General features: G+C 40.3%; 3 protein-coding genes across 3 annotated transcripts; 1 reads left to right on the top strand and 2 right to left on the bottom strand.

Annotated features, from left to right (window-relative positions):
* Positions 1-10177: 10177 nt before the first annotated feature.
* Positions 10178-38832, bottom strand: LOC146621503 (septin-2). The gene is made up of 13 exons (XM_085367437.1): positions 38764-38832; positions 35278-35402; positions 32033-32088; positions 31486-31585; positions 31288-31374; positions 30878-31001; positions 29182-29316; positions 28731-28848; positions 14536-14637; positions 14197-14342; positions 13957-14040; positions 13809-13866; positions 10178-11377 (listed from the first exon to the last, which is right to left on the bottom strand). The coding sequence occupies exons 3-13, from the start codon at positions 32057-32059 to the stop codon at positions 11312-11314; spliced, it is 1047 nt and encodes a 348-aa protein (XP_085223563.1). The 5' UTR covers positions 32060-32088; positions 35278-35402; positions 38764-38832; the 3' UTR covers positions 10178-11311.
* Positions 38833-42375: 3543 nt separating this feature from the next.
* cldn5a (claudin 5a) lies at positions 42376-43461 on the top strand. The gene has a single exon (XM_085367436.1). It carries the CDS (start codon positions 42570-42572, stop codon positions 43218-43220), a length of 651 nt encoding a protein of 216 aa, XP_085223562.1. The 5' UTR covers positions 42376-42569; the 3' UTR covers positions 43221-43461.
* Positions 43462-57953: 14492 nt separating this feature from the next.
* cdc45 (CDC45 cell division cycle 45 homolog (S. cerevisiae)) lies at positions 57954-65401 on the bottom strand. The gene is made up of 18 exons (XM_085368506.1): positions 65351-65401; positions 65181-65240; positions 64698-64790; positions 64314-64451; positions 62560-62706; positions 62405-62463; positions 62271-62319; positions 62114-62175; positions 61974-62024; positions 60309-60428; positions 60064-60195; positions 59874-59972; positions 59632-59793; positions 59394-59532; positions 59229-59312; positions 58999-59117; positions 58400-58476; positions 57954-58018 (listed from the first exon to the last, which is right to left on the bottom strand). The coding sequence occupies exons 1-18, from the start codon at positions 65399-65401 to the stop codon at positions 57954-57956; spliced, it is 1707 nt and encodes a 568-aa protein (XP_085224632.1).
* Positions 65402-66372: the final 971 nt, after the last annotated feature.

The raw sequence follows: 66372 nt of genomic DNA, 5'->3' as shown, positions 1-66372 counted from the left end.
AGGAGGGGTGAGGGCGGGTGAGACAAAGGAAGAGGGGTGCAAAAAAACAACATGAAGATGGACCCCCCTCCCTCCTTTGTTTTGTCTCCGTGGAGATGCAAAGGCCAGCATGCCCCTGGCTATTTAGCATGCTAATCTGACAGCATGTAAATGCTCAGGCAGTGATAAAAATGTTTCAAGGACATTTGGCCGTGGTTGCCCAGTTTTAGTTTTAGCATCAGCTCATTCAAAGACAAATGATACTTGGCTATAACCATATTTGGTAAGTAATCATGCTGAGGAATGTTGGAAACTGTGCATTATAATTAAGTAACTTCTGATGCTTCTATAATTTTCTTTTTGTCAACAGATCCCATGAAAACTCAAACCAACAAAGAAAATGTTTTTTTTGTACCATAGATGTATACAGACGTTAAAAACACACCAATTAGCCAAACATGTTGCACTGATCCTAATATACACTTACAGGATTTCATTTCTTTGTAAAGAGTCATCGACAGACCTCGTCCACATGTTTGAGAAAAGCTGGTAAAAATTACACTGTCCCATTTAAGCTATGTGGAACCACCTAAGGACTAAGTGTGCTGAGAAGGGTGAGAAGAATCATATTGTGTTGCTTTTATTAACGATGAGAAGAAAATGCTGATTTACTTGTTTTACATATTAACTGACTGACTGCATTACAATATATCCAATTATAGGTTACAGGTGGGATCCAACTTCCGGGGCAGCAATGTCAATGTCAAACTGTTAAAAGTTGCAGTTCCTCCAGTGGCCACTTGAGGTTGGCTCCTAAATTTAGTCAGAAGACTCCCGTGTTAGACTGTCCAACTTTACAGCATTAAACTGAAGTTATGGTTCAGCTGGGTATGGTCCATCTACCTGCAGATGTGCTCTGTTGTCAGATGCAGGCAGTGTACAAAGTTACGACCTTTAAAAGCAATGAAGTGTAAACCCTTTAAAAAAAAAGTTTACAGCCTGATGCAAGAGACAGTTTTGGCCTCAATATAGTTGAGGCCAAAACTTCATAACGACCCCATGAGGATGAATTTTTTTTTAATATGTCATCCATCTGGATACTGACAGGGCTTCATTTTGGTGAGTGAAATTCCAGTATTTTATTAGTTTGTTTTTTTATTTAGCTTAAGGGTTCACCTTGCTATGGGAGTGTCCCACTCTTTCATTTGGTAACTCCTGGCTTCAATGAACTAGCATAGTTGTGGCCAAAATGCTGAGTCCAAATCAGTAGTTGTAGCCCTGGGAGCTGCAAAAGGCTGCAAAAGGCTGCAAAAGGCTGCGTTTTGGGGAACTGATTAACTGATGTCACTAAAGTGGAGTTTCAAGGTGAACACGAAGAGGAAGTGTCAAGGTGCTCAGACACATTGGAAAAGCACAAAGAGTCACTAAGATCCTCAAGCAAACTCAGCATGATCATGATCACATGATGTGATGCAAAACCACAAAGATGAATGAGCTGTGACCTTTTTAAAATTTTTCCAAGATAAAAAATTATCTTTCACGTACAGAAAAAAATGGAATTACACCACCACAAAAACACCTCATGCTTTAAATGGAATTAAATCATTTCAATGTTTTCTCTAGTGAATAACTCCATTAACTCCATGTGGTTCATGACAGTATAATTAAGATATTTTTGATGTTTCAAGAAAGGTTACAAAATATTCTTACTGCCAAAGTCCTGATCCCCATTACCAAAGAAGTTAATCCCAAACATAACCAGGTCGACCGAATACTTTAAAAGATTTCTCTCAAAGACTCAAAGATATCTGGGTCAGCTTGCACTCACTGAGCTGTCCAAAAAATGAGCTGAGGCTGAGCTGTAGCTAAAAATCAGAGAGAAAAACTGACTGCACACACAAACACACACACATGCACACAGGCTAATGGATCACTGGCAGTATAGGCGTGTTTGCGGCATGAGAAAAATGAAAGTATGTGCATGAGAACTCACTGCAGGGCATAAGCTCCTCAAACACCTGAACAACAACAGCGCAGGTAATAACTGTTACAGAGAGAAAATAACTTTCCGGAGCAGAAACACACCCAGGCTGCCTGATCTGTTTTTCAGGATCTAGATTATTCTCAGTTATCAAACATAATGGTGTACACACTCACTCAGGAGCTGGAAACATTGCTCATTGACGACTTGATCGCATCGCGCATCGATGCTCTGCATATTCTGACCTCAGTTCTCTAGTGGGCTGAGATCTGATTAACATGGAGGTCATTTGAGTTCAGTGAAATCGTTGTCACGTTTAAGAAGGCAGTTTGAGATTATTTGAGCTTTGTGCTGCCAACAGCCATCAGAAGATGGGCGCACTGTCGTCATAAAGGGAGATGACGTGGTCAGCAACAATACTCAGGTACACAGCAAAATCTCCAGTGTTAAATTAACACTGGAGAGTGTCTATATGGGTCCACACCTCTGAGTGTTAAATACAACACTGTTGAGCGTTAAATTAACACTTCTGACAGTGTTATATGTTTAAAAGTAACCTAGTCAGTTTTGAAGATTAACAAAGACTAACACTGAGCAGTGCTGATTTTCTAACACTGGAAAATAACTCAAAATGTTAGAAATATTCCAGTGTTAGAAAATCAGCACTGCTCAGTGTTAGTCTTTGTTAATCTTCAAAACTGACTAGGTTACTTTTAAACATATAACACTGTCAAAAGTGTTAATTTAACACTCAACAGTGTTGTATTTAACACTCAGAGGTGTGGACCCATATAGACACTCTCCAGTGTTAATTTAACACTGGAGATTTTGCTGTGTAGGCTGTGGTGATAAATCTAAAAATAATGATCAGTTATTACTTAGGAGCCCAAAGTGTGCCAAGACAATATATCCAGCTCCATTACAACATGGTCACCAGCGTGCACTTGGTTTTAACGACAATTTCTGACCGCACCATTCGAAATTCACAGCAAAAATCAAGAACAGGCAATATCCCAATCTTCTGTTGTCCAGTTTTGGTGAGCCTGCATGAATCACAGGCCTGCGAGATGCTCTTCTGTATGCCTTGGTGGTGGCAAGTGGTTGTTTGAGTTACTACTTCCTCCGTATTGACCTCAACAAGGCGTTTTCACCAAGCGAACTGCTGCTTATGCCATCTTTTATATACAGTCTATGGCCATGAGCTACAGCTAGCTTATGAGACAAACTGTAGAAAACATTTAAATTGGCACTGTCTAAAATTAACCTCAGCAGCTCTAAACTGATGCATGTGCACTGTTACATAACGTGTTTAAGCTGTGTTATGCGCTTAACTACTTATTAGCTGGGAACAGTTATTTTCTGAGCTGTTTGTAATTTGTCTGAGGCAATACAAAGTTTGGCACCTAACACAAGTAAAACCAGTATAATCGTTTCTATACTTGGCATGCGAAATATTTTAGTGAGCGTTAGCGGTCTGGGTTGGTTTCGGTGGCAGTTAAGTTCAGTCAAGGTCACGTTATTTATACCTGCAGGTAAGTTTGCTTTGCAGAAAAATGATAGCGCTTGCCATCCCTTCATAAAACACACACACACACACACACACACACACACACACACACACACACACACACACACACACACACCTATTTAAACCTGACAGACAAGGCTCTGTGACAGAGGTCTGACTGAACCGTGCCACTAAACAAAAAGATAAAACAGACTTAATAAAAGAGATAAGACTCGTCACACCACTAAACCAATCATCAATGACTGGATCGTGGCTAGTTTCACCCTCTTTCAGTAAGCTGACAATAACAGAGTCATCTGTGTATTTAATGATGGCCCTGTTTTCATATCTGCTCAGACACATGTTTGTATAGAGTATGAATAATCAGGGTTATAAGACACACTGGGTCAGACAGAGCCCCATTTATTCTCACTCTTTGTGACCTATCAGTTAAAAAATCTAAAATCCAGTTCACCAGGTTTTCCACCATGTTCAATTTCTTCCATAATCATTTTCTGGGGATTTTTCCAAAGACTTTCATCACGACTGAGATGAGGGCAAAAGGTCTGAAGTCGTTTAGAACTTTTGGACGACTAGATTTCGGGACAGGAACCAGGACAGCTTCTTTTCAAAGAGAGGGCACAGGTTGTATTTGCAACGATTCATTAAAAATAACCTGAAATATAGGTCTGAGTTCTTTAGCACAACATTTAATTAGGCGGCCACTAATATTATCAGGACCCTGGCTTTTGTTCACATTAACTGTATGAAAGGCCTTTTGGTCATCGCTGAGTTCAACGATAAAGTGCTGAGTGTCTTTCAGTTTCTGTTTCAGTTCCAAAATATCCTTGCAAAAATCAGAAGAACTAAAGCATGCAACATATTCAAGGAGTTTGCAAAATCTCTGTTTGAATTAAAATCGTCTAAAACGGTCTGGCTGCTGCTCTGGGGATTTTGAAGCCCCGCTATGGTTTTCACACATGTCCAGGCAGACCCCAATTTTTTTGCAGCAAATTTGCTTTCAAAAAAGTTTTTGTAACTCTGTTTTGCTTTCAGGATCTCGATTTTCAGGCCTTTGGTAACTGACGGAAAATCAATCACCAAAGTCTGAAAAGCCGACTTTCAGACTTTCAGTCAGCCACCAAAGACCTGAAAGTCTGCTTGTGGTGCACAGATCTCCTGCTGGCTGGTGCTCTGTTTAATGACTACTTTTCTAAAATTCATCCTGGATCCCTTTTTATGACAAATGACTGATAAAATCTGGAAAGTTTGGGGCACAAAGTTTGTTTCTTTTACCTCTGAAGCTGGTGTGTAAGAAAAAGTTTGAGAATCGCTGCACTAGCCTTTGACCAAGTGACTGTTTCCCTACATGTCAAATGGTTTCTTTTAGGGGAAAATGTTGTGCCCATATGATTAATGGAAGCTCGAGGCTTCATGCATCAGCTGCTCCCTCCTTTTCTTATCTGTTGAAGAGCTGCAGGAGGCTTAAATTTCCACGTTTAAGTCGACCCCCCTCTCTGAGCTGCCTGCTCCTGCTCTGCAGCTGGTCCTCAGTGGGAGCAGCGAGGGTCCCATCTGTGGCAGCGAGAGGGTGTATGTTTAGAGACAGAGAGAGCAGGTGAGAGAATTAAGTGAGATTGTACCTGAAGTGAAGTGACACTCATGCAGACACATCTGACTTAACATCTGTTCACTGCTCACATCTCCTGCCCGCCTATATATAGGCAACAGATAAGGCAGTAGAGCAAGGCTTAAGGAAATTCTGTAAATTTACGAGTTAATATCTTTATTGTAGGGGCAGCATGGTGGTGGGCACTGTTGCCTCACAGCAAGAAAGTCTTGAGTCAGGCTGGAGTCTTTCTGTGTGGAGTTTGCATGTCCTCCCCATGTTCGCGTGGGTTCTCTCCGGGTACTCCGGCTTCCTCCCACATTCCAAAGAAATGCAGTTAGTGAGGATAGGTTAATTGGTAACCCTAAATTGCCCATAGGCGTAAATGTGAATGCAAATGGTTGTCTGTCTCTATGTGCTAGCCCTGCGGCAGACTGGCGGCCTGTCCAGGGTGTACCCTGCCTCTCGCCCTAAAACAGTAGGGATAGGCTCCAGCCCCCCACAAACCTGACAAGGATAAGTGGAAAAGAAAGGATGGATGGATGTTTATTGCACTACTTGATGCTGCCGTTACAGTGAAATAAAATGTATTGATTGAACATTCTTGGTGATAAACAGCCGACAAACGGACTGATTGATTTTCTAATCTGTGCTCTAGTGGCTGCAATTCCAGCTGCACAGCAGATTACCCCTTAACAGGCTACAACACACAAAATCTCTGTGTGCAAACTCATCCTGCACAATCAGGAGTTGAGTAATCAAACTTGGCAAACAGGAACATTTTTGGCCCTTGAAGATTCTTATTTACGTCAGGTATCATGACTTCATCATGCTGCCCTGAGCAACCAGATACAAGTGGGCTAAAATTACTTTTTTGTAGCATATATGCACTTACAACATGTTATAAAAGCATGAAACTAGTCTACTTTTACGATAAAAACATGCATTTTATATCCACAAAACTTTCGTTATGTATGATAGATCATCATCATTATCATCGTGTTGCCTAGCAACCACCCAACACCAAATCACAGACCATACAGAATACAGCAGCAGTGGCATGTACCGCCCTCTTATTCTCCCCTGCTGCTCCTGAGCCACAGTTACTAAGGGGCTCATCATGACAGCATGTCTTCACTGATTAACAGCAAACTTCCAGGAACAGAAGCAAAACAGGACAAGCAATCATCAAAACATCAAAATCAGTCTAATGAACAGAACAATGAACAGCTACTAGTGAGGGTCATGGTGAGACCGATTTACTAGCTGATGTTATTGTAGAAACACTTTAGATATCCAAAAGCACATTTTTGAGCTCAAATCAGTGATACATCATCTGTGTGTCACTCCAGCAGGGTGACATCATGCAGCCGAGTGCTGGTCAAACTGGGATTTTTTTCGTCCACTCCTTCATATTGGAGCAGTCATGAAAACTGAGTTTTTGTCTCCACACTATCACAGCCAAGGAAGTGAGCGTTCAGGGTAACGTTAATGAGGGGAACGTGGAAAGAGAAACACGAGAGTCGGATGGGAGTTTTCTAAAAACATTGATTTTAAGATTGATTGTCAGTTACGGCTGTTTCTGCAGTTATGATCTCAGCATTAAGTCAGTCATACTGAGAAGGATTACTGTGCTTTCCAGCTCTCCCTCCTCTTCCTCCTCCTTCGCAGCATAAATGGTCCAGAATAGGAGATATTTTTCTCATCAGGGTCAAAGTCAGCACAGAGTGTGGGAGTGGAGAGTGAAGTGACAGCCAAAAGCAGAACTCACAAGGTGTAAAAACACTGTAGTAATGAATATTTTTATCAAGAGGCTTTTTTTTTTTTTTTTACTGTTTATGCACGTAACGTAAACCATCCTCATCCAGGTTTTCCTCATAGTCTGTGCTGGATCTGCAGTACCAATACCATGTGACCACCATGAATTTAACGACTGAACTGGATCCAATTGGGAATTTTTGGAAGAAAGCCACTCCAACCTGTTCAGCATTTTTCTACAGCACTGAGGAGGGTGGAGTATACAGGGGGTAGAGGTAAAAATGAAGATAGAAACCACCTCTGTTTTTGGTTTCAGGTGGTGGAACGTAAACAAGCACGTTTACACAAATTCTATACTTCAGACAATATGCAGATATACTTTAAGAAGTATTTTTTTGCCATCCTTGGGAGAATGGCATGTTCTGTTTTGTTTGAATACTCTCCAATTTGCTGTGATCATGCAGACAAGTCATCATAATTATTACTCCACAAGCATACCAATTGCACTGGAAAGTAGTTTAATGTGAATAAATATAGGTTCATGCTCTCATCTAGAGAGTGAAGTCTTTGACATATGGGTTACTTAAACTGATTTTACATTTGTTACAGGAATTGGCACTGAAATGCGGTGAGACGGCATCAAAACGCTCTACAAAAGCAGAGAGATGACAGATAAACACAACCCTCTGAGAGTTATTGCTGTGCATACCTGTACCCTTAAATATAAGACCTCACTGATTCTTCCAAATCCGGGTCAAAGTACACATAAAAACAAAAATAAAACTAATAGTCTTACTTGAGCATAAATTTTCATTTGTTTCAGGGGGAACTCAGTAATAAGATAAACCCGATCTGCTTTACTGTCACCCGTATGATGTTATATTGCTCGGTTTTATTGAAACTACTAATTCAAGTTGCTGTTCTGAGTGAGGTGTTTCAGCTTTGACTAGAAATCTAAACAGTAACACGTTTCATTACAGTAAATCAATTCAATAACAGGGACGGAGCCACATAACCAGTAACAAGAGCCTATTAAGGGGCTCTGAGCACAGACCGCACATACAGACATAACTGGACTTAGGTAACAATTTTTTAAGGACATCTTTTTTCCTCTGACTGTTGTACCCACAGAAACACGTTCTAACAGTTTAAATTGTAATCATTTTATACTTCAAGTCGTTTTTCCAGTTACAAATTAAAACATATAAGAGTTCCCCTGATGAAACTATGACACTCATGCCCGAAAGACCGAATGATAATAATAAAAAAAAAAAATTCCACAAATGTTCATTTCTTGCAATGGGATACTTGAATTTTGTATAAGAAATAAATTAGTCTTTTTGCTGCATGTGGTTCCTGCTTTACTCACACACACATGTGTAACCACGCAGTTACTCCTGTACTGTCACCTTACGCTATCTTCAAAGAGGAAGAAGAGGAGGAGGGTCATCAGAGAGCCGGCCTCCCCTGCAGGCTCATGTGGCAGCTGTTTTTAGCTGAACAATGGTCAGTAAAGGTTTACTAAAGGCAGTCAGCAGCGGCGACTGTATCCACGAGTCCTGCTGACGCAACGCTGACAATTAGGTCAGCCCATCGGCCGATTCAGTGACCGAAAAACCAGAATAAATGTGGAGGCAGCAGAGAGTCGTGGAGGAGGGGATGAGGAGGAAGGATGCTGCCTTTTGGGTACCATCACGTTGGCTGCTCGCCTCTTGTCGCGCTGGCCTGCTCTACATATGCGTCTAAAAATTACTCTACCCACCCCTCTCCGCCTGTCAGTGTGGTGATCAGCTCAGCCTGTGATGGCACGGCTACCCTCAGAGCATCGTGCGATTATTAATCTGACGCGCACATGAGAAAAAAAAGCGAAAACATGGGATCTGAGAAGCAAATACTAGTGATGCTGCTGGAGCAGAGCTCTCCCTGTGCCAAAGCTATTGCATCGTAAAAAATCCTCAACCGCAACAAATATCACAAATGAATACAATAAATGATGATTCCTACCTCCGTGCTGTCCTCTGTTAGCCATCATAGGATTGGATGAGAGGGGGTTGCAGGTGCAGGGATGCAGAGCGACGCCCAGAGAGACGGAAACATGGAGACATCACTGCACTGATCACATTTAAACTCAATCCGACGAATAAAAGCGAGAAAGCACGCTCACCTGTCTTTACCGGGATCCGGCTTTTGTATCTAATATTGGACGTCATGTTCACCGTTCTCCTCCCGAATTTCACCGAAGCGACGGCTCACAGACAGCGGACCCTCGCCTCCAAACCCCCGGACAGACAGGAGGGGGGCGGGCCGAGCTGACACGACACATGAAAACCACTCCTTCCTCCTCCTCCTCACAGACTCAGCCAAACAGCAGGAGGATGCTATGAGTGTCAAATCCTCAGTAACATCCGTTATTAAGTAAACCTCACTTCTCTCTGAGCATTAAAGCTATTTTACTTACGCTTGAAATCACTGGACCCAACACGTGAACACATATTTACCTGATGAACCTACAAAAGTTTGCCTTGTTTTTAGTGTCTTCAATGAAACATTCATATTTTTTGTAACCTTTGTACCTTTTATTTACGTTTTATTTATTCAACTTGAAAGTCCTCAGTCTGACCTAAGGTTTTACTATTTATAACTATCTGCTCCCCTTGTGGTTACGTCTTTGCGGTATGTGCAGATTACACTTTTACATTAAAAAAAAAAATCATTATAGAAAGAAATAAAATTGATAAATTCACAAAGCTTAATAGGATTTACTTTTCATGCTGCTGGACTTTGTGCCAGCAACTTCATAATGAACAAAAAATAATAATAATCAAAGAAACGTCTGGAACGACTACCTCTTTGAAATTTCTTCCTATGCCTGTTCTCACGGCGAAATGGTTGCCCCACAGTAACAAGGTCCCTAGTTTGAACTTCCTGTTTGTCTCAGACCTACGTGGGCTTTCTCTAGCTTGTTGGGTTAATTGGTGGTTTCAAGCTGAATGTGTGTATGTGAGAGTCTGTTGCTGTCTCTCTGTTATCCCTCCTTTGTGACCCTGGGTGACAGGTGACCCAATCCAGGGTGTACTGCTCCTCTCACCATGTTACAGCTAAAATTAGCTCCTGCTCCCTAAATAAACTTAATGTGAATAAGTGGACAAGAAAATGGATGTTATGAGAGTTTCCTGTGCAAGACAGATGTCACATTTTTTTCTACATGTTACATAGGAAACCAAACTGAAAACACAGACAGTCACACGTTTTAGAAACAGTAACAGTGCCAAGTCATGTCGATCATGAGTCTCAAAGGTACCCCCTGCCCCCAAATGAGCAAATGTCAACTTTTGTTCTCTTAACAAATTTTATTTGAGACAGGAAATACAAAACATGTCGACATCTACAAAGTCTTAACTGACACATTAATAAGAAATAATGGCAAATGAGTGAAAGCACGATTAAACGGCAGTGCTGGGGAAATGTTAAGGTCTGCTGTTCACAGTGGGCTGGAGGGAGTTTACACACAGCTCAGTTACATATTTAAACTGAAATGAGTGAATACAGTAAGTTGAAAAGCTGCACATGCAGTGTACAAGCTGACCGTTTTATACATGAAATGATGTCTCTGAGACAAACATGGGAACATTGTAACTTACAGTACTGATTGATTAGTTTTCAGTCTGAAGTTATAGTTTGGCACATTAAAACCAGGTATTACAGATACATTTAAAAAAACAAAAAAATCCTGAAATTCTGAAGCCTGGAGGGTTTGCATTAGTTTTAGCTGTTGGTTAAACAATAAAGTTTCTAGTCTAACACATTTAGGAAAACCAGATTTGGTTTACCGCATGTATCTATCTCTGTGGTAATTATAATTATTGCGTTATCAGGCTGAAGCAAACAGGCACTAATGGTTATTCAGAGGTGAAGGTGATGGGTGAGTGATGAGTAACCAACAGAAAAAACGAGAAGCAAACTATTTGTACCTTTAAGTGAATGAGTTCAAACCCAATAGCAGAATAAATGGAAAATAATGCATTGTAAAGTTTTGACCTGTGAGGTGAAACTCACAGTTTGTATATTATGTAAACACGTGTGTGACGGTAAAACCGCTCGGTACCGCTGTCACTGTCAACGCTGAGGATAACAACTAAGAAGGCTAAATAGCAGATAAATGATAATCACCCAGTATTCAAACATCGTCGTCATAACTTGTTTCTTTTTTTACCCACTCCCACAAGGAGACTAGTTTGAATGTGGAGTCTTGAAGAGACAGAGCTGCCAAACAGCCGATGGATGGAAGAATGGAGGGAAGAAGAAGAAGAGGTGGTGGTGGTGTGCACATAGATGATGTGGTTCTGGAAAATGGCTCCTGGTGGGCCTGCAGAGTGGCAGGGCTGGACAACTAAGTGTATGCATGTGTGTGTATGCTTTATGTATATGTGTGTGCTGGTGGCTTGGGTCACAGTGCTTCCCTTCACCTCCGACCCTTTTAGTCGTCCGACTTCATCTTCATCTGTGCCTGCATCTGTGCGATCATCTCCTGCATGCGTCTCAGCTACAGAAAGAGAAAGAAGATGAAAATAAAACCCCATTGAAGTTTTTTTTCAAGCAGTGACCACTTTCACATCAGTAAGTTTCATTTAGTTTGGTCAGATTTAGGCAACCAAACTATCGATATAAACTTATCAGAAGGTCGTGGTCTGGGGTTAAAATACACACATATATCTGCTGATTCAGTCAGCCTTTCTTAGAATATCAGCTTGTGGCGAAATGTAATGTGTGACTTCAAGACCTAATGTCTGCTTCAAAGAGTACTTCTCCTATTTCACACACACCCAGAAAATATTCACATATTAACAGAAAAGAAAAAGTAAGCCTTTTTTCTCTTTAATAATAAAATATTTTAATTGTTTTAAGCTTAAGAAATTGGAGGACTTTCTCATCTGACAACAGTATAATTCACTCAGTATTTAACTAGGCTAAAGCAGCCAAATAACTGCCATCTGAAACAGCTTACAGAATAACATTTTGTTTACACAAGAAAAAAAAAAGTGTTTGTTTAGTCACCATTTAGTCAAATAGAGAGTATTTATATCAGCTATAATGTCAAAAAGCTTAAAAATAAATAAAGCATAAAATCAATGCAAACTAATAAATGAATAATTGCTACATGGTAGACGTTAAAGAGTAAAAAGCACTAAAACAAAGGCAGTACTTAAAACTAACAGTGAGGATGCACTACAGAAGGATCACAGGTGTTCTTATTAAACAGCAGCTCTCCTGTTAATATCTCTCGCCCTCTTGTGGCAGAGCACAGAACTTCAAGCAGTTCAAGCCAGATTATTTTTTCTCAGTAGGTGAAATATGGTTGTTTCCACAGAACTAAGAGACTGAAAAGTCTGCTACTGTATAGTATTATGTTGTCTAAAACAAGGGAAGATGGCATCTTGCTGCAACTGAATTACCTACTTAGAAAGTCTAGTTTAAGCCTCCTGTGGGCTGTTAACTCTACTCCAGCTCTGACTGTAAGGAAAACAAACCCTAAAGTGTCAGAAAATGTATATTTAACCCTAACTGTAAGAATGTATTGAGCTATTTGCTGAATTTGCCTGAAAATTTAAGAAAAACAAATTTGACATTACTGCACATTGAACTGACATTCATACGGTGCATTATCCGATCATTGAATGTGACACAACTCGGAACTCCTAATCAGTTCTCAGTACACAACTACTTCCAAGAACCTCTCATGTAAATAACAATTACTTATTCATTTACTCTGGGACCTTTTAGGAATCTAGGGAGTATCACAGGTCATTGTGATATTTCCTCCCAGCAAAACCTCTCACGACATCTAAACAAATCAGCCAAACAAACGATCCCTCTGGCTTTGTGGCTTCGGTTCCTAACGTTACTGAGGTTGTTCCCACCATAAAAAACACCCAGGCAGGAAGTGATGGCATATCCTGCTTGGAGACATTGTTTACAAACAGCTCTGATTGCACCCCACCTGCTCACTATGGTGCCCTGCTGCAGTAACAGAAAAAGGCCAATCAAAGGCAATCAGGAAACAGGTTATGACCTGATGACATGCAGGCTCAGCGGCCCATAAGGTTAACAATGCATATCGAGTGAAAATAAGAATGTTTTTGCGTTCCAACATACAACCAGACAGAAAAACAGGCTGCTTTCCTGGTTTGCATTTGCAGCTTCTAAAACTGTGGTCATGACCTTTGAAAGCACGTTATGTTACAGTGCTGCAGGCTCAGTGTGATTCTGCATTTATACCTGACTATACACCGAGTGCCAGAGTTGACCTACTTGAGTCATCAAATCCTCGTGTGCTGTCTGAACACCATGTCAGCCATTTTTCACCCTGAAATATTCTACTGAACTGTTTTCAAGATGAAACGATCAACTGAGCCTTTCTACATTTACAGATTTATGGCTCACAGACATCATGATTTCACTGGGAAATCAAGCTACTTTATGCTTTTTATTTATGCTTTTCATCTGTGTAGTTCTGTTACTTTAACAAAAAAAGAAAAAAGAACAATGATAGAAATCCTTTTTTTTAACCTGGAAACACACACGTGAAAATATGTTATGAGTGCTGAATTGAAAGCCTGGAACATTGATTTAGTTTGGACAAATGTGAAGCACCGTAAACAGCCTTAGCCTTTAATGTATGAATAAAGTTTCATTTACTTACAAAGGTTTACAGGTCACATTATTTCTCTTTAAAACTGAACAGGTTTCTATGTAGTTTGCAAAGAAAATGAAAATTTGTATATATACTTGTAATGATGTAAGACTGAAATGTAAGTATTCGCTAAACTATGCACGAGTCTGTGCCTTAAATGAGTAAAGTGAAAAAGCGCCACAGGCTAGTATTTTTTTAATTCGATTTCAGACTGCTGAGGTCTGTGTGTACGGCTATTCACTTTTATTGCTCAAATACACAAATCTGCTCCGTGTGTTTTTACCTCTGCCTCCTTCTGTAGCAGGATCTGGTCCTTATCCAACACCTCCTCATCCACAGCTCTGCAGGACAAATGAAGTGATTAATATTATACTCCTTGAATGAAACAGGAATAACTAACGTGTGCTTTGCTATATCAAACAGGATCCCACCTGCCCGCTCTCTTCAGCCTCTCTGAGCGGAAGTTCTCATAATGCAGATCCTGAGTTACCTCTTGGAGGTCTTGCATGTGGGTCCTGCAACAGACAGACACCAATCACATCTTCAAACACTAGAAGGCAGCAGAGCTCAGATTTTAACTTCATCTCTGGCAGCAACAAGCTTAACAGGGCAAAAGTTCTGGTTAGATTTTATAAGACTTTACTTTTCAAATTATAACCAAAGATACTCACACAAGCATGGTGCGCAACTTCAGGAAGTCATTGTGCTCAGGATTCTCCACCTCTACTACACCCCAGGGGTACAGACGACCACGGATCTTCTTCCCCTTCACTTCGATAAGCTGGTTGGAGCCAATGACAGCAAAGGGAATGCTTGCCTGGGAAAGGAAGTCAAATGTTAGTGGACACCCAAAGGCAGAGGAAAGAATATGTGGAAAATAAAGGTATCAGCGAGGAGCAGTTCCAGTGAAGGGAAGCAAAGATGAATGGGAAGAGAATGCTGAACCAGCAGAGGGAAATGGCGGACCTCCTATGGGAAAAGATGGCATTAGCTGAGTGCCCCTCTCTCACCTTCAGGACTCTAGTCTGCTCCTTGAACTCCTCGTCCTCGTCAGAGTCGGCATCAGGTAGCTGATAAATTTTTATCCCTTGTTCTGCAATCTCATCCAGGATCTGAGAAGTGGAAACAAGAGAAACTGAAAGAAGAGGCCATGCTGTGGCGTCACTGTGATCCTGAACTCTCCCACTGTGATGGGAATCTCAACTTGAGCCCAACAAATGTGCCACTGCAAATACTACAAGACGGGTCAGCTTGACCTTTACCAACAGGGTACTGCAGCAGTCCAGAAAGCCAGATGTCTCATTTGAACAGTAAAATGTTCACATTGTTGCTACCTATGAGGACCATTTCATTTTTATTAAAACCTCTAATCATATATCCTAACTAAAACAAAATAAACTAAAACAACATCGATACAGCTGATAACTGCAGCAGACCATTCCAGCTCGGCATATAGGTACTGTTCATCCAAACACATTTTCTCTGGAAAGACCAATGCCAACTTTTTTTCAGGCTGTCTGTCAGCAGGATTATGGAAAAAGGAAAGAGAAAAATATTTCAATCTTTATGCGGATGCTCTTTTTAGAACGAGCTGACAGATTATCTGCTCTTAAAGCACCTCTCCAGTCCTGGAGAGTCTCCAAATGGTGCACTGGTTCACAGTACATTCACTGTAAACTGTGAATTATATGTAGAAAATAACAGCCGCTGTCCCATAAACAGAAAGTAAGGAAACTCTACTGAGTAATAGGAGGGTGTGAGTGAGCACCTGTTGTTGCAGCAGCACATTTAATTAAAGACCCCTGTGGAGGAGAAGGAGTTGAAACAGAAAGGTTAGACAGGTGAAAAAAAAATAGCCTGTGTGCGCCTCAAACTTCCAAAGAGTCCGAAACAAAGATCTCGCCCTCCTTTATTTCTTCTCTGACCGGTGAAGAAACAAGCTGAAACAAAGGAGCTTTCTTCTCTGCTACCGCTGGGACAGATGTCAGTATTTATTATTGTAAACATCAAAGCTGCATTTTGCTTTTGTGTTCCCGAGAGGAGAATTTTGAAAACGACAATGCAATCTTGTGTAATGGTGCCAAAAAACGTCAAGCGCTGTTTTCCTGACTTTTTGGGGACTTTCAAGTACTATAGTGTATAATAGGATGGTGGTGAGTCAGCCACCAGCCTGGGAAGTGAGTGCAGCTTTTCCTACGGAGTGCAGCTCCTGTTTAAGTCCTTGTTATGGCTGTTGCTTGTTTTCTCAGTGAGCTCTGCACGCAGTGTATGTGAGATAGTGTGTGCACGGCGGAGAGTCGGGTATTGTTGTGGGCCAGATCTAAAAACAAACAGGCTTTGCAGGACCGAGAGGAGACTGTGACACCAGGCTAGAGCCTCAGTTTCTCCCTCACGTACTCAAACACCAGATTTACAGGGACGTTCTACACGGAGGCTCGATAAACATCACTCTGGTGAGGTAGCACAGACAGAATTTTGGGAAACTATGCACCCAACGGGAAAATAAACATGTGTGACACAATGACACGAAAAAAAAAAATGAAACAAACAAATCCTGTAAAACAAGTAGATTAGATTAGACACAAATGCAGATGTGATATGTGATAAAACAGAAAGAAATCCAACAAAAAAGTGAACTGAAGAACTGATAAAAACAGAATAACAGTTTTTTACAAATGCAAAGTACAATTAAATATCTACAAACCTGCATCAGTCATTGCGCAAACACAAGTCTGTTGTCTGCCATCATCTGTTTCCAGACCTTGTTAATCCTAAATGGCTGTTTACCTGAATTATTCTGTTCTGTAACATGTGCTTAGCACAGGCTGAGACCTATAATCAAGACCGCTAATGGATCATGAGATTTCAAAACCACCACTCGCTCCAAATACCTGTTGTCTCCTGCCGATTTACTGTACACAATGTAGGCCTTAATCCCCAACGCTACACCAGCCTCTCCTTCTCGTAATTGAGTGTTTTAGTTGGCACAGGGATATTGGCAGTGGGAACCGAGTTAACTTTATGACCATCATGTCAGGCCATAATACGCCACACACTCCCACCCCACTGTTATGATTGGCTTTAGTGGTTTGTTCGAAGCTGTCGGAGCAGCATACAAACAATTCAACTCCAGACTCTGCCTGAGCATTAATTAGAAAAGGAAGCCAACAATTTATCGGTTTACATCACAGAATATGAAGTGATGTTTGTAGAAAGACTCCATCATGCTGGGCAGCTCTGAGTCCAGTGTGAGGGTATGATATGAAATGGTACTGTTAGGTTTGAAGATTAGAAATAGGGCAAACGGCAGGCGAGTCATGCCAGACGTGTATTTACAGAGAAAAGCTGGTATCACTCAGTTCTTGAAATAGGAGTATGAAATATACTGTAACAATTATGTACAGCCCAAATATAGCATACCCGCAGGTCTATACATAGATATAATTACACAGGGTGTAGTGGTGGGAGATGTGACTAAGCACTTTTTCAACTGCAAAGTAGGTTGAGCCAACACCTCCAATCATAAAGAAACAAGATGCAAACCCATCATTAGAGGGATTCCACATTCATCTCTTAACCTGCCGAGGGAAAAATATTTTCAGGATTTGTTCATTCTCATAAGCTAAGCAAAAAAAGAATATGAATGACTCAAACACCTGCCAAGCTATGAACAAACATCACTGGAAGGAAACAAACACCAGCCAAAGAAAAGAACACAGAAACAAAAAAAGGGGATTGTGGTGATCACTGTAGTACTGGCATTCAACAGGTGACTGCATGCACAAGCAAACACTTCCAACTATTAAAGGCTTTTTTCGTGTGATTGCTGAGGATAGAGCTGAGTCTCTTGGTTTGGTCTGATTTGTATCCAATAAAGTCAAACTGTGGCATGGAACAATACTTGGAAGGAGAAACATGGCGCAAAGTACTCTTGGGAACTCAACAATGCAGACATAGAAGAATAACATTACAGAAAGCCAAAAAGGATTTAAAAAAAAACTGCATTTCAATTCCAATCAACCGTGACCAACTAAGAATCGTAAGACTAAAGATCAGACCAAGAGCACTTTCAATAAGGTTTATGTAACCTTAAAGATGCATGCCAGCTTCTTCAAGGAAGCTATGGGAATAAAACAATGCATCCCTGCCAGTAGAAGCAGGACATCCGAGTAGCTTTCAAACCTTCTTTCATACCAGAAACTCCTTAAACCTTATGATGCACTATTCCAATTTCTTCATTAGAGACTGAGAGAAACCGAACAGATTTGTTAAGACTGACCCACATGGAGGGTCGCTGCTTGTTATGAGATTAAAGGACAGGGGTCCCTTTTTTCCAAGGCTGAAGACATTATTAAAGGAAAATCCACAGTGTGCCTCTTGTAAGACTCCAGTAGGTCCAACTGTGTGTAAACTACTGCTTGCTCTACACCTTATAAAGCCATGCACTTACTTTAATGTTTAATTTTTACTTTTCTGAAGGCAAGAGCTAATATAGGAGTACTGTAAAGGTTTTCAAAGGTCAACTGGAACTAAAACTGGCATTGGTATTTACAGTGGGGCAAAAAAGTATTTAGTCAGCCACCGATTGTGCAAGTTCCCCCACCTAAAATGATGACAGAGGTCAGTAATTTGCACCAGAGGTACACTTCAACCGTGAGAGACAGAATGTGAAAAATAAAATCCATGAATCCACATGGTAGGATTTGTAAAGAATTTATTCGTAAATTAGGGTGGAAAATAAGTATTTGGTCAATAACAAAAATACAACCCAATACTTTGTAACATAACCTTTGTTGGCAATAACAGAGGTCAAACGTTTACTATAGGTCTTTACCAGGTTTGCACACACAGTAGCTGGTATTTTGGCCCATTCTTCCATGCAGATCTTCTCGAGAGCAGTGATGTTTTGGGGCTGTCGCCGAGCAACACGGACTTTCAACTCCCGCCACAGATTTTCTATGGGGTTGAGGTCTGGAGACTGGCTAGGCCACTCCAGGTGTGTTTTGGATCATTGTCATGTTGGAAGACCCAGCCTCGTTTCATCTTCAAAGTTCTCACTGATGGAAGGAGGTTTTGGCTCAAAATCTCACGATACATGGCCCCATTCATTCCGTCCTTAACACGGATCAGTCGTCCTGTCCCCTTGGCAGAAAAACAGCCCCATAGCATGATGTTTCCACCCCCATGCTTCACAGTAGGTATGGTGTTCTTGGGATGCAACTCAGTATTCTTCTTCCTCCAAACACGACGAATTGAGTTTATACCAAAAAGTTCTACTTTGGTTTCATCTGCCCACATGACATTCTCCCAATCCTCTGCTGTATCATCCATGTGCTCTCTGGCAAACTTCAGACGGGCCTGGACATGCACTGGCTTCAGCAGCGGAACACGTCTGGCACTGCAGGATTTGATTCCCTGCCGTTGTAGTGTGTTACTGATGGTGACCTTTGTTACTTTGGTCCCAGCTCTCTGCAGGTCATTCACCAGGTCCCCCCGTGTGGTTCTGGGATCTTTGCTCACCGTTCTCATGATCATTTTGACCCCACGGGATGAGATCTTGCGTGGAGCCCCAGATCGAGGGAGATTATCAGTGGTCTTGTATGTCTTCCATTTTCTGATGATTGCTCCCACAGTTGATTTTTTCACACCAAGCTGCTTGCCTATTGTAGATTCACTCTTCCCAGTCTGGTGCAGGTCTACAATACTTTTCCTGGTGTCCTTCGAAAGCTCTTTGGTCTTGGCCATGGCGGAGTTTGGAGTCTGACTGTTTGAGGCTGTGGACAGGTGTCTTTTATACAGATGATGAGTTCAAACAGGTGCCATTCATACAAGTAACGAGTGGGGGACAGAAAAGCTTCTTACAGAAGACGTTACAGGTCTGTGAGAGCCAGAGATTTTCCTTGTTTGAGGTGACCAAATACTTATTTTCCACCCTAATTTACGAATAAATTCTTTACAAATCCTACCATGTGGATTCATGGATTTTTTTTTCACATTCTGTCTCTCACAGTTGAAGTGTACCTCTGGTGCAAATTACTGACCTCTGTCATCATTTTAAGTGGGGGAACTTGCACAATCGGTGGCTGACTAAATACTTTTTTGTCCCACTGTAGCGGTTCATTTTAATAGTAAAGAAATGTTAGAACCAAGGTGAAAATTGTCAATGCATTGTTATTTGGCAACCAACTTTTATTTCACCATCTTTGTATACTGGTGCCACTATACAAATTTGCTTAACACGTTACAACCTTATATAAGAGATGCTTGAAGCAAAGACTTTAAAATATATTTTTTTAATTAAAAAAATAAAAAGGGCATTTAATGCAAATGTAATCAGTAAATGCGTTAAAAGATGAGCTATAGCTGGAGTTTCACACTGGATAAACAAATATTATGGTCAAAAACACATTTTCTGTTAATGTGTTTCAAGTCACAGTAAATCTCATGAAAAATAGAGTATTGATGGGTCTGATGATGGATTCCTACTTTCTGCGTGACAAAAAAGAAGAAATATGAGCAAGCAGCAATATAGCCTTACAAAAAAATAAAAGGGACAGTACTGTTAAACAACACCATGATAAAAATGGTCAAAAAGCTGTCTAGAAAGGTATGACCCCTTAAGACTTTTCCAAACTCATAACAAGACTTCTAATTCTCTCTCACAAAATCAAAGCACGTAGCTTTTAATAAAATATGTCAACAAATATTGACACTTGCTAGAGAGTACTGAACTCGTATCTTTGTAAATAACATTCCAGAAAACACATTTCACATACCTTCACATATAAACCTACTATTTAGCTTCCAAATACAACCTCAAGACACATGAGACCGAACACTTTTGTCTTGCAAGGAAACGCCTTTCAGCTAACCGGCTCTCTCCTGCCTGCAGGGAGTCTGAGGGGGTGAAGGAGCCCCAACAATACCTGATCTGAGGGGGTCGGAGGGGGATTTAGATCTCATACCAGCCATCTAACCCAACACACACACACACACACACACACACGCACACACACACAGCTAAGTGCTAACATACTGTGTTCAACTGGTATAATCTGGCATTAGTAGCAGGAACAGAGCTTGTATGTTACGTGCATGGAGCCTTGTAGCTCAAGGAGGTCAGTGATTCACCAAAGTAAAAGAACAACAACAAGGCAGGTTAAAAAAAGCCATTGTGACCAGACAATCTACAGACTAAATCCCCCAGAAAGTTCCCTTAAAAGTACAAAACTAATTGTGACACACAGCAGCACCAGTAGAACACCACAACACACAGAAACACTATCTAGAAATATTTTGTTGGTCCAGATTTGAATGTTTTTAAAGTGAGGTACTGATGTAAAGTACAAAGGAAGTCCTACAATCATAGTACCACGAAGGTATCGTATGAGTAATAATGAACAAACAAACACACAGCCACCCACACTCCTATTGTCTGGGCTAAGCATTAGTACAGTTAAGACCACCCACCTTTCCTTTGATCAAAGAGCATACACAGAGATACAATTGAGCCATTCACGTAATCTTGTATTTATGTGAGATTTAAAAGAGGACAGCCACAAACCAAGTTTTGTGACTTTATTTGCTAATCAAAAGGGACTCAACAGCTTCAAGTGACTCATCAGCAGTAAGCCAAAGTCCAGAAATGATCTTTTCAGATTTGTAATGCTACAGTTGACCCACACTTTCTTCACTTAAAAGCAATTAATAGTGTGTAACAGAGTTGTGTGTTCCATGAGACAAAAGGCCTATTTATTATTTTAAAATCTTTGGAGATGGGGAACGTTCCCTGGCACAATGACCAAAGGAGGGCATAAAAATAAATATATCACCCTGTTTGAAACACTGGAAGGAAAAGGATCAAGCACAAGCTGATCAGGGCTTGACACAAGGAACTTGCAATCACCCCCATAATCTCACTGATAAGGTACCAGTCTAAGCCTGCACCAGTGTTGGTTACTTGAAAAAAGTACCGTAAGCAGTAACTAATTACTGATTAGTAATCAGTAAGTAATTACTGATTACTTCCCCCAAAAAGTAATCCTGTGACTTTACTTTTGAAAATAATTAGTAATTAGTTACTTTAAAAAAAAAGATTTACAACCTGAATAGGTAATAAAGCAATAGATCTTTCAGCCCAATTCTACTTTTTCTGCATAATTCATCATATAAAATGTAATCAAATGAAAAAGTCTCTTTTTGAAACTTGTTTTATTAGTTTTAATCTTTTAACTTTATGCATCAAGCAAACATTAAATTATATGCAGCATTTTGCAGCACCAGAAATTTGTTTCTGTGCTTACACTCACTCTTTCAAATAGATGCAAGTAAAACACAGCAGAAAATAAATAAAATCAAAGACTCAGTGGTCCTGTTGCTCTATTTTTACCTGTATAGCAGGAGTGGGGCAGGCGGAGGTTTGCCCTGGTGCAGGTGTGTCGTAGCGGTCAGTGGAAGGATCTGGGAGTTTCACATTCCCGTGGCAGCGTACTGTTGGTGCTTGCTCGGAAGTTTAGGGGTTTTTTTTCGCTGTAAAAATAAGTTTTCTTCCCACGCAGTGAACAGCGAATGCTAATGTTTTTGTCACTTTTTACGGAATCTAACTCAAAGTAAGGTCAGTACTTCCACGCCTTAAACACTGCACGGTCATATGCGCTCCCACACTCGATATATTATCCTTTGTTGATCTGCACACAGCTGTTGCCACGAATGTCGCACTGGCTTACGTCATTGTCATGAGACACTCTCGCAAAAAAAAAAAAAAATCAAAAAAAAAAAATCACCGTTTTAGTAACGCAGTAACGCAGCGTGCTTACGGGAAAGTAACAGTAATCAAATGACCTTTTTTGCAATAGTAATCCCTTACTTTACTCGTTACTTGAAAAAAGTAATTGGATTACAGTAAGGCCCATCTCTGGCCTGCACAATAAGAATTTAAACTGAAGCTCATCAGGAAACTCCCACAAACTACATATCATTAATCATGTGCGTATAATTACCTCAAAAATATGAGGTAATATCCTAGAGTAACATATCTGACTACTAATCATGCATTGATTTTGCCATTTAACTAAACTTGGTTCAAATTATTAAAATTAGAGAGAAAGTTTAACGCAAAAAAAAAAAAAAAAAAAAAAAAAAAAAAAAAGGAGGTGAACAAGTTAGGTATGATCACTATTTATGAAACACTATTTATGCATTTTTGTATTGAATTTATTCAATAATTCATTTTTTTAATGTATTATTTTCTTTTACCTTTATTTTGGTGATATTTAGTTTTACACATTTTGCAAAAATAATCGGTGTAAAAAGCTGCAGTTTCAGCCTTTTCAGTAAACTATGTGGATTCTTTCAGTTTAGGTAAATTTTTTGTTCTCAATGTTTATTTAATCGGGTTTCTGTGTCTGGTTTCTGTCACTTAAAAAAAAAAAAAATTAATAGTGATGCAAATAAAAACAGTCATTATTATTACCGACTGTGTCGACACTGGTAACGTGCACCAGTGGAGAGCTTATTCACAAAGTAGGAGTATGGCGGAGGAGTTGGGGACATGGTAGTAAGTAACAAAATGCTGTGCGAACAAGGGCAAACAGAAAGATAAGGAGAAGAAAGAAGAGGAGACGAGGAAGACTTGAAAAAGAGGCTGCGGTATTGTTTGCGGTCTACAGGCTTGCGCGAGAACAGCAGAGGGGCTGGGTTCTCTGGCCTTCACTGACCTGTGACTTTAGTCTTTACACAAAAGGAAAGAAAGCTCACACAGTCGCAATCAGCTTAATACAACTTTCTTACGCCTTTGCCTATAGCAAAGGCATCCTTATCCACTCTTTTACCTTTTAGTGCAAATTCCTCACACTTTAAATATGCTGATCACTTCCAAAAATCACAGACTGGGATCTTAGATGTTTTCCCTTAGTTCTGGGCAGTGTTTATTTTAGGCACATTTAATCAAAGCATGAAAACAACACACAGCGACTCGTAATTTGCTTGAGAGAGGTAATTCGTCAGTGCAAGCAGCTGGCCCAGTTTTTAGTTACATTCACATAAATCTTGGATTTCTATTAGTTTTTTAAGCTTCCTCTCTTCCTCAATTTTATACAAAAAAGGTGGCTGTTGAAATCAGTCAATTTTAGTGTTGTAGCTACAGAAGGGAAAAAATAGAAATATGCACTCTATTTTTTTTTTAGATAAGAATAAAGGTCTTTACTCTTTTTTTGCTCATCTGGATTCCACTTTAAACCAGCTGTGTACCATCCTCTTCACTCAAACAGAAAACAACCAGTAAAGCACTTTCAGACTAAATCCCCACACAGGATATGACTTTAGGGACCCAGACTGAGAGGATCAGACCCTCAATATACCCTCCTCAGGGCAAGTTATGAGCTAGAGACCACGATGACTCTGGTGAAGGAAATTGGCATTAGAACAAGCGTAAAAAAAAAAAAAAAAAGAAAAAAGAAAAAGAAAAAAAGAGGACACAAAGATGAAGGGCGAGAAAATAATAGGCTGGTGGGGGAAGCACTGCCAGGAAGGGAAGAACTGGTTAAAACGCAGGCAAATGACGAGTAGTTCCGGTGAACGCTTGTTCAATTTGTTCTTTGAGCCTGAGCTGTGCTACTTGTGTCTTGTCAGTGGAACAGTCTTGACACGTTGCAGGAAATTTATATTGTTCTATACAAGCTGTTTCCCACTAATAATAGGGGAAAGGACTGTACGAGCCTTTGAGGGAGGGGAAACAAATTCTCCGAGCGGTGAGAAACTGCTCTCCAAAAAACAAACTAATAAATTGTGTGGGAGAAACACTGGAGGTTATCAATCATTCTCCAGCATTCAGCTTTCTGGCAGGTTCTTGGCTGATAGTGCTCTGACCTCAAAGGAAGGCCTTGGTGCCATACTGTACAGGACTGTACAGCAGGAGTCAGGCATGTATACCTAAGAGCCACTTGAACTTATCTGATCAACCCAACAAATACTCCCGTCCATTTTCCCGAGAGACACTTAATAGAGATTAATGGGCATTACCATGGCACGTCAAACTTCTAAACATGCAAAAAAAACAGATTACTGGGTCAGATATGTGAAATATCCTGAATTCATTGTAAATTAGTCAGCCATCATTTTCATTCCAACATAATTTCCTATGTAAAGAGTGATGAAAAGTTCTGCTGCCCAATTTCATTTTGAACAATTTTGGACCATTTTACTGTCCCTTTGACTATTTGAAGAAGAAAGTTTGCGATTTCACCAGAACTGCCAAACTTGTACAGAGTAAACATCAAGTCCTGTGTCAATCTGAATTGACTTTGATGGCAATGATCCCACCACCAAGTAGGACTTTCAGGGAAAATAAACAGGTTGAGCATATGAAAGCAGATGCGCTGGGAGCTGAAAAGGAGGCAACATTGAAGTGCATAGAGCCCACATTGAAATCAGGTATGGTTTTTGTTTTTTTTAAATGGGAAAAGATGTGGAAGTTCTTGATCTCACCCAGTATATGATTCATTTTAATGTAACTCAAAATGCTGGAAAGCAGCAGTAGAGTTTATGTGCTTCCACTTTCTAAAAGGAGTCTCTTGTTCACTGGTTCATCTTTTTACTTCAACAGTTAAATCAGTACAATTCTGTTCAACTTCAGCTGTGTTGTAATATGTATTTTCTTTTTTATTTAAAGACCAAAGATTGTAATACTGACACTAAAAAGTGCAGCTTTGCGATCATCAAAGTAGGGCATCCTTGTATATATGAAATACACAAAACCCACATAGAAGCGCCACAGCAGTTTAGTCATTTATACAAGGACGGAGATAAAAGTTGTACATGCCCAGATTGTAAACAAACAAGAGTCAGTAGGAATAATATACATTCCCAAGAGCCACATGGTGCCATTTTTAAATGTAGGGAAGATAGCTCATCATCATCGTCGTCGTTTATTTATATAGCACTTTAAAAACACACCTGGTAGACCAAAGTGCTGTACAATACAAATATAAATATAGTAATAAAATAGCAAAAACCAGACATAGCAATAAAATTAATGAAAATGTCAGTTACCCACAGAGTTAAAAGCCAGGGAATAAAAATAGGTTTTTAATCTGGACTTAAAAACTGGCACTGATGTAGCTTGTCTAATATGGAGAGGAGGTTATTCCAAAGCATCGGAGCTGCAACAGAGAATGGTCCGTCTCCTCTAAGTTTCAGCCTTGACTTAGGGACTGAAAGCAACAGCTTCTCAGCTGACCGAAGCGAACGAATGGGGACATGGGCCTCAACAAATCAGACAAATAAACAGGTGCCAGACCATTTATAGATTTAAAAACCAATAAAAGGACTAGTTGCAAGCGTGACAAAGTGCCCTGCCCAACCCCTATTAAAAGAGAATTGCAATAATCTAAACGTGAAGTAATAAAGGCATGATTAACACTTTCCAAGTCACGCTTGGAAAGAAAGGGCTTAACCTTCGATAAACGTCTGAGGTGATAGAATGCTGATTTTACCACCCCGTTTACATGACCATCAAAGGTAAGTGCAGAATCAATTTTTACTCCAAGATTTGTGATCGAACTCTTTAAATGGAAGTCAAAGCGGCAAGATCAACATCTGGAGCGTCAGAAACACGATTTGGGACAAATAAGATCGCTTCCGTCTTATGATCATTAAAATGTAAAACGTTTTTTGCCACAATGCTTTAACATCACTAAGGCAGTCAAGCAGAGGTCAACTTGGGAGACTATCTGAATGACTAAAAGGTAAATAAAGCTGGCAGTCATCTGCATGTAGATGGAATGACACTATGTTTTTGAAATATTGCGCCAAGAGGCAAAAGATACAGTGCAAACAATAATGGCCCAAGAATAGATCCCTGTGGCACACCCCAAAGCAGAGGGGCCACAGGGGATGAAGCCGACCCCAACTTAACACAAAAGGTCCTGTTTGAGAGATAAGATTTTAACCACAACAGTGCTGAACCAGAAATTCCCACACAGTGCTGTAAGCGGGAGATCAGCAAATCGTGATCCACTGTGTCGAATGCAGCAGTCATGTCCAAGAAGACCAGCACTGCATATTTACCATGGTCTGTCGCTATCAGAACATCATTCATAACTTTTACGAGGGCTGTCTCCGTACTGTGAAATGGCTTAAAGCCGGACTGAAAGATTTCCGACAATTGAGAGTCATTCAAATAGTCCATCAACTGAGTATAAACAATCCTTTCCAGGATCTTACTAAGAAAGGGAAGTGTGAAAGGGAATGTGTCTAAAATTTTACATGACTGAACTGTCAAAGCCTGGTTTCTTAAGTAAAGGATGTATGACTGCATGCTTAAGCTCCTTAGGTACTTGACCAGACAAAAAACTAGTATTAATAATGTTCGGAATGTGTGGTCTGATGGTAGGAAATACCTTTTTGAGAAAACTGGGAGGAACGTCATTTGGAGAGCCACATGGGATTAGCTGACTAATCCTCTATATTTCCTGTTTTCTTCATCGCTTTAGATGTTATAGATCTTATTGGGTGTGGGTATGCGTGAGTTTGACAGTTTTGTTAAACTCTGCAGCTAATTGCTGCTCATTGTACAGTCAGAATTGTCTGTTAAGGGAACACTTAGCAGAGCATGTGAACAAACTGAAAGTTTAGCTGAAAAGAGGTCAGATCAGAGTGATACTGTTACAGTATTTCCTTAGAGTCCCTTGTCCCTTATTATTTCTCACTTCACTTCTCCTGGCTAAACTTTTATAGTAAAGGGAGAAAAATACACACAAAATTAAACAAAAGTTGAGCCAAAACTCTGATAAAGACAGCTGACCTGCTGAAGGCTGGCAGCTGGAGCAAAAAGCCAAAAAGCTTGGGGGTTTCCTTCAGCTTGAGGTGGGGGTCAGCAGTGGCAGGAAACATGGTATTTTTTATTCTTAACTGCCAAAGGAACAGACTTGAGGTTTGAGTTGCAGTTAAGTGCAGTTACTGAGTTTTCATGTGCGCCCACTGTTAAATCCTGCTGTCTCAGTGAGTACAAGAAGAAATATCCTGAATGACCAACTGTAACCTGCAATTTGCTAAGATACTGCATCGGTGACTTCAAGAAATTTAACAGCCCAGGATTCTAACAAAACAGATTGGCTGTTTGGGAGAACAAAGCAGAGCTGGACTCCGGTCAGCCGATCAGCCTGACGCCTGCCAGACCACCGGCTCCGAGACCTGAATGAGAAGCAGGTGGGAGGTCTGGGCATCCGGGGAAGGTGAGGAGACAGGCTGACTTTCAATTAAAGAGGGCTGACAGAAAAAAGTTATTAGCAACTGAGGCACAATATGCTTTTTTACCAGGCTGCAAAGAGTGGGTCTTTTTCTCACTTAATCATTTCAAATACAAAAAGTGCTAAAGTTCAAAAATAATTTCTGATGTAACTTCTCAGTCTGAGGCAACATCTTTACATTAAAATCAATTAATTATATAAAAACAGAAAATGACATTATCAACCAACTAGTTCCAATTTTCTCTGAATTGAGACAAAAAGCACAGAAATAAGGAATACTCAAGTTGTCTCATAGATATAAAAAAGGAAATAAGACAAGGAAAGACGAGGAAAATCCTCCTAAATCATCTGAAGCAAGACGTTATCAGCTGAACACACTGCTGTGAAGTGTGTGTGATGAGCGGTACTACAATGTCCTTCCCCTGTGGACAGCAGGAAGCTGAGAAGCGTGCAGGCAGGCAGGCAGACACTTGGGTCAGGTCCAAGAGGAAGTATGTGGGACATGTTGAAACTGGATGAAATGTGCTTCATCTAAATTATATACAACAAACTTTCCTCAGTCCACCCCTTCTACTGTTTCCTTTCTTGGTTTGTCCCTCCCTTTACTTTGAAACTGGTGATTTCATCAGAAACGCAAAAACTTAAAGCCGTTCATCAGCGCAATCACAGGGAGAAGTGCACGAGTGCTTTCTCACACGAACGCAAAGAGGTGTGACATGCTAAGCTGCCATTATAGACAGATAAGCTATATAATACTGTTTTGTTCCATTCTATGATTATAAGCCACTTTCTAATGGCGTACACATATATCTGCTAATTGGATTAACAGTGTCTTTAGTAAGTGGCATTTGGGCTTTGTGGTAGTATTTGAATAAAGATGATTACATGTGGTGTATACACCAGAAAACAGACATCTTAGGATTGAAATTATGTGTCTGTGGGTGTAAAATCAAACCCACCCTCCTCTTCAGGCGATCCCTCTCCTTCAGAGTCAGTGTGTCAGCCTTGGCAATGACTGGGACTATATTGACTTTGCTGTGGATGGCCTTCATAAACTCCACATCCAGTGGTTTTAGACTGGGAAAGAAGGAAAAACAAAGAGGGAAATTAGGACACAGTGAAAAACTGTTTTGAAATGACAAAAATGATAAAATTGGACAAGGAATAACTGCCTTTCACAGCATATGACAGTACTGAGAAACAAAGCAGAACTGAAATGTGTGAAAGGAACTCAAGTTAATCAAAAACGCTAATGCTAAAGATGTCATAAACAGCAAGAGTTGTGTAGTTTTGAAATACCCAAATTAAGGAAGTTCTGTTTTAGAACCACCAAACATGATTAAAAGTAGTGTGTTAAGTACAAGTCAGCTCATTTCTGGTGTCTTTAGTGTTGTGTCTGTGCTTACTTACCCATGTCCAAACGGAGAAATGAAGTAGAAGCAGCAATGCACTCTGTTGTCCACTATGTGTCTTCGATTCAGCCCACTCTCATCATGGAGGTATCGTTCAAATTGATTGTCGATGTACTGGATGATGGTCTTAAAACTGAAATCAAATACAGAACATCCCATCCCCCCAAAAAACATTTATCTGCACCAGTAAGGAATTTGTTAGTTTTAATACACAACTTATTTTCACTCCAAGTTAGATTTTCTCATACACAAAGAGCAGGTTAGAGCTGTAAAACACCTGTCATTAGGTTAGAAGGGTCAAAGTGAAGAAATAGTTTCTCAGAATAAGGCCAGGACATACTTCCACTGAATTGAACACACAGGATGATATAGATCTTCAGAAACCTGCTTTAACTCCCACAAAAACCCTTTAGAGTGTAGTTTTACATGTCAGGCAATAGATCACTGATATTATAAATCCTCCCGGTTTATGACTGAATGAATAGGTCATTTCCAGTTGAAGGGGTTTATGTCCCTGTAAGAGCTGGAAATTCAATGGAATCAACTTAAAATGAAAGGTTTGGTTGCTGTAATTGGCACACCATCTCAACCTCCCTAACAACAGCAGTGTTACTTTTTTTAAAAAAAAGGAAAGCAGCCATTTTCACACCATCTGTTTCTGACTCATAAGATAAAAAATGTAGCTGATGGGTGCAGTTTTATATCTTCTAGCCAAACAGTCAAATATGAAAATCAACTTGTAGAATGAACATCATTCCTATTTCTATCAGTGTTAAACAAAGCAACCAAACATACATAACGTTAATGTTTAATCATACTATTCCATCAGTTTTAACTTTTACCTCTTTACCTTCTCTCAGTTCAGTAGTCTAAACTAGCGGTCCCCAACCCCCGGACCGGCACCGGTCCATGAGTCGTTTGGTACCGGGATGTGAGAGTTGTGAAAGTTATGGTTTTCAGGGTTTTGATTGTTTTTTTATCGTTATTTTTTATCTTTTTTTTTTATCATTTTTATCGTTAACTCTGTTTCCCTGGGTCTTTTCCCATGTGTTATGAATAAATCTTCCTTTTTTTTGGTACCAGTACTGGTTTTATTTTGTTGTATTTATCCGCGACACCTTAAAGGCCGGTCCATGAAAATACTGTCGGACATGAACCAGTCCGTGGCGCAAAAAAGGTAGGGGACGGCTGGTCTAAACTGTTGTCTGAAATTTACTCTTCGTCTTTAATTTCTAAATAGCTCTTAAAATTTGGTTTCATTTACCTACCATTTAATATTCATAATCTAAATGCTAAAAAAGTGGCACACAAATCTTGTAGAAAGAAATGAAAGGTAAGTGAAGATACGTTTCCTTTTATTAAGTGTGGAGTTGTTATGAAGAGGACCCAAGAATGTAGAAATACAGCTATGCCAGCACAATTAACAGGAAACGTATCCTGGACAGAGAGCCCACGTTGACAGTAGGACGCCCCACAAGTAAGCACACATACCGACACATTACAGACGCATACACACATAATAGGAGACACGGAGAATGCAGGGGGAGGAGAGGTAAGAAATAAGGAGCCTGAGACAAAACTTGGAAAAAAAAGGTGCATTGGGGACAGGTGGGGAGGATAGGAGATCACGCTGCACACGTCTCAAGTTGTTCTAACTCCCCCACAACAACAAAAACAACATAACAAAAACACACCAGTCCTGGCTGTTGATGGCATCGCCGTATCCAGGAGTGTCAACTACAGTGAGACGAAGCTTCACTCCCCTTTCTTCGATCTCCACTGTTGATGCCTCAATCTGCACTGTCCGCTCAATCTTCTCTGTTAAAACAAATCATAAGAAAAATTACACCAGATTTGGCCCAAACCGCCGGTTTTGCCATATAAGAGTGATATGTGTTTTCTGAACTGTGAGGGCCTGGATAATTGTTTTCAAGCTAGAGCCCAAGTCCTAATCTAAGTCAAGTCATAAGTAGGGCAGGGTCACATTTTGAGACTGCAGCATTCTCAGCATTCCACTTGAAATAACACTTTGCTGGAGACATTGCAGTAGGCCTTTTTTAATATTAAAGTGTGTGTGTGTGTGTGTGTGTGTGTGTGTACATACCTGCAGCACCAGGGATGTAACGTTCAGGGTAGAGATCAGTGAGAAACAGGCTGTTTATCAATGTGGATTTGCCCAAACCAGACTCCCCTGAAAAATAGAGACTAAACTATAAATCTGTACTTTCAAGAGAAAACATATGGAGTACTTCAAACCTTTTCTGGTATGCCCACTTTGAAACTTGAGCACTCGACCACTCACCTACAACCATGAGGGTAAATTCAAACCCTTTTTTCACTGATTTCCGGTGCACTTGGTTAGGCAGGTTAGCAAACCCTACATAACCTGCAGCATCTGGAAACTGTAGCACAAGAAAAACAAATAGGATCAGAAACTACAAAAAATAAGCTGCAAACTAGTCAGAAGTATATGTGATGTTTTGCATTTAGGTGATAGCATAGTATAACTATGTTACATGACATTTTTCTGCTTATTTCTTTCATCTGATAAATCCTCTAAACTCCTGCCTCATCATTTTATGAAGTCTAGGTGTACAGTTGAAGTGTATAAGAGAGAGATTGATGATGATACATATCACTGAGAAACTTTAAACACACAATAAAGCCAAGCCATGAAACAGTTGCATTTAAACAGGATATCCTCTGTGGATGCTTGTGAAGGCGTGTGTGTTAGAGATTACAAGTACCATGGCCCTTAATCACCAGATCCTTATTAGAAAACCACCCACCAAAAATCTGCATAGTTTAATCTAAACTGTGATGTGAGGAAATTTCTGACATTTACTCACCTTTCCTTTCTCTCCAGACTGAGACATCGCTACTGTTTATGTGATGTCTGTCAAGCCTGTAGGAGAGGGAAAAAAGAGTGGTAAATGACATGTCCTGCTGCGACCCATTGTAATGATTCAGATAACTTTTATGCATCATAAATATCTATTCAGTTGAACAATACATATATGTACACACACACACACACAACTTTTCACTCTGTAAAAGTTGTATCCAGCAAATTAATAATAACATTTTGTGTAGCCTATAAGCTCAACGAGGCCTTTGTTTTTCCTTATGTTTTAAAATTTTATTGCTGTTGTGACTTACACGGTTACACCCTTATGGTTAAATCAGTTGTTCAAGTTTAAGCCTGAAAAAACACTGATATCTGTTAAACCACCATAAAATAAGTGACATATTTATACTGGATTTATGCTGCACATCTGAAAAAAAAACACCCATTTGACTTGAGTCTGCTTCAATTTTCTTATGAAAAACAAAATGTAAAAAAACAAACAAACAATTAAATCAACCAAATCATGAATGTAATCATTTAGTTTAAAATACTGATATAAATTTAAAAACATTATTTTGTGGAAAGCAACTGAAACAACTTTTTGAATAGAATAATTAATTGATGTTTTCAAGGTTTTAGAGCTGTGCTGTCACATTGATTTGTGGGATCCTAATAACCTCAGAGAGCTACAAAGAAAGGTGGCAAAAAAACCTGTAGCAACAGCAAAAACTTTGATATTTGACTATTTCTTTTTATACAATTAGAAAAATGCTACATTTATACCTTATATCTTTGCAAAAAGACCAAAACATGTAGTCCAAGTTCAGATGCCGATGGCCACACCATTGTTAACACTATCACTCTCACTGCAGACGTTATCAAATCTGCACAAGTAACTTCCCAGACTCTCATTAAGCTGTTACAGTATTGCCTGCTCATTGCTCCTGGCTCTCCCTATGACCCTGAGCAGACGACAGAGCAACAGCCTCATTTGATAAATTCGCTACATAATGAGTGAGCAGGAAGAACAGGCTCCATTTTATCACCAACACACTGGGAGTTGACAGGTGGAGTGTGATAAGCATTAGAAAGAGGCAGGCTCCTGTGTGTTGCCAAACGGAGATGCACTCTGGTTATGTAATCTTTGCCGGTGGAAAGACATGGCATGGGAACCTGATTTGACCGTGGCATTTGACAAACACATTTGTGGTCACCTGGGGAACCATTTCACGCTGTTAAATGTATTAGATGGTAGTTGGGAGTGGTCTGTATCTAGATCAAAGCGGGCAGCGATCTGTCCTGCTGACAGGGTGGTTTCACCAAGCACACAAGGAGAACAATGGCTGTTTATCCCTTTCGTTCCTGAAGCCTTTCCTATATAGGGCAGCTGGGCTTACAGAGAAGGGGAAACACGTGCCTGAACCCTGAAGACATTTTAAGACCAACCGCATGCAGGACAGTAAGGGGGGAGACTCAACCCATTTAGAATGGAGCAGTGCTGAATTAAGGTAAAGGGGCAATCCAAGTGATCAGAGACCATATGAGGCCTTGTCCTTAAATTCATCAACTTTAAAGCAATCTCCGTGGAAACCTTGAGTCCCTGGATTCATGTGGATGTTAACTGGATGAGTGCCATCTACATAAACATTGTCGCCAACCAAGCACTCAACAATAGCACTCCCTGATGACAACAGCCTCCTCCCTGCTGTCATACCACTGCTCTGAAATTGCTTGAATTACACTATAAAGAACCAGAAACCTGAATCCAGCCTCCAGTTCCCAGATACCAATCCAACCCATCTATGCAGCCTAGTTTCTGTTAGTTTAATTTCTGAGCCATAAAGAAAGGTAATTCTGTTAAAGCACAGAATGAGATGATAAACCAAAGACTTATGCTGCCGCTGACCCTCCAACATCTTTACACAGACTTTGTGGGTCTCAATTAGGACACTAATAAAAACATGACTAATGACTCAAGGCACCAACATTAAAAGACACCATGTGTACTCACACAATGGTGAGATGAATACACCCTCTAATATAATGGCATCACGTAATGCTTTGGAATGAGAAAGGATGACTGGAACAAGCTAAAGATTCAAAGATTCCAACCTACACTTTTGAGTTCCCAAGGATCTACTCTTTCAGACACAGAGGGCAAACCAAAATCTCCCACTGGCCAAGCCCTGGTGGATCAGAGCTACTCTGGCTGCACCGGATGAATAAATACAAAATTAAATAAGTGGTTATAATAATCAAATCCATGACAGAATTTTGCTCAAGTCACCACTAAATACAGAGTGAAGAATTTGGAAACAGAAAACCACCTGCTTCTTGTTATTTTTGCAAGTACTGTTAAAAATTAAAAATGTTTCAGAAATTTGAATACATTAGGAGGACAGGAAAATTTAATAGACAGCCAATCAGCAGCCATACATCCTGAAAGAGTAGCAATATATTCAAGAATTCAGAAACGTTACCCTCATAGTGGCGCAAAGCATCAAAGTCAGTGAATGCAGCTTTCTGACCAAAACTGGTAGTGTTAGAATATCAGCGCCCTTTTTTTCCCCTAAGGAGGCTACTGAGAACTAACCACTTTTACTAAGGTTTTAGTCTCGGAAACTGCATGACAGGCCAGCCAGCACATTGTGGAAACATAAATATTGCTGGCACAGTGCTGCCATGTTTGGAGTATGTACACATCACCCACAGTTTGAGGAAGGTTGAGCAAATCCCAATAGACACTACACACACTAAACACCGGGTGGGTGACACCATGGTTACACTCTATGGTCACAACTCATGACCTACAAAATCATTTGTTTCAGGCCTAAAAACACAACAAAGGCAGTTAATAATGTGTTTTTACAGTTAATGAGTATCTGAGTTAAAGCAGCAGCCCACACAAGTGCATTCAGTTGTGTTGCACACATACACACACTCTAAGTGTTATTCTTCTTCAGGCTCTGTGGGAACCAGCATTAGACCAGCAGCAGATTAATTAAACTGGTCCAATATCTCAGTTGTAATCTCTCAAAGACAACACTACAGGACAGACAGGCAGGAGGCACACTTCAATAATACGCTCTTAATAATGGCCATTTAATCGGCCAGGCTGCTGAGCTGCTTACATACACATACACACTGGCATCAGTGGGCCAGACATGGGGGAGATTAAACAGTTAGGGCCAAAAGGGAAAAATGCCACCTTAGAAAGCCAAAGTTGTTGGCATGTAATGCACTTACAGTTGATTTATTGGCTGGAGTGAAGCCACGAAGGACCAGCAATGCTAGAAGAACTATTCACCTTCCCTGACAGGCAGTGTCAAAGGTCTGCAGACTCGCTCTTCTTGGATTAAGGCCTCTCTGAACTTATTGAAAAAGATGAAACAATGATTTAACAATGTGGAGACTTTATGAAGTCAGTGGCATAAGTACAAAAATGGTAAATTACTGGCAACTGATCAAAGCAACAGGAACCTCGGAGCAGCTGAGCATAATAAAGTGATGTTTGGCAAAAGACCTCCACACGTAGACAATACAACACACAGAGAAGGGGGCTTGACTGTAATTAAGCAGCCCTTGGGGGTCTGAAGGTAGGAATGGTGGGCCAAAGTGGTGTAATAAAGACATGACACAGGCTTTTAAGCTGTGGTTTTGGAAACACTTAAAAATATGAGCCCACAGAGAGGAAAAAAAAGCCACAATTGGCGGAATAAGAAAGCCTTTCGACCACAGGCAAACCACCAGGACTGTTCATAACACACACAGAGTTTAAAGCTTAGGATGATTTATGACAATGAGGACAACATAGGAAATTACTGAAAACAAGTGGGAGCCATTCAGTAACAAAATATTATCTTTATAATACTCACCGCTGCTGTACACTGGTGCACAGTTAAAGGTGCAGGTAATATAACCTGTTCATTTCCATGCTCATTTCCTCCCATTAAACCTCCATAATAATATTTGTAGAAAGCCTTTTATCAAATCACAACACAAATTCCACACTGACTGATTGTAAAGTGCATTCATTTTTAAAATTTATTTCAAAAACATCACACTGCAAAACTACTTTCTCCAACATTAGAAAGCACTAATCTTCTCTATAGTTGTCTTACAATATACTCAGCCAATATTAGCCAATCAAAGATCTGTCTCTATACATCATATGCATAAAAACATCATGTCGAAAAAGATGTTTGGGTTCATTTAGAACTGTTGTAATTTTTCATCTGCAGCGGAGTATAATTACAGCCACAGGCCTTGGGGGCCGGTGTCCTGCAGGTTTTAGAGCTCACCCTGGGTCAACACACCTGAATCAAATGATTGGTTCATTACCAGGCCTGAACTGGAGGTAATTTAGCGATTTAAATCAGCTGTGTTAAATCAAGGACACATCTAAAACCTGCAGGACACCGGCCCTCGAGGCCTGGAGTTCGACACCTGTGGTATGAAAGATGGATGCAACTCCTGTAATGCCACCAACATAAAGTCACGAAGTCCTGTTAGGAAGCTTTGATGTTTTGAAACTGGAAGTTAATTGGCTAATAGCTTGAAAATTGCAAGGCTAATCCTCCTTTCTGACACTTAAAATCATCAAAATTAAAATTCTCTCTGTGTTTACTTAGGCCCATTTCCCCATAGACTACTGCAGGACGGATGTTTATCGGAAGTCTTTTTGACAGCCAACTACAATCAAGGGAAACTAACAGGCCTGCTGACATTTAGAAATGCTGCAGGTTTAAGGCTTAATTTTTCACACTCAAAAGGTTTGCATCTATTTCATACAACTGGTGGTGTAAAGTCATGCTGTGTATTCAAGGCAAGTTTCTAACTAGCTGTACATATAAAACAAACTGAAGAAACAACGTTTATTCTGGGTTTCAGCAACACAAAATAAAGAATCTCTTAATAAATGCAAGAATAAAACAAAAACCTCATCCAGATAAGCCTAAGCTTATGGATAACATGGGTAAATTAAACATATGCCCTCAATATTTGAAACTTGAGGCATTCTTAATAATTTTTTTAAAAGTCAGGGATGGGGGACTCCACACCTCAAGTGCCGGTGTCCTGCAGGTTTTAGATATCACCCTGAGTCAACACACCTCAATCAAATGATTAGTTAATTACCAGAAAATAAGGAAAGGTATAGGTTACTTTAAAAACTTATAAACAAAATGTTTGTATTAATGTGGCAATCCACATTGATATAATTTGCTTATAATTTGTTTTGGTAACAAGACAACATTACTGGGTCAACTTATTATCTTCAAAAATGTGTCTGTTTAACTTTACATCAGTGTGTTTGGCAGTGTAGAAACTGCTAAAACTGTGTTCTCCTGTTTTTTTTTGTTCTGTTTTACTATTCAAATGGATCTTTTTTAGGACATTTCAAAAAGACATTATTGCAAAAAAAATTCACATTATGTAAAAACAAAAATCACATTTTGACACAAGTCCAGCTTAATTGAAAAGTATCCTATATTTCACATCAGCAGTACCCACAGTCCATTTGGCTCTGCTGGTGTGAATGAAGCTTTGCCTTTCCATTCACACCACAGCACAAAATGATCGGAAACATCCCTGTGTAGTTTCAAACAAACGTGATCCCTGTTGGACTGTGTTAGTGAGATAAAGTCGGAGGAAGGGGAAAGGTCAGAGAAAGGTGAAGGTGCTTGATTTGAGCCATGGGGCGTCTTTCATTACGGGAAGATGTTGTTCTTTTAATATCAAATTGATCTCTGTTCAGCTGGCCATAAAACCTACTTGTTTTCTGTAGTAAGGGGCAGCTGCCGCCTTGAGATTACAGCTTGCAGAGTCTGCCATAGTGCTCACCACTTAACAAGAAAGGAAGTGAAATATGCATGTTTTCACCCAGTCCAAAACACAACAAAGATGGATGACAATTCTTCAATAGTGGCCCTCAGCCACATCTTAGACAGACACATAATGAGAATGTGTTATCGTTTCCCTCTGTTATTGTTAAAGATGTCTGGAGGCAAAATTTACTTTTGTGGAAATGTGCTTTATAACCAAAGGTCATGGAATAATCGCATGTTAGAAAGCAAGTGCAGAGGTCAGGAAGGGTACACAAGAGGAATCTGGAGCAAAGTTCTTTAATGGTTCTGATTTATGAATTGATTAAGCCTGGTGAAGTGTAGCAAGCTTCCCAGTAGTTGGGCCATGGGGCAATAAATGAGCTCAAAGCAGTGAGTAGCGCAGCTGTTTTTCAAAACATGAAGAAGGGGAAGTGTTTATTTGGACAGTTGTGTCAAATAATGAAGGAGAATTTAATATAATGCTTTAGTCACTGGCCAGGGGGAGTCTGAAACGTGTGTGAAGGCCTCAGTGTCTGTAACAGTCAGATGTCCACCACACCCAGTCTGTCAGACACTCACAGAGTTTTCCAAATATCTGCTACTGGGACAATGACTTTGCAATTTGCCTGTACCCAGCTTAAGTAAACACAGTAGTTCCTTAAATAGTTTCCTCTTTAAAAACTTGCTCGATAAACCAACGTTGGGTCTACAAAAGCGATGAAACTGTGTTACATGTCAAACTTTAGCATTCAACAGTTGCTACCGCGGCTGGTGTCATATTGCCAGCTAGTCTTCAAACTGATTGTCCGGTTTGTCTCCCTTAGGGTTCCATCGACTAGTCGCTACACTGTTTAAAGTTAAAAATCTATATATCATAATAACCGCAAACAACCGAGCAGTACCTTACCTGTCCGTACCTTTGAATGCTATTAATCCACCGGAGCGTTTCGTCTCTCTCTGCTGTCCCAGCCCAGGAAGGGAGACCCGGAAACCGCTTCCCTGAGTCCGCCCTCGTCCCAGTGTCTTTTCGTTACCCACGGCTACCGTACAGCGCCACTGACGCCATTTCGGCTCAATTGCTAGAAAGGCGTAAGTAGGAATGTATCATTAGGCAGAACCAATATGGTTGCTTCAGCGGAACAGTTTCTTTGGTACTTTACCTTGTAACGGTTTTTCTTTCTGCCGTGGAAACCGTTAAATATACAACTCTGCGATAGAAGTTGTGACTATCTTATTAAAAATGTTATAATGTTTCCCAAGAATCCGCCGAATTATGTAATCTTATGTTAACGATGAGAGAATCGCTTAATTTATCTCAAAGTGGGTAAATTCTGTTAAACAAAAAAAAGCTAAACAAAGTTACAGGCTAACAAAATAAGTAGAACTCAAAAAATAAAATTCAATACGAGAAAAGAAATATCTCAATAAAGTAAAAAAACAAACAAAACGAATTTGAAATAAAAGTAAATTAAATACAATAAAGCAAAAATAAGAATCTATTCAAATACATAATTTTTTTTAGCATTTAAATTTGGAATTAAATTGACATTTTTAATTTTTTATTTTACTTTATTATACAATAAAGTAAAACAGGAAAATAGATGTAAATATGACTTAGAAAATGTAGGGGAAAAAGCACAGCAAATATTAAATGGCATTAAAAATCATTAAAATGAAGTGCACAGTGCAGTGCAAAAAACTGACATTAAAAGATAAAGAAGTATGTTTTTTGCTATGTTTGTGATGGTTTTTGCATAAGAAAGTAGGCTATTGTCTATATCAGGGATGTCACACTCATTTTACATCGTGGGCCACATAATTCGATTCTAAGTGAAAGAACAAGAACTTTTCTTTCAGTTAATTGTTTATCTTTTTTTTTTTTTTTTTTTTTTTTTTTTTTTTTTTTTGGCCTGTCCCGTTTGGCTCTTTTGCCCTCAGAATTGTTGTCTAAAGGCAAAGAAAGATGCCCAACGGATTTACTTTACCAAACTGACCATCCCAGCCTTGCCGTAATGGTCCATTTGATTCACCTTTTATTGTTTATTTTATTTTCACTTACTGAATACGGGACAGACTTGACTGGGGGAAAGAAGGGGAGAAAGAAAGAGGGAAAGAGAAACAGCTGAGAAGAGGGACGGGGGAGAAGGGCAAAAGACAAAAACCAACAGAACGGGCAGAGAAAAAAAAATGCATATATCAATCACCTGGATCACCTGCTGAGAAAGAAAAAAGAAAGCAAGCAGAAGAGAACAAGAGTAATAGAATAAACAACATCACAATGATATATGGGAATATGACAGTAAATACTAAATGTTAAACATTATTGTGCAGCACATAAGATCAACAGAACACAGTGTGCTTTGAGGTAGGAGCCAAAAAGGGTGTAGTTTGTGGGTGTGATCACCCGTGTGTACACCTGTGAGCATGGACGCGCTTGTTTTTTGTTTTTTAAAAGGTTCCTTCATGTAATAATCTGCTAGAGGGTGTGGGGGGGCCACAGCCCCGTCCTCCAGGGCATGAAGCAGGTGTGGATGAGATCAAACTCCAGACATCCAGAGGCCCCCAGAACACAAGAGACCAAGGAAGACCAACAGAGGGGCAGCTGCGCCACTGTCCCGGAAAGAGCTGAGGAGAGTCCCAGATGAGGGCTCACTCAGCAGCCGCGGAGCAGAAGCCAGGGGGGGTTGCAGTGACGCGCCCGTGAGCTCCGCCGGCAGCCAGCTGCGCCTGAGTGACCGAGCCCCAGGCCGAGAGGCCGGGGGCACCCCACCTCCGAAGTGGCCCGAGCGAGCCCCAGGCTCCAGGCCCCGATAAGCGGCCGCCAAGGAGTGAGCCGGTGTGTACCTGGACGCCCATCCCCGGACACAAAGAACCACCAACGCACCGATGTCTGAGGGGGTCCGCCACTGGCAGGGGAAGTGGTGGTAGGGGGAGATAGGCCTCCAAACCTTGGAGGGCCTGAGATGTCCCCAGAGAGGTGGCGCCTGACACCCAACCTGACATATAGACACAGACATACAGGCACACACAGATACAAACATCCATTCCCACCCTCATGCTCTCATATGCACTTACTCCACACTCAACCAACGTGGAGACAGACATAAAGAGACGTTGTACACACGATCACACTCCCCAAGCGTACTCTACAAACCGGGTCTAGGTGCCCCCGCCCCTGGAGGGGGGAACTGCACCCAGACCCAGGTGGTGTTTCCCTTTTCCCTGCGGTGGGGGGAGGCAGACCGCCCCGACTCCGCAGCAGCAGGAAGGCTCCACACTCCAGACCGCAGTCGGACGGCCAACTCCTCCTCCTAGTCCTAGCCCCCCTGCTCCAGCAGGTCGCAGAGAATGGGGGTGAGTTAATTGTTTATCTATTACTTAATTACTTTGGTCTTGTATGAATGGCTATGAGGGAGTTCTTTATCAGGAAGAAAAGCTATAAAACTTGTGAAAATAAAATGAAAAATAAAAATCCTAAATTGACATCACTCTTCATATTTTCAGAAGTCATCCAGTGGGTCCCTGGGCCTACCTACAGTGTTGTAACACATTTACTAATGATTTTGATTTGTATTCATTTGGCCTTTTAAAAAAAATAAAGTACTTCTCTACTTGTTGTATTTGTTATTTAAAATCCCTCAGCCAAGACAATTCTTTCACTGAGAGTTATATTTTGGTAGTACCACCTTAAGCAGATTAAAAGTTCTCCCAAGTTCAAATCAAGCCTGCTACACTGAACATATCCTGGAGTAAAATTCCACTTTGTGCTGGTAGGACTGTATGAATCCTGTGAGGTTTTTAGAATTTGAAATCTGCCTGCACCACCAAGGGCACTTGATAGGAAAAGTCAACTCATTGCAGTCATTGGGCGCAAACCCTCCAGTCCAAACACTAAACGTATAAAATTAGCTGTAGATAGTTTATGAACTTAAAATAATCTATTTAAAAGTGCAAGTTGACTGCAAACGATTGACTGAAGATGAAGGTGAAATTAAGAAAAAGCAACAGCAATAAAGAAAAGCATTAAAAAAAACTCTTGTTGTACTTGTACTTCAAAGATAAGTGGACATATTTAAAAGTCAGATTTGTACTTCTTTTCTGACTAATGGGTTAGACAAATATAATATTCCTATGAGAATAGGTGTGAAATGATAATTATACCCAACAGACAAGTTGCATTATCCTCCATGTCTGAAGAATCAATAGCAAGTGCCGTGATACATCACACCACTGCACTTCAGCTGTTCCACAACGTTAACGCGCACACAGAGGTCTGCCATAAAATCTCTTCACCCCTCTCCCGCCCCCTCTATTCATTGTAAATAACTGTTCAAACGCACAATGCGCTCTGGACCGCTTTATTCAGTCGGTCAACTTCCCTGCGCTTTCATTGGTCCCTTGAGGATGCGGACGCAGCGGATTGGAGGAAAGTTTCTCTCCGAGTCCACACACCCCACCTCACAGATATTCGTGGTCCGGTGCGACTGTGATTCCAGTTGTTTTCACATCCCCTCGCTAACAAAGAGACTGGGAGCTGCTGCCTTACATCTCTGCGTAAACGTAACGAGTGATGCGAGACTAACGACTCACCCTCCTGTATCGAGTTGAGAAGGAAGAAGACAAAAGCAAAAACAGCACTTTGCTTTCAAGGAGAAAAACAAGCGGAGAGTTTAAGCACCTTCACGCGGACCTGACTGAACATAACGAGAGAAAATGGTGTCGGCCGGACTGGAGATTTTGGGACTTTCCATGTGCGTAATTGGCTCGCTCCTGGTGATGGTTGCGTGCGGGTTACCTATGTGGAAGGTGACGGCTTTCATCGAAGCCAACATCGTGGTGGCTCAAACGCTCTGGGACGGCTTGTGGATGTCGTGTGTGGTGCAGAGCACGGGGCAGATGCAGTGCAAGGTGCACGACTCCGTCCTCGCTCTCTCCCACGACCTGCAGGCGGCCAGAGCGCTCACCATCATCTCCTCCGTGATGGGAGTGCTGGGTCTCATGGTTGTGATTGCGGGGGCACAGTGCACCAACTGTATCCGCACTGAGTACATCAAAGCTCGGGTGGTGAACGCCGGTGGGGTGATCTACATCCTCAGTGGCCTGTTTGTACTCGTGCCCCTTTGCTGGATGGCAAACAACATTATATCGGACTTTTACAACCCGCAGGTGCCTGCATCCAAGAAGAGGGAGATCGGCGCTGCGCTCTACATCGGCTGGGCGGCCACAGCGCTGCTGCTGATCGGAGGAGCGCTGCTGTGCTGCTCCTGTCCTTCCAGCGGGAACTCGGGATATTCAGTAAAATACGCACAGACCAAAAGAGCCGCCACGCAGAACGGGGACTATGACAAGAGGAATTATGTGTAGCTATGTGGCTCCCAGGAGGTGACGCCTAATAGTGAACCTGCCGCTTTTGAAAAAAACTGTTTTTTACGGACTTTATCTTTGCACCAGCAGTTTGTTTGTTTTTTTCATAAATTTGAACTTTGAAAATCAGTGGAACCACCTCTATTGTTTTTACACTGGCCCTTCAATACGCTCGGACCACGTCCTTTATGTGTCTGTCTACAGGAGATTAAACAAAGACTATCAACTACAGGAGGTAGCTCACGACGTATATAAAAAAAAGAGTATCTTTCTTAGGTACCAGCTTTGTAAATTCTCGAAATTATTAGTATTTTGAATTGTTTACTGCTGTAACTACATGTTGTTGTTGTTTTTTCTTTTATTGAGGAACTCTAGCCACCGAAAAATATAGGCTGTTCTTTTGCCTTGATGTGCATTGTCAGCACAACCTTGTACAGTAACTGAGAATGTTTGCACTCCCACGCGTTCAAAGACCAGTTTCCTTTAGGGGGACAATTGACAACAATGTCAAAGTAAAATGTTGTGTCAAAGCCCTCATAAATCTCAGATAAGCTTTTGTTTTGCTCAGAAGTTAATAGGAGTGGGGTGGCTTTGAGGCTTGCTCTTATTTTGGACCTGTAGATTCTGGAGATTTGGCCTATATGTGACATGAAAATGTGCAACAGATACAGTGTAGGCTACAGTTTCGAGAACCTGCAACTTTTCCCTTCATTGCAGGAAGTCTTTTGTTTTTTCACAATTTCCAGAAATAAACTTTGTTTTCTGTTATTGATGTTTGATGTAATGATTCCATATTCATGTATCTGAAGATGCAATACTGTTTCATTTTATTAAGATTAAACTGAATATATTGTATATAATCCTCATTTGAAGTGTTTTTTTAGTGCTAAAGTCTGAGTTATGATGGTCTGCAGGGGCAGGAGTGCCCTCCATAGCTGTGTGTAAGACTTGCCGTTCCCATCATGAATCCATAAACCAACCCCCACGGCGGGAGAAAGTATTTTGGTTAGCCATAGAAATCCAGATGACAATACCCATTCAGCCAGAGTGGGGCTCTGCTGTTCAACTCACAATACCCCCACCCCCCTTCAGACCACCTCCCCTCCTCATCCGCAGTCAGTGAAAGACGTTCAAATTAAAGCTGTGGAGAAGCTGCTGCAATCGTTGTCCTGCAAGTCACTCCATTCATTCATAAGTCTTCACATCTTCTTCCACCAAGGTGCTAAGATAGGCGGGCTCCATGACAAATTGGTATAGAGCAATTAGTTTACTTACTTCACAGGCGAGGAATTTACTCAAAACACTGGGGATTACTTTGGTATATTAAGGTAATGAAGTTACAGTCCTATTTAAACAGTGGAAAAATACACAAGATATTCCAATAACAGCTCTCTGATTTAGAACTGTGACTGGATTACAGAAGCTTATGCATACTTGTTTTGCTGGTGACTTACGAATCTTAGCAGGTCATATGCCCTCTTAAAAGTTCAAAATATGGCCACGCAGAGAGGCTGCATACAGTCAGGATAGAGGGCGATCAGTGGACCTCTAGTAACACACATAAGAAATACTTCATGGTAGATTAAAATTATCATCAGAGACTCAGGGTGCCCACAATTGAGGGTTGAATATGCAGTTAAGAAAACAACAAAGGTTTCACTGAGACTACAGCAAGTTTCCAGCATGTTCAACCATATCACAAGGTCCTCATCTATAGGTTTGATAGAATATTTCCATTTCAAGGTCTACTTACTTGCATTTTCTGAAAGATATGAAAAAAGCACAAGTTCAATAAGAAACTGATAAAAAACTGCTCGTCGATTGGACACAGGAGGGCAGAGTGTTGCAAAGAGAGCGGGGGCTCACACTTGCAAAGGCTCTGTCACGTTTAGTTTTTAGTCTTGATCCCTAGTCCTGATCAACACCTGAGAGTCCCGGTGAGGTGTGCAAAAGTGGGTGCTTCATCATGCAGACTCCCAAAGAGGAAAGCCTAAGCTTTGAATTGGATTCTGGAGCCAGTGCAGTGAGATCGGCAGAGGTGTGATGTGAGGAGCTGAAGGATGGAGGAGCTGGTAAGGAGCTTTGCAGCAGCATTTTGTATGAGTGCTAGACAACCCGAGGAGAAGGCAGTGAGCTGCAGTAGTCAAGGTGAGAGGAAATAAAAGCAGGAATAACAAACTCCATTTCACATTTAGATATAATAGGACTGCATTTGTGAAATTAGTCAACTGTTAACATCAGAATTCAGTGAAAACTCGCCACAAAACGTCACTTCAAGATCTCTGATAGCTGGTTTGAGATCACCAAAATTACTTTTTTCCCAAACGGTAAATGGTACAGCTTTTATTTATTGATGTCAGACTGAATATCTTTGGAATTTAGACTATGAATCCAACAAAATGACCATGTTTTTAATGGCAACCTTTGCTTTTAGTCTAAATAATAAAATGTGAGTAATTTGTAACTTCAATAACTGTTAATCATACTTTCATGTTTACCTATAAATGCACAGGTTATCATAACCTAATCTACTTGTATTAGTTGGAATGTTGTTGCACAGTAAAACATGTTCTACTAGACAGAGTAACATAATCAGGCTAAGACTGGCTGACAGTAAGCGCTCACACTTTGTGGCCTGCATGGGTTTTCCCACACAAAGACACTCCCGGGAAGCTGCAGTGTGCTCTGCCTCAGTGAGATGTTTTTTTTTTCAGATTGTTAGTTCCACTCATCTTCACAGAGGGTGACGAAGCACAGTGTGTGTGTCTGTCTGCGTGAGTAACGGGTTAAGTGAGTGTATGTATGTGTGAGTATTGAAAGAGCTGGAATGGGGGTGCACATTTAAAAAAGGCCCTCATTTCTCTTAGGAGGGAGGCAAATAGGGCCGGCGACGTCACTCAATGGACGCTCGCCATTGTAACCAGCCAGAACCTGCAGTTGCCTGGCTACGGGAGCCTATAATGTGGTGGTATGGATGAGCCTAATAAAAGGCCTGGCTAGCAGACATTCCAGTAACTATGGACACACACACACACATGCACATACACACACACGCACACACACACAAACATACGCACAGCCTATCCACAGCAGTCTGGAAGATGAAGGAGGGATTTACTTAAAGCCTTTAATGGTCACTGCAAAAATGGCTGAGACAGCAAAAGCATATTTTCTTCATTGTGTTTTATCCAAAGAGCAAATGTTGCCATATGTTTTGAAACATGCACACAAACAAACGGATGACACAGCACACAGAGAACAACTAAACTTGACCTCCGAGTGAGCGAGAGGCCATACAGTTAAGGCCGTGTCAAAAGGCGATCAGATTGATCACTGATTTCAGATTTGTGTCACGAATGAGCGACGTGTGTTTTTTCATGGTTGAGTTAAGAAGTTGACTCTCATGGCTTGAACCTTGACCTCTGGAGCTGGTCACCGGTCAGGCTGCAGATCGGCTCCCTCCACTGATCAGGCATGATCTAATCGAAGCCGAGCCTCAAACTTCGGATCAGGGTCACAACCCTCAGTCTGAGCTCCTCACACCAGCTGATAACGGCTCTTGGAACGATTGGTCACTTTAAAACTTAACATTACAGGACAATGATATTACAAAGCCTCCAAAGCAGCGTAAACGAGTCACGAAACAAGAGAACTGAGTAATGCTTTTACTGACTGAGTAAGACTTGCACCAGAGCCAGCAGGTGCACACAATCTACAGACCTCCCAGCTGGACACAGCTTACTCACAGACAGCAAAGCCAAGAGTCTGCAGGTGGTTAAACGTGGAGGACAAATGTGGCTTTGTACATAGAGTTAAAGACCCCATGAGTCATTTGTTTGAGAAACAATGAGAGAGCTAGATGGAGATGGAGATCAGAAAAAACAAAACAAAACTCCACGTTCTTTCCTCCAGTGTGTCCAGAAAGTTTACAGCTTGACTCACGGCTTTTTGTCAGAGTCCAGTAGCACGACCAGGCTTCCTGTGCAGGGGGACAGCAGAACAGGAAACAGGAACAGGAAGGAACATGGAGGGTGCGGAGAGGAGGAGAAGGAGTAGAAGTGTAATGTGTGTGTGTGTGTTTGTAGATGGAGCCCTGTAGTTTGGGTAAACTACTCCCTAGGCTTCAGTATTCACACAAACACAGGTACAGATAAATGTATGCGTTTGCATATGACAACGCTCTGTTTTATGCTAGGTTAGTGGTTTGATGCAATCCTAACATATAATTGCTCATCTGTGGGTTGAGAACAGACATTCCTCAAACATTAAAATATCCATCTGGATTATGTAAAAGTGAAGATGTTAAGTTTGTTTACTTTTTGCGCTTCACAGAACAGCAAAGACATTATCACATGTAAACAAACATCAGGTCAAATCTGGAAAATAGGGATACGTGATTTATCTTTTACCGGGAAAAGGACAAATCCCTTTATCTCTTTACCCCTTGAAAGATAACTAGAAGGAACCCTTGAAATGGTTTTTCCGAACCTAGTGTTTCAGGCCTGCTTATTGAGCAAAAAGACTGGATGTGCATCAGAAGTTAGTTTGGGTGTCTCTCTGCCTATGTAGCTACCTGGAAACTACTAATGGTGGTCAAGTCATGTCTTTATTGGTAAATACTGAGGTGTCGAAGCTCGTCATTAAGGGTACAAGGGAAATTATCAAATGTTGCTTTTATGAGGAGAATAGTTAAAAATAAATTCACCCATTTTTATACTGTAGGGGCTAAGTCCAGCATTTAAAATGAGCATATTGTATTCATTTCCTGCTTCTCTTTTAGACGAGCTTAACATGATTCAGAACTCAAAATAATCCTTTTTTTCTTGCACTGGTGCAGCCCCTGATCTCATCCTCTGCCCAAGACAAACTATTTTAGCTCCTTAATCTTTAAGGCCAGTCTCCCTTTGAGCCAACTTTCTTTTGATTGGCTGCATGTCACAAACAGAAGGTCCTATCAAGAAAACTATGTGCTCAGAGCCACAGCATCATATACCTCAAACAGTTTGCAGAAAAATAACCTGTATGCACGTATATACATACACATGAAAAAGAAAGTTATCACAGGACTCTATGGAGTCAAATCTACTTTGGTTCATTGAGTTTTGCAGGTATTTGTTTTTGCGCAGCTCACTTAAGATGAGCCACAATTTTTCAGTCAGGTTGAAGTCTAGACTTAATTGTATCACCTCAATTCTTTTTATTTTCAGCTGTGCTTTTATTTGGTGCTGTGCTTCGGATCATTCTTCTGTTGCATGACAGTCTGGGCCAAGCATTAGCTGACAGCTGATAGAGCTGATGAGAGGTGAAAAGTCTTCAAGGAAATTTAAAGAAGTCCAGACACTTTTCTTTCCAAGCTCCTTAGACAATGATGATGTGGATGACTGAGAACATTCACAGACATCAGACAGACATCATCACATATGACTTCATGATACTTTAGAATACAGAGGAGTTCACGGTCAGCTCAGTGCCTGCCAGGTGCCCACGGCCAGTGGCTGCAAAACAAGCTCAAATCATCACCCCTTCACCACCATGTTTGACCGTTGGTATGAGGTGTTTGTGCTGTTATGGTTTTCTCCAAATCTGGCACTGTGCATTATGGTCAGACATCTCTACTTGGGTCTCAGCTGTCCAAAGGACATTGTCTTGTGGTTTGTTCAGATGTATTTTGCAAACCCTAGCTGTGCTCTCATGCAAGAGACTTTCTCCTGGCAACCCTTTTAAACTATAGCCTGTTCAGGGTTCTTGTAATCGCACCGTCATGAACATTTATTGTGCTAACTGAAGCTGGCAGGATATGAGCTGAAGCTCTTGGTTTTTTTGCAGTATCTTTGAGCACTCTGTTTATGTACTTGTATTGATACAAGTACAATGATATTTGAAATCCCCAAACTTCTAAAACTTTTAAAATGTATCAAATATCTCAAATATCTGTAAGGAAATGTGTATTTAAAGCCATATAGAGAATTATTTGCCTGAACCGATTTTGCAACTTAAATAAAACATTAAAGATTTTTGTATTTTGCTCAATGTACATTTGATAAAGCTCAGATAAGGTTGTGAAAAACAGATTTAGCATGTATTATTTAATAGGTTATTAAAATGTTTATCTACGACATAATTCAGGGACAATTTGACCTCCAAATTCTATTGATGCATTTACTTTATTGGTAATATTTAAATCCTTATGTATACATCATGTAAAAACTATGTAGACAGCTCTCCCATTTTAAACAGGAATACTGTGGCATGTTTAAGAAATCAGAAGATGCATTATGTAGGTCCATAAATATCAAATTCTACTGGACGAGAACTTTCAGTAACTATTACCTGCTGGTAAATATATGATAAAGTGAATTATCCTTTCAAATCTGTATTTGCTTGATGTGTTAACAAGCAACAGGTTCATCATATCAATTAAAAATATGTCACAGATTATTCCCACTTACTTAATTATTCCCAAAAAGCATCTAAACCTTTAAAACTTTAACCCTTCAAATCTCAATATTTACAAAAAGGCATGCCAAATATTTAATCTCACTTTCCCAAAAATGACACAATATTTAGATTTTCATTTATAATTTAAGACAAGCCAACAACATTTCTACAGCGAGTGTTTTCTTAAAAGTGCGATAAACAGAGAGCACAGGGATGGTTGTATCTCAAAAATATGAGCGGGGAGAAATTCAAACAGGGAGTCTCTACTCCTTCCATGCCAGTCTGGGTGAGATCATGTTTCGGTATATCTTCAAATGGACATTCGAAATACCTGGACACATAAAAACTTCATCGCACACATATACGAGTGGGTAAGATGGATGAGTTAAAGTAGTGAATGGCAGCCCTCTGCTGAGATGAAGAGTGCTGGCAGCATGAGGAATGTCTGGGTGTGATCAGGAGACATTTCTGATTTGGCATGGTTAGCAAAACGTATGTTATGTCACCACCAGCACTGTTTATTACTCCTGTTGCTATAAAGGGCTGCGATACAGGCAGTACTTTAACTTTGGCTTCTATTTGGACTCCCGTTCAAACATAGGATATGGCAATCAGTGGTTTAGTAAACAAACACTATCTAAACCACGTACACAAACAGGATCAGGATTTAGATGCACAAAGTGTATTGTTTCTACACTAATTACATCTTGCAGGAAAACTTGGGACTCTTGAAAAGAAAAAAAAACCTGAATTTGATATGTGGAAAAATTAAAGGTAGAACAAGGAAACTCATGTTAGTGTGTGTTTTGTTTTTGTCTTTCTCTTCCTGAGCTTTCTGTCTGTGTTCAGGGGACCATAGGTTATTTTGAAGAAAGAAAGTTGTTCTGCTTGTTATCCATTAAAGGGTATCCTGCATGACTGAGCCACCCACCACAGGAAATGGCAAAAAAAAAGACACTCTCATCACACCCGACTGTGTTTGAGCCTGCCCTCCTTCAACTTCCCTTCAGTTTTTCTGCTTGACATCCCAGTGTGCAAACACACAAATGTAACAGGAATGTCATGCCGATTAGGGTTTTCTACGCAATACTTTAAAAAAACATCCTGTGGAAAGCATATTTATACATAAACAGACCTTGTATTAGTGTAGTTATCATAGTTATACTCTAGATTGGTTACATTATTGTCCACAAGTCTTGAGACGTCACTCATTTCTTTATATTTTGCTTGGAAAATGGGTAAAGGTGCATACATAGAAATACAGTATATAAAGCAGAGTTTCAATTCTAACGAGCTTAAAAGTCAATATTAAAAGTATGACCAGCAAGTTCTTTAACACAGCCGGCACTTAGCTATCTGCAGGCTTCTTGAAGGACGTTCAAGGCTCTTCTTCTTTGCCAGCCTTTTCATTCTCTGTCAAGTTGATCCCACACTGCTTTAATAATGTTGAGGTCGAGGCTCCGAGGAGGCCAGTCCACAACTGATAGTGCTCCAGTGTGTGTGTTTTTTATCCAGATGTGCTTTAGTTGCATTGGCAGTGTTTGGGAACATTGCCATACTGAAAAATTAGGCGGTTTCCAATCAGACCCTTTTCAAATAATACTGCGTGGTGGACAAAAAGCAACCTTTTTCTTTCTGCATTCATAAATCCATCAATTTTGACAACATCCACAACTGGCCTCAAAACATGACAGACACTTCATCGTGATTTACAGATGGCTGCAGACACTCATGTTGTGTCTCTCTCTTGACCTCTTCTGTTCACACTGACAGAAATGTGATCCAAAAATTTCAAAATGTCATCACTCCGTAAGGCCTGTTTTCATTGAGATTCAGTCCAGTTCTTGAGTAATTTGGCATTCCTCAACCTTTTCTCCAGCTCCATCTTGCTTAGTTATTCGAATCATTTCTGATGAGGATTCAATAAACAGTAGACTGATCAACTGAAGGCCCAGAAGCACCTCTCAGGCCCTGCGTCATATCTTTGCTGCTAATCTCTTTTGCTTGAAAGCATTTTAAAACAAAAGAGAACAGACCAATTCAGGAAATAACACCGCCAACTGTGAGAGGGTTTGAAGAGGTTAAAGGTCGTAGGGGTTAGGGATCATTAAGGGCAGCTGTGGGCTGACAGGGTGAGACGAAAGCAGCAGAAGCAGTGCAGGAAATAAAGGTTTTAAGGTGATGATATTTGTACTGTTGAGTTTGTGTAAAAAGTTTGTATAGGACTGTGGATCACGATCTGCTCACAGCATGACGGAGAGACTAAGTCTCTGGCTGTCCAGAGGATTGTCAAAGACAGAGAAGGAACAGGAGTAAAAACAGCTGGTGCTCCTTTTTTATGGATTTTGATGAATGTGCAGATTTCTGAGAGTTTATTTAAAGAAAGGACACGAGCAGGTGAAACAAAAGGAACTACTTATGGGATCAACCAGCATGTAAGTAATTAATGAAACGACATTTTGTTGTTCTATAGGTTGTCATTGTTAGAAAGACAAACTACTCAGGTGTGCCGTGGCACTAGATAAAAAGTCTGATTAACCAAAGTAATTAGAGTTTGCTAGGATCAGGAATGCCTATACATCAAGCGGACCAATAAATGAATGGAGAAAGCCAACACAACCAGAGCCAGTGGTATTTGTGTACATGTCAGCAGATAAGAAAGAAGTATGAGTGCAGAAATGTCAAACACACTAAAAATTGTGCAGTTAGCAATGTTTATGTGTGTTACTGATATGTGTATGTAACAGATTATGTGAATTAAAGTTTATTAAAGGATTAGCGAGCCCTTGTTATGGCAAAACTGAAACACTACGCTTAAACATAAAAGTTGTATGGAGTTTTTAAATGTAGATCATAACAGCGTATCATAAAAGTCAGAAAATACTGTATCAGCCCCCCCACCCCTCTCCCACCACCCACATCATTACTCCACCGACATCCCACAAAGCCCCACTAAGCAGCTCAGTCCTGTTGAGGCAACAGTACTGTTTGTGTGAAGCCTTGAAAAATCTCTTCTGCACATTTACACATTGACTGTATGGTCCTGCCTTTGGGGAGTTGTTTTCCTCAGTGTGTGTGTGTGTGTGTGTCTGGTCTGTAACGTGCCACATTCCTCGTATGCAGAGCAGCGTAAAGGGCAGTGGCCCCACTTCACCAGAGGTGCAAGAGGGGGGTGGTGGAGAGCAAAGTGATTGATGGCTGAGGGGGAGAAGGCCAAAAGGGTGGATGTGCCGCGGGAACATCCAGTGAGCAGATCTCGTTATTTGCAATGTTGTCACGTCTCCATCCTTGTAACAACATATAAATAACAATGTATAAATGTATAACAAACAACAGAGAAAGGTGCTAGCAATTTATAATAAAGCCCATGATGTATTGTGTAATTTCCTGGAAATTACCATCTGGTTTTTCTGAATTAGGGCGCAGTTTACAGCAGCTTCAAATAGTGATTTAGTTGCACAGCAGAACAAGGAGGGTAAAAACAGCAGGTTTCAAAAAGATAGAAGAAACAAATTATACTGTAAATATTTTAGTAACTTTGGGGTATTTTTTTACTTTCTTATAAGGCTTATATTATTGAGTAACCTAACCTGCCCAGCTTACATTGTAATTAAACAAATACATACATATTTAGAGAACTGAATTTTTTGTGCGAATGAAAATCAGAGCAACTGAAATGATTAAAATTAGACAATTTAAATTCAAATATAAGTCATTTTAATTCAATATCAGGTGGCACCAAACATGTTTAATTACAATGCAAAACTATGAGGTCAGGCAACTCAGTGATACACCCCATGCCCCTAAAAGTGCAGTGTAATTACAGTGCAAGAAAAGAGGTGTTGATGGAGGCTACTTGTTAATACAGCCCGGTCCCCAAAACGTACTGTGGAATTATAATGCAACATGAGGATGTTATACTACTTGAAAATATAACACGAGCAGCAAAAATGTGTCTGTAATTACAATGTAATGTAGGACGTTAGGCTACTTTATAATAAAGTCTGCATGTTTTTAATATATCCTGTGTAAATACAATGTAAAATAGGGTGGTTAGACTACTCTATGTTACAATTCATGCCCCTAATAATACTTTGTAATTATTTTTCAAGTTGGGGAGGTTGGGCTACGCAGAAATAAGGTCTTCAAACTTACAATCCTGAGTAATTACAGTGTAAAACTGGAAGGTTAAATTACTCAGTAATACAGCCTGGAACCCTATAAATGCAGTATAATTACAGTGTAACACAGAGAAACCTTCTTTCCTCTAAAACATCTCGAAGTTGATAATTACGGGATATACTTATATGTACTTATAATGTGCCCATTTTCTTCAAAAACAACATTACTTTTCAAAATGTAAATTCAGTTTTTGTGGTTGAATTTCAATGCAGACACGCATCAGGACTGCCTGTAATATGGACATCAAAATAATATATAATTATAATGAGATGGGGGAGTTTATGCTTCCTAATATTATTGTAAAAAAATGATAAAACATACCACAAATTTACAGGCTACTTAAAGATACATCAAATATAATTAGTTTATTTTAAAAAATAAACATACAATGGTTCCTGTCTTCTTCTCATCTTCTACTGCATCTAAAGATAATTATTTTTTGGTAGAAAAAAAAATTATAGGTACTCTTACATGGAAATATTTTTGGAAATTTTTGTTCCACTAAAACGTACAGGTCTTCTTTAAACACGTTAATTACCCAGCAATAAAGAAAGAAAGAAAGAAACTCAATGACAGCGGTGGAAGCAGAAAGGCTGCTGAATTTATGATAATTACATCTCTTAAAATAAACTACTCTGCTTCCTCAGTTACAGTTTGTAACATTATTTCTTCTGGATAACATCACTCTGCTGTGACTGTAAACAGTGTCATTATGGATGTAAGTAATTCTCAGCCAGCCTAGGGAAAACAGCATGACTCGCAGATACTGAGTTAAACCAAGGTGATGTGCACGCCCTCCTGACAATACCACTGTTTGCCTTAACATCCTCCACTGCAGCATGTTTCCGGCCCGCTGCTGCTACTCACTCCGGATTTTCCTGCAAAACCACCCAAACTCCCTTCACGCTGAAGTTCATGATCTTATCCTGATCCAGGGGTGATAGGGATCTAAATCACCCTGCTGGGAGCAGCTCAGGCCTTTCCCTTCCAGTGAGTCTCAAGGGCGGCAGCAAGTCCCCACCAGGGGGCCTGGCCTACATTCCCAAGTGTGGGCCAAGGCTGTGCTCTCACCTTTGCCCCACATGAGCGGGCTGAGCTCAGGAGAAGATGTGAAGTTTAGTGGACCTCAATGCTTTAACTGGAAATCATAGAAATACAGTAAGAAGAGTTTTGGTGGAACCACAAGTTGTGCGTCAGCAAAACAAAAGACTGGATTAAGATGAAAAGACTGTTATCGGTTTGGATTCCTTTCTCTACCCCTTTCACTGACCACTGCCAACAGCAAACACTTTGCCAAGTCTTTGTTTCATGATACAAGACTTATGACTTCCTTATAACGCCTGGATTTTTCCAAACTGATCCCAGCAGTTTTGCAGCCCCCTGCCTCCTGCCTGCAGCTGGATGGATAACCTTCCACAAGAGGGTTTTAAAAATGCGGTAATTCCTTCAAATATGAGTGAAGTTTAAATAGCCTAGGAGTGGAAAAGGGTTCCTTAGGTAAAGCCTCAAGTCATGCACCCCAACAAACTCACTAACACTTAATAACAAGCTAATGGTGGTTTCTGCTGACTGTGTGGTGGCAGATCGTGAAAAACTGACCTTATCTACTGCTGATGTTTTCAGGACTTCAACCTGAAGCTTTTCATAATCATTCATATCCAAACTTTAGCTTTTCTGCTAAAGTTTGGATAGCCAGCAGACTTGGGCTGTAACCACAAGTACTGCAGGACGTGCTTGTTGATTCTAGTAATCTGTGAGGTTTGCTACATTCAAAGGATTTATTTGGCTTTTGCATAGCAAGTAATCTAAAATCCACTATATCCACCTTGTAATAAAAAGGTTGCTGGGCATGCAGGTTCTTTTTAATTTGCTCCATCTCCCTCAGAAACCATTTATATGAAAAGATTTAAAAGTGATTAAACTAATACATATTTTAAATACAAAAAGCAGAAATTTCAAATATGAAAACATAAATGTATTCATTAACATTTACTTTTAGAGTTTTTCATTAAATATAATATTGTCCCTGAAACAGTAACTACTGCAGAAAAGGTTCAACTGTGCCGACTCAAGCAACATATGATACGTGACTGCATCAGATGTTAGACATTTAAAAGTGAGTTGCAGCGTTTTTTCAGTTCATTGCGGTTTGTGGCCCTTTGTTTATGCACAGCTCTCACAGGTCTTACTGTGGCAGTTTGAGGTCTGGACTTTAGCCAAACCATTGCAACCTTCATTCTTTGATTTTCAGACATTCTGTTGTACAGTTGCTGCTGTGCTTGGGCTCATTGTGCCGTTTCATGACTCAGTTTGTGCCAAGCTTTAGCTGTTACACAGATGACCTCACATTTGACTTCAGAGTATGCAGGTATACAGAGAAGTTCATGGTTGACTCAGTGCCTGCCAGGTGCCCAGGTCCTGTGGATGCACAATAAGGCCAAATCATCACCCCTCCACCACTGTGCTCGACAGTTGGTACGAGTTGATTGTGCTAATATTATGTTTGGTTGTCTCCCAACATGGCCCTGTGCATGTTTGCAGTACAGCCAAACATCTTCACTTTGCTCTTACCTGTCCAAAGGACATTGTTGCACAAGTCTTTGCAAACCTAAGTCTTCCTGCCATCATTCTTTCCAGAAAGCAGGCTTTCTCCTGCACATCTTTTCAAACAAACCATTCTTGTTCAGTCTTTTTTTAATTGTACTGTCTTGACAATTTTCCTCTTGTTAAAGCTTCTCACCTGGCCATATAACCCATCTCAGACTATTGGGCTTCTCATTCCTGATGTTTTACCTGAATGCTGCAGACCATCAAACTAATACATCTCTGCTTATAAAGGTGTGCACAGTTAGGTATTAAAGTGCATTTGATTAGGGGCACCTGGCTGCTCCTATGGAAGCATTAACAGTAATACAGTAATACGTAAAAAGTTTCACATACGATTTGAAAGTCTTTAAATGTGTAGTTTGAGTTAAATAACCACAAAATACTGCAATAGTAGAATTTGTTATTAGTTGGTACATCTTTTTTTTTTTTAACAATAATTGCCGTATTAAAGTTGTCATTATTTCCAGAGTTTCTTACTGTTAAATATTTGCCTGCGCTTTATTCTGACACAAACATTTTGCTTTTTTTTAAAAAACTCTTGTTTCCTCTGTTTATGCAGTGTACAAACTCACCCAACTGTTGTAATATAACAAACTCTTATTAATATTAAAAATAAATAATGCAATGTACTGTCTGTTGACAGTCAAGTGAAAGTAAATGCTTCTTTCACTGAGAAGTGAGCATAAATAGCCCGAGTCCTTGTATGTGTACTTGAACGTTAAAGCTGATTCTAAATACCAATATACCCGTCAGTCTCTGTATATACTACAACTACAATATGGCAACTAAGGACACCTTTATGGGTTCTCATTTAAAATTATGCCTTGAGTTATTTAAAGCATGACTCGCAGATACTGAGTTAAACCAAGGTGATGTGCACGCCCTCCTGACAATACCACTGTTTACCTTAACATCCTCCACTGCAGCAAATATGAGACTAAAAACTATTTTGGTATTCAAAACTGCCATTCTGCAAAATTTACACAAAAACTTACCTCACGTAATTTTTTTGTTTATCTTCTCAGGAAAAAGAAAGCAAAGCCGGCCAGGCTTTGAGATAAACAGCTGACTTCTCTCAGGCCGCAGTGAAGCCAAGACATGCTAAAAGTTCAACAAATGACACGTGAAGAATGTGGGATTTTCTGGTCATACATTAGATAAGGTAAAAAATATTAAATACTGCAAGAGTATAAAAAAAAAAAAAGAAGTTAATAATGCCTGATCATATAAAAATAAAAAAAGGCATAAAAATCAACGCGTCTCCATTCTATAAAATGATTTATTAAACATGTTTAAAATGTGAATGACTTAAAACTTCTCACATTCAGGAATAAAAGACAAATTTAAAACAACACATTTACAAAAACACTGTACAATATACACATAAAAACCACTTAAAACCTTAAAAAACAAAACCAAGGATAAAGTTCTGGTGCTGGTGACATTTTACACGCCTGACACATGTGACCAGCAGCTGATCTGTCGCCCTGGGAGAGCTTCAGTTTCTCATGAAAGGAGAGTGATGAGCGCATCCAGAAACTTGCTCCTGTCTTCAGTCTTCAGTTCAATTACTGCAGAAAGAAAAACACAGATAAGAAAGAAAAACATGCCAACAGGACAAATCATCCAGCAGCGGTCTGACATCCCGGGAGGAGTTTTTTTGCTTGCGATTTTTAAAATGATGGTGAACTGGATAAATATTTTAGATGGGAATGAGCAGAATATTCTAAAATATTCTTTCACACATGAGACATGACAGATTAAACTAAAAATCCTGAGTAACAGCATCACAACTGAAAGTTTGGGTGAGAATGGCAAGACAAACAGACTGCACATTAAACAAAGACTAGGCTGCCACCTAGTGGCCACATTGCAGACATGCAAGAGCAAATTCACTGACTGTCTGCACAGCAGCAAAAAAACCAAACAAACAACACTTTACTGTGTCTTACTTGAAGTGTCGAAGTGGTCGTGAAGAGTCCTGGAGCTCGTGCTCTCTGCAGCTTTCTCAAATGCACGACCAAAGAAACTAAAAGGGCAAAAACAAACGCAGGAGGAGGAAATGAGGCAATATTGTTGTATACTGGTAGAAAAATGTGAAAAGGAAATAAATTAGAGCCACTAGTTGTTATTTGAGTCCCACTGTGTCATGCTCTGAACTGGAAAATATTCACGCCTTTATTTAATTGTGTCTGAAATATTATAATTCAGCATTTGCTCGTCTTAACAGAACCTGGAACGTCTGCAGGTTGTTCAGAACGCTGCTGCAAGGCTTCTAACTTATAACTCTTCTCACATATCACATACACAGGCTCACCATTAACCTCAGAGACCACTTGAAGACTCTGGTTTTGACTTTTAGAGCATTGCATGGACAAAAATCAGCTCACATTGGTAAACTTTTATATCCGTACATCTCCAGCAGGCTCTGAGTTGTTGAGATTAGGTCCTGCCGAGATTTGTGGACTCTGATCTCTTTCAAAAAGCAGCTAATCAGGTTAACCAGAGATGCAGGTTGAGAAGGAGAGAAATCATAAACTGAGAAACTTACTTCTTCTTGTCGGACGTCTCAGACTCTGGTGGGATTCCCACAACAATGACAGTTCCCTTCTCCACATCCTTGGGGGCAGCCATGACGAGCGGGAGCAGTTTGCAGCGTTTATTTCTCGTCTAATTGGCCAAGACACCGTGAGTGAAAGAGCAGAGAGACTTGAATAACTATGATTTCAGTGAACCTCCGTCTACATTGTGAATCAGTCCCGATAGCGTTCAGACACTCACCGAATGGACAAAAGCCTTCAGGAGGTACTTGCAGAGCAGCGTTAGCGCCATGGGCTTGGAGAACAGCTTCACGTCAGGTGTTCCCTACAAAGACAGGATGTGAATAGGATATATGGCTAAATAAAATTGAAAGCATGCACATCTCAGGCATCCAAACACTCGCACCTCCATGAGGTAGCAGTAGAGGAAGGGTCCCTGCGACAGGATGAGGTTGGTGCAGATGCAGCTGGCGACCGTTTGCTGGATGGCAATCAGCTTCTTCTTCGCTAGCTCAATACCCGAATGCAGACGATCGATGTTGCTCCTGCACAGAGAAAACAAAAGAAAAAAAAAAGACGACATTTTTAAAGGAAATGTGAGCAAATTAAGTCTTTGAAGAGTGAACTTAGTTTCCTTTGCACACCTAGAAAGGGCATCGAGAGCCTTGATGAAGTTGTCAGTCTCGCTGTCGTCTTTCTCAGCACTCTCCAGCAAGGCAGCAGTAGCGTGCACCATGTCGCTGGCCAGGAAGCGGTTCTTAAAGCCGAAGTGAACGCCAAACGTCTGGATGCGGATGTCCTTCATACTGATGAAGAGGAGAAATGGGAGTAGAACAGGGAAAAGCAGACTGGATGAGCAGTCAGTGGTTGCCATTCAAATACATACCCGTATTTATTGGAGGACTCCTCAATGACGTCCCTCAGGTTTTCTTTGATCGACATATCCATGGAGTTAAATTTCTGACGCACTTGTTTCAGCGGCAGTCTGTAACACAAATTTTATTTCAAACAAATTCCGGCTCAACAAAAAGAGGAAGTTTGTTAACACACAAAGCATGGATTAGAAAGCACTTTACCCCATGTCTGCTAAAAACTCCTGGAGTTTCTTTTGGCCATTTAAGGTCCAGAGCTTGAAGCTGCAGGAAGTGTAGCAGGAATTATAAATGCTCTCATACAGAGACCAGTGCTGGTAAAGGGTAAGACGAAGACTGAAGAGACAGTTAAGGCTCTGACTTTCAGTAATTTTTAGCAATTGTGTGGCAGAAATCAGGTGGAACATAAAGATCTGTAAAAGGCAACAAGGCAGATGAGTTAAGGATACTCGTATTCAAAGGAGATCCTCATACAGTCGATCGAGAGCGAGTTCTCCTCATCCTCGTTTCGGTGGTTATGTCGGGAAACGTGTCGCTGCATAGTGGCGATGTCGGTTACATACTTCATACTAAAAAAGAAAAAAAAGAAGCGAGGCAGACAAAAATAATAATAACTCAGCAGAAATATAAAAGAAAAAAAAGAGAGATCAGTTTACACAAAGGTTCCTTGTATTTATATTTCAGACAGAACCCAAAGTGCAATGACTGGTAAATCTTTGAAATATTATATTTGAACAGTAAGGGTTAAAGGTGAAGTGGAAACCTGTGGTCTGAACCGTCACAATTTAAACCTCTTTTTGGATGCAGGTCACCAGCACAGTTCAGCATGAGGGGTGCAACACTGCTCATGATATAGCCAAGTGACATATCTGTGATATCCATTATTCCCGAACAACACATCCTTCAGCTGAGGCATCATCGTCCCCATTTCAGTAAGTCAGTGCTCAAGCACATTCTGCACGAGCATGGCTCCATCGCTAACGAGTCCATGTGCTGAACTTGTCTGCTTCCAGTCCAATAATATCTCCAGGAGGGCCAATTTGTTAAGCAACTGATTTCTTTTTTTATATATCAAGTAAGACAAGGAAAGCAATTTTCATGAGAATCTGCTGATGTTTTTTTTTTTTTTAAACTTTAATATATTAAACTCAAACTGAGTCACGACACTCAAAGTGCACAGCATTGGGTCAAAATTTGGCACCTTATTTCGAGCCCTCATAACATCACAGGCGCAGAACTATGTGAAATTTTCAGACCTGAAATGCTTTAAAAAAATAAATAAATAAAATAAATAAATAAATAAATAATTTTAAAAAAATATAAAAAAAAATTTTTTATGTCCACAAAAAAGCACAGAAGGAATCTCGTACAGAGACAAAATATGGATAAAAAAGAGATCTTCTCCAGGGATGTCAAACTCATTTTACATCACAGGCCACAAACAGCTTACTTTGATTTTAAATGGACCTCACCAGCTAAAATTCCCCTTTGTGTCAGTGTAAAGAAATGTAACTCCACATTCAATCATTGCAATATCTCAGTGTAAGAAAATTTGTGCAATTTCAACAGTACGGCTCAGCTTTTTCTACACCCCTGATATAAAAGCCACCTGTCTCACATGGTGACACGATCCTTGTTTAGCCTTTTTGAAGTTTTGTCAGCTTGACAGACAAATTGGTGCAGTTTTGTCTTTGGGATTATGTTATATCCCACAACACCTAAACAGCTTAAAATTGGTTCTGGACAAAAACGACATTTTGGCTTCAGATTTTTATAACTGGAGTGGATGGTGTAAAGGAGCTTAAAAGTCAGTTTTACCCAGAAAAAAATGAGTTATGAGTGAGCTGGAAAAGAAAAGCCCCAAGAAGTATCAACCTTATGTAATTTGCAAGCCAGTAAGTCTCAAAATTTCCATAGTACAAGATGAAAACTTTGCATGCTTTCATTAAAAAAAAAAAAAAAAATACTCTCAGATTTTGACTGATTTAAGGTTTTAAATGGTTTGACAGCAACTGCTTTCAGCTTTTATTTACATTTTTCAGTGTCCTGAGCTTTTGGGAAATTGGTTTATAATTGTTTTGATAATAGTTTTGTAAAACTGAGGGCATCCTTACTTTGTGATTTTATCATGAACCCACTGGTCTGTCAGCCCGATGATGGCCCACCTGCAAAGAAGAAGCAGTGCACATCTAACAGACCGTATAAACTGTATTTCAAGATTGTTTGCCATGAAAGATCTCCTCAGAAAGCTCACCACAGCATATCCTTGGTATCTTTAGTCAAAACCCACGCAAGCTCAAAAAACATCATCGCAGCCTGACAGGAAAACAAATTAAAATTCAGGAGTTCATTCAGAAATTCAGGTAACATTAATGTTCTTATATTACTTATGTGAGGTTGTCAAAACTCACCGAGGTGCCGTGATATTCATACTGCTCATAGTCAAACAGGATTTCCCTCCTGTGAAATTAATGAAAGGTAAGCATGCATTCAACTGTTGTGCTGTGCACAGAAAGAACCAAACAACTAAGTAAAAACACTTCACCTTCGAGCCTCCCACTCCCTCTTGGCTCGCTGCCTTTCAATTCTCCTTTCGACAGCCCCCTGCAAACACAGGACCACAGCCCCAATGTAATAGCCTTTACAGTTCACGCTACCAGTTCATCCCTGCGGGCAGCACCGACTCAGTTTAATACGTACCTCATCAAATCTTCTGCGTTTCCCAGACGGCTCTGAGCCTTCATCGCTCTCATTTCCAGAGTCTTCTCCTTCCTCATCTTCATCTCGAAAGATATCGTCATACGACGGCACGCTGAGGTCGTCATCCTGTTTGATGAGCAGCTTAATCTGTTGAGCAGAAGACAGAGAGTTAATGTAACGCTCACTTCCACAAACAAGTGGGAGTATTGTTAAGGGAGTATTGTCCTCCACAGGACAAGACTCAGCAGTCCATCTGCATCTTAAGGATAAAGGACACTCTTTCGAGGATGCCAATGTTCACATTTTGGACAGAGAGGACAGATGGTTTGAAAGAGGAGTAAAAGAAGCCATCTATGTCCACTGTGAGCGACCATCTTTGAACAGAGGCGGGGGTTTACGACACCAACTCTCTGCCATCTATAATCCAGTTTTGAGATCCCTTCCCAGACGCCTTAACGCCCACTCACATCCTGGGCCATCTGACCTCAGGAATTCGCATGATAAGGTGGGGCCAGGTTTCACAGTGAACACACCTGAAACTCTGGCTGATTGGGACCCACGCCCAGTTTCCCACCTTGGCTCAGGCGATTAGAGGATCATCAGGGGGTCCTTTTGTCCCTCTGTGGGGGGTCACTCCCACTAGGTTTATATCTGGGACTCTCCACCATTTGACCTTAGAACTGAAGAAGCTTCTCGGATGAGAGGTGAAACGTCTTCAAGCAACTTAAAGAAGTCCAGACGCTTTTCTTTGCAAGCTCCTTTGACTACGATGACCTGGATGACTGAGAACCTTCACAGAGTATTGTTAATCTTGAACTTCAGGTGCAAATGGATCATTGTTTACAGTGAAATGCATAAAGATAATGAACTATTTGATGTTTTGTACCAGATTGCAAATACAGTACAGCACAATAGCACAAGAGTACTTCCATCTGTAGTTCTGATGGGCAAAAAGGAGACTTTATCTACATATTTAAAGGCCCCTACGCTAACTTTGCCCGCTGGACATTATCAGTCACAGAAATTTAAAAAAATCTTATACCTAACTAGCTAGGCACTTCACCGGCATGCTGGAGAGAATGTGGAGCAAAGATGGTCGATTCATGTATTTTGGACTTATTTTAACAACAAGTATTTCAAAAGTTTTGGACTTTGATGCTTGTAAAGGTTTTACAATTTTTTATCTTGCCTATTCCCCTGTGGACTAAGCAATGGTGACAAACACCTGAAGAGCCTGGCTCTACAGGCAAACTAGTGGTTAATATTGTTAAACACACACATACCGGTGGACAGATTATACACAGTGCCAAATAGAATTGGAGGAAATGTGTGTGTTGTTATTTGGCTCTTGAGACAAACTGATGAGACTGATGATGTGAGAAGATGTTTTTTTAAATTCACATATACAGAACTGTTTTTCCCCCCCTTCTGCTTTAAAATAATGCATCAACTTGGCCCTTCTTTTTTCTTACACTCCAAACGTCTCCACTATCATGCTCCCTATCATGGTCATCGTGGTTCGAAACCTCATTTTTACATCCCCTTTAGCTGTAGGGTCCGCATCCTCATCAAACTTCTGCCACTGAGCTGAGTCTTACAGGCCTGACTCCATCTGATCCTTCTCTTCTCAGACTTCATGCCTTGAGTGAATCCCTGTGCTACTCTGAGGCTCTGTGGGGTAGACCCTAGCCTGTGAACCTATGTGAACTTATTAGTGGGGATATAGCCCGAATTAGCAAACCATTGCACATCACCTGGGTATCATTGTAGACATTGACCACATCTACAGGCCGGTGAGTGTCACAGATGAAGAAGATGGAGTCATCATCTGGCTGCAGCATCTCAAGGAGGTCAACATTTGCTCCGCAGTTGATGAGAACAAAGTATCGAAACTGCAGCACAAAAATCAGTCAACACAATATATAAGGTTCAGTGTTTACTGTCATATATTCATGTGCAGGCTCAGAGTAGTGTACTACAAAGCTTTCCACTTCAGGTTCTCAAGCAGAAACGCATAAAAAAGCAAAGGTTTCCATGGTGATCTCAAAAAGCTAAAAGCACCTTCATACTGGCTTGAAATAACGTGTTAACGTCAATCTCGCTTTACAGCACAGCCTTCTGGTCTTATTTAAGTATACCTGCTCTTTGTGTTCAAGGAAGGCAGTGCCAAGGTCCTGCCAGCCTGTAACTGGCACAAGTGTATACTGGATCTGGTCACAGTGAAACAAGGCCTAGTGAAGACACAAACAGTCAGTGTTTACATCAGCTTATAATTACTCTGAACACAGTAAAAGTCAAAAAAGCTCCATAAACCGCAACAGCACTTACTGAAACCTACTGTCAGTACTTTTAAATATTCCCAGTTAATGCATGAACAGATGGTAACCTCCCCATTATGACAGTACGGTTGGGTGTCCGAAAGTCCATAATAACTGGAAGTATTTAATCAGCATGCTCTCTGTTTACCCTCTACAATGACCTTAGTTTAAGAGCGCAAATGTTCGTCATCATGCACAAAAGCCACTAGAACAAGAGAGGCAAAACAACAGTGGAAAAACAGTCAAAAACTGTGCACGCAAAGGCTTCAGGAGCTGCCGCTTGCTAACATTTTATTGTCTTACCTGCAGTATTTTACAGGCGCAGAGAGCGTCAATGTCTGGTGCCACCAGGAGCACGACTCTCTGTAAGTAGCACGAGAAGGTTTATAATGTAAGCGATTTCAGTTTGCGATTTCAGATGTTAAGTTTCCTAGCTGCTAGGCAATGTTGGCTAATGTTAGAGTTAGCCTTACCTGGTTGGCGACAACTTCATAAAAATCCTTTCTTATGTCCGCGATGAACATTTTCAGAGAAGTCAGTCGATTAAAACTATTAAAATAAGACGAGCCTAATCGAATCACCCTGAGGTGGCATAAACTGCGGGTTATTTTGGCTTGCTGTCAGGCTCGGAGCTTTGACAATACACACACAGCGATGCCGCTCTGTTCCCTGTTGGAAATGTGGCGCCAAATCTACACGTCACTCCCGACCAATCAGATAGAAGAAAATCAGCAACGTCAACGCTGGAAGTCCCGCCTACCAGGTTGAGGAAACAAAGCAGTACTGGAACTAAAGAGAGCTGAAATAAAGTTATAGCTTTATTTATATCGATTTTGAAATATTTATTAATTTATTTAAATGTCATAACGATGTTTTTATAATATGTGTAAACTCCTTTAGACTTTATTAAGAACACAATATTATTTTAACATTAGTGTTTACATTTATATTACCTGAATGGTGAATTTATAATAATATAAACAATTATAGATGGTAACCTCTCTCTACCTCTATATTTTGGAGAAAGATCTAATCAGTTTTCTGTGTGTCAGAATGATTATTTTGTTTATTCCCTGACTGCAAAGACATAGGAAAACAATTTAATAAAAAACACAAAAACCTCACAGAGTTAACTATGATTTCTGTACCATACTGTTTTAAGTCTAACTGTAAAAATGCTAAAACAATGACTTATGCACACACTTCACACATTCACAAAATTGTAGTTTTCCACCGTGTGGTTACAATAACAGAAATTGTGTGAATTTATATGAGAGGTTCACTTAACCAAGTATAAATGTATTCATGTAAACCTGGAGCGCAGTAGTGACACACACTTTACAAGTATGTACTATTAAAGATGTTTTCATTGGCATAGCTATAAAAGTGGCATTAATCACACATTTTTAGACTTTAATGATAAAAGCTGTTATAGACTGAAATTTTAAAAAGTACTTGATTTAGATTAAAACATATTGGAAAGGATTTTGCCCAA

This window comes from Diplotaxodon limnothrissa, linkage group LG12, assembly GCF_057381915.1.
Source record: "Diplotaxodon limnothrissa isolate DT_005_m linkage group LG12, D_limnothrissa_male_GT1.1, whole genome shotgun sequence".
NCBI classification, from domain to species: Eukaryota; Metazoa; Chordata; class Actinopteri; order Cichliformes; family Cichlidae; genus Diplotaxodon; species Diplotaxodon limnothrissa.
Note: the sequence above shows the minus strand (reverse complement) of the source record. Positions and strands in the feature narration are given on the sequence as shown.

Coding starts and splice junctions, on each gene's coding strand:
- LOC146621503 (XM_085367437.1), bottom strand. CDS start 32,059: ATGTCTCAGTCTGGAGAGAAAGGAAAG. Junction 31,002..31,287: donor TTACATCCCTGGTGCTGCAG/GTATGTACACAC, acceptor TTGTTTTAACAG/AGAAGATTGAGCGGACAGTG. Junction 14,041..14,196: donor AAGTTGCGCACCATGCTTGT/GTGAGTATCTTT, acceptor TGTCTGTTGCAG/GACCCACATGCAAGACCTCC.
- cldn5a (XM_085367436.1), top strand. CDS start 42,570: ATGGTGTCGGCCGGACTGGAGATTTTGGGACTTTCCATGTGCGTAATT.
- cdc45 (XM_085368506.1), bottom strand. CDS start 65,401: ATGTTCATCGCGGACATAAGAAAGGATTTTTATGAAGTTGTCGCCAAC. Junction 62,707..64,313: donor ATGTCTACAATGATACCCAG/GTGATGTGCAAT, acceptor TCTGCTCAACAG/ATTAAGCTGCTCATCAAACA. Junction 62,025..62,113: donor GATACCAAGGATATGCTGTG/GTGAGCTTTCTG, acceptor TCTTCTTTGCAG/GTGGGCCATCATCGGGCTGA.